This window comes from Lontra canadensis, unplaced genomic scaffold (genome assembly GCF_010015895.1).
Source record: "Lontra canadensis isolate GAN:19392208 unplaced genomic scaffold, GSC_riverotter_1.0 scaffold139, whole genome shotgun sequence".
Lineage (NCBI taxonomy): Eukaryota > Metazoa > Chordata > Mammalia > Carnivora > Mustelidae > Lontra > Lontra canadensis.
In genome coordinates this window covers 137,463-209,551 of record NW_022631133.1, presented here as the reverse complement: position 1 = coordinate 209,551, position 72,089 = coordinate 137,463, and the positions used below count along the sequence as shown (strand labels likewise).

Sequence of the window (72,089 nt, the reverse complement as noted above, 5' to 3'; positions counted from 1 at the left end):
GGTGACTCAGTGGGTTAAAGCCTCTTCCTTCAGCTTGGGTCCTGATCCCAGGGTCCTGGGATTGAGCCCTGCATCAGGCTCTCTGGTCAGCAGGGAGCCTGCTTCCTCCCTCTCTCTGCCTGCCTCTCTGCCTACTTGTGATCTCTCTCTGTCAAATAAATTTTAAAAATATATATTAAAAAAAACTCGCACAAGAAACATCCCTAAACTGGAAAGAAGCTTTGCCAATCACCCTTCTCTGTATAGCTTCCAAGCAGGCTGGATGGATGACCTTTCCTAACTACAGACTTCTTCATAGGTCCACAGACTCTTGGGGTACAAACTCATCTATCCAAATTCCAGCCAACTTTAAAGTAATACAGCCTAACAGTTTCCACCACCAAACGAGAGGCACCTCTGCTACATGAACCTGGTGACCAGGTTCTAATCAAGGTTTGGAAAGATGGCTCTCTTGCCGCAGTTGCTCTCCAAAACATGTGTGTCCTGGATCTGCTGTCAGTAGCACAAGGAGGAACCTGTCTATTCTTGCAAGAGGAATGTTGCTTTTATGTCAATAAATCCACAGAAGTCTAACAAGAACTTTGGGAACTTTGTGCCACTCAACTTGGAAACCAATACACCCAAACCCCCAGGTGGAATCACTTGTCCTCCATATGGCAATAGGTTTCACCCTTTATTCCCCTCATCTAGGGGTTCTTTAGGTACTACTCTTTGGACCCCAACTAATCAATATATTGGTACCCTTCGTCTCTTCTAGATTACAGGCCATCAATCTCCCACTTGTCCTCAACAAAGGATGTCAACCTTTAGATGCCTATAACTCTCCCTTTCAAAAGTCCCTTGTATGGACTCCGCCAGCCACCTCCACCTTCTCTCCTTGACAATCAGCATGGGAAAGACTCCTCAAATCTTCACAACTCAAAGAAGCCAGAGTGGTCTTTGTCCCAATTCCCAATGATCTGGAGTCCAATCCCTTGAGGGGGGAATGTTAGGCAGTCAGGCATGAGCCAGGAGGGATAAAGCAGATGCTGGCCACACCCTTGGAGCCCCCCCCCCCCAGAGTTAACAGAACAGGAAAGACCTAACCACAGAGCCACACAAAAGCCACAAGGGGACTTCCGAAGAGCCGAACATGCGCACAAAAGGTGCCACTTGCCCTTAGGTAACCTGAAGTCACAACAAAGCCCCTTAGAAACTCATAAATATGCAATATATTAAAAAGTACAATTTTAACAGAATGGATCATGGGCAGGTGCATGCGCAGAAGCCAAAGTATAGACAACCACTAGCTGTCAGTCAAAAACATCAATCAAAGACAAATTTACATATGCAAAAAGCAGGTTTGAAAGAATACAGCTGGGGCTTCTTGGGGCCATTACATTCCTGGCTCCAGCATTGGCCCACTTTCTTTTTTGCGAGTGTACTCCACTTATCTACTCAATAAACTCTCTCTCCCCATTCTGCTCTCAGCTCACCAATTCTTTGGTGCCTCAGGGACAAAATCTGAGCAACCCTGTAACAGTTGTTAAATGGTGATTTTTAGTCTATCATTTCTTCAATATATATGAGATGTCATTCTTCTAAACAAAACAAAACAAAACAAAACAAAAAACCTTTCTATCACTTAGCAACTGATGATAATTATAATTCCTCTGAAAAAGACACGGTAAAGGATTATTTCTTTTCTTATTAAAAAATGTCAGAGTTAAGACCAGAGTAAGATGTTGGCAAAGCAATAGGAATCTGGTGGTCCTAAGCACTTCTTTTCTTTCCTTCCTTCTTCCCTCCCTCCCTCCCATCTTTTTTTCTTTCTTCCTTTCTTTCTTTCTCTCTTCCCTCCCTCTTTTCCTCCTCTCTCTTTCTCTCTCCCTCTCTCTCCCTCTTCCTTCCTTTCCTCTCTCTCTTCCTTTCTTTCTTCTTTTCTTTCTTTCTATCCTTGTGGACTCACAGATTCTTGTTTATTCATGAGTTACAATTACAATCACAATTTTTCCAAACCTCAAAGAATCTAAAATTTGGCCCGTACTCTTTAAACTATGTCTTTGTGTATATGCTTTATTTTTAATTTGGAATAATTTCAAACTGACAGAAAAGTTGCAAGAACAATTCAAAAAGCTTTCTCATCTTGTCACCTAGTCATTAACATTTTACATCTGAGTCCTCCTCCTCTCTGCTGTTTTTCTTCCCTGAGCCATTTGAGTAAATTGTAATCCTGATGACCATTAACCACAAACACCCGAGTGTGCATTACCCCAAAACAAGGCTGGCTCCTAGAAAGCCCCTGGACAGCTAGCAATCTGGAAATCAACATGATACAATATAAATATCATCCCTAACTGCTTCAGTGGCCTCCTCACTCAGAAAGAAAGTTTGTGCCCAGTTCTTGGTGGAAAGAAGGCGAGTTAGTATGTTACAATATGCAATCTAAGAATGAAATATCTGTTTCCTAAATAGTGTTTGCACTTCTGGTAACTCTCTCTGGAACTGGAGCATTATTTCCCTGAATATCGTTGGATTAAGGTCTTATGGAAGAAGATAAGTGAGAAAAATTAGCCATAAATCCAGCTCATTATTTTTGTTTTTCCCCAGCAAAATACATTCTTTTTCCATATAAGGACATAAACAACTACAAACAATGACAGATTTACTTATGAGCAAGGCTTAAAAGATGATTCCCAAGCACATGTTGGGTCTTGCTGACTTTCAGACTGCCTTTACTGTACTTGAATCTGTAGAACTGCAAATTTAGTTAGAGCTCACATTCAAGTTTTCAGATACTGTCATGGCTGCAGGTCCTGGACTGTGCATAGCAAAGTTGACTTCTCGAGATACTGCTCTTAGAGATCTTCAAAAAAGCCTTGAGATCTCAGGAGTGTGTAAAATATTAATTTTGGTGCCGATATCCCCCCATCCCTCACCTTTAAGGCATTTTTATTATTTTGTTTTCTGTCTCTTGCATGTGGTTCTAAAAACAGGGTTATTCTCTATTTAGTTTTTGAAAATTTTTTTGTTTTTGTTTTCTTAAATGTTTTATTTATTTATTTGACAAAGTAAGAAAGAGAGAGAGAGAGGCAGCATGCATAAGCAGGGGGAGTGACAGGGAGAGGGAGTGGGAGAAGCATGCTCCCTGCTGAGCAGGGAGCCCGATGCAGGGCTTGATCCCAGGACCCTGGGATCAAGACCTCAGTCAAAGGCAGATGCTTAATGGACTGAGCCACCCAGGTGTCGCTGTTTTTGTTTTTGTTTTTGTTTAGAGAAGGAAAGGGAAGGAGGGGAGGGGCTAAGGGAGAGGGACAGAGAGAATTTTAAGCAGACTCTATGCCCAGGGAGGAGTCCCAAGAGAAACTCTATCTCAAGATCCTGAGATCATGACCTGAGATCAAGACTCAGATGCTTAACTGAATGAGCCACCCAGGTGCCCCTGAAAGTATTTTTTTTTTAAAGATGAGACCAGTTTAAGTAAACTGGGAGGTGGTTTAATTACTTACTAATATATTCTTGTGAAATTCTTAAGTTATAACTGATATATATTGAAAGACATATGTATATTACTGACACGTATCACTATCTATAGTTATACTATATGCAACATATGTAACTAATATAGATCTATAACTAACATAGATATAGATATATAACTAATATCAATATATATTATACTGTATGTGACATGTTCTGGTGATTGCTTTCAAATCAAAGTGCATCATTCAGGGATCATTTATATGCCATAGATTCTAGGGCTCTTCTATTCTAAATCCATCACGTGATGTGCTACTTTTAGAGCTGGTGTGGTATAGACACTCAAAAAACACTTCAGGGTTTAGGGATTTGTGGCTTTCATAGCCTCCTTTTTTAGTGGCCATGGCAGGACTGTGCCAGAAGCTTGGACTGTCCCCTCTTCCTCCGTCCCTTCCTTTCCTTTCCTTTGTGCTTACCCAAAGATCATAAACATGTCAATTCTTGACATGTCAGGGACAACTGTCTCGGTGGCTACTCTCATGGGCTTCCCTCCCCAGCAACTAGCATTCCAGTGAGTTCTCTCCATGAGTAATCAGGTCCCCAAACTTCTGGTCCCTACACTCTCAATCAGGACAAGTGAGACTCAGCCATCTTTGGTGGCTTGCTGGCTATATGGCTTTTGATGTGAGTTTGATCTTAACCCTCTCCTTCTCGTCCTCAGGTCATTAAATATTTTATGATCATTTCCCAATCTCAGGCCAGTCAGCTCTTTTTTCTTTATCTGAGCTAGAAGATAAGCCACATGATTTTTTTTCCTTTTATAAATACTTACATATATATGTTGAACACACACACAGAGTAAACATTACCTTTGATATACAATACAAATATTTTCTCAATATATTTTTACATACATATTGTTTAGCCGTATTATTTATTTGCACTCCAGAAATGAGGAAGCCAATTTATGGCTCTGTTTAAAAAGCCTTGTGATTTATTTTTCCCCCAAATTCCCACTCTTCATAAGGGATACAGGCCCATTATGGAAACAAGCTATAAAAACTCTAACCAGCGATCCCAAGTCATTGCCAAAGTGAAGTGACAGCTTGCATCTCAGGAAATGAATTTGTTTTAATGGCAGTCCCTTAGATCACATGTTGTTTACAACCCTTTGTGAGACTGAGAAGATGATGATATGCAAGCAGTATGACCCGTGTAACCACAGGGAAGAACCAGGCTTTCCCATATACATAAATACATCCAGCCGTGCTGTCTGGCACGTAGACGAGCTCGCACTTCCCCACTTCCGGACTAACCAATGATTATTTTTACTTATTTATGACAGCCTATCTCCAAAAAGAATTTGAGGCAGCTTGCAAAATTGATTAATAGCCATCAGAAAAACAGACTTCAGGGCCAAAGTCGGATATTTTTTTATCTGGAAGAAAGTTTCACCACACTAAGTGTAACAGTTGAGCAATGCCAGGAGTGAGCTAAGAATTGCATGGGAAGACTCATTAATGCTCATTGTGTACTTTCGGAGCTCTGGAAATACAAACCCTCAACCCCCTTCAAACCCTCCATAATATAGTAGGTTACATCAGCCTAGACCACTTGCAATCATGGAGATGTTGTTGACAGCTTTCAGAAATAAAGGACATCTGTGTAACAAAACATACAAAGCTTGTCTTTTAATAAGAGCCACTCCTTGCCTAAATAGAAATTCAGTCCAACAGCAAGCAAAATTTTCCTATAAAAGGAAATACGAGATTTGCTGATTTGTTTTTTGCCAACCTGAAGAATCACCACACCAGGAAGAATATTATTATTTTTTAACACATACAAAGATTTCCCCTAAATAAGACCTAGAACTGTAGGATGATATTGTATTTCCCAATATGAAATCTTTCACTATGGGGGTCTTAAGCTGTTTTGGATTTTCCAAAAATGCTTGTTGTGAAATATATCCCAAACCTGGATATCCTCATCTAGTCCCCATCATTTCTTGCTTGGACTATTGCAGTAGCCTTCCAGTTGGTCTCCTTGCTTCCAAGCTCATTGAACCAACGTCTGTTCTCTTCAAGGCAGCCAGCGTAACCTCTGAAGATGGAAATCACACCATAAACTCCTGCTCAAACTTTGCAAAGACTTGCCATCTTACTCAGTTATGTCATTTTGTTACATCCCTTGACCTCTCCCTTTTACCTGCCACTCTGATCCCATGTCCTACTCCTTCTTTGTGCTCACTCTGTTGCTACTCCTTGAACCTCTCTACTATACATTCCATACATACTGAGCCACTCCTATCACAGGTTCTTTGTACTTCTGTTCTCTCTATCTACCTACATTCTTCCCCTAGTTATCCTGATAGTTTCTGCCCCAAAGCCTTCAGAATTCTATTCAAATGTCATGTCACCAACGGGAACCTTTTCTAACTGGTCACCTTATGTGAAACAGTGCGTATCTGTCAAATCCTGCATTCTTTCTCTTTCAGTACTTTACCATCAGTTGAAATATTATACATATTTTTATTAATTTGTTTATTGTTTCTTCCAACTAGAAAATAAGCTCTTGGAGAGGGAGGACTCAGTTTTTATCCTTTCCTATTCTGAGCATTTTGTACTCTAGATCATCACTTTGCAAAGCGCTCACTGTTGAATGAACAATTACATTTATCCACAAGCTAAGATATGGCATTTATTTGTTTTCAGTTGAAATTCTCACTGGATGTATTAATACTGGTAAGGTCATACAGATAAGAAGTTCTCATCAGAAGTCATTTGGGGGCACCTGGCCAGCTCAGTCAGAGGAGCATGACACGCTTGATCTTGGAGTTGTGAGTTTGAGCCCCACACTGGGTTAGAGATTACTTAAATAAATAAATACACTTTAAAAAGGAAATCATTTATATGAGAACAGCATTACCTTTTTCTTTTTTAAAATCATCATCTCCCAAGGGTTCTTTTTAGATATATTTTTTTTCTAGTCACCCCCACAAAATTTTAATACTATAGATACATTGCAAATGCTCTTATGTGCTGTATACCCCCACATATCTATGTATCTGTGCTTTGTGATGAAAAGTAAGATATTGTCATACAGTCCACAAGAAGTAATTTTTGTCTCCAATGAGAACGCATGATCGATATCTACACTGACTAAAACTGGGAAAATTATTGCTTAGTTCATTCCATCTTAAATATGAGGTCCAGGGGTGCCTGGCTGGCTCAGGGAATGGAGCACATGACTCTTGATCTGTGGGTCATGAGTTCAAACCCTGCATAGAGCTTACTTAAAAAAAAAAAAAAGGGGGGTCCATAGAAGAAAAATAATGGTCCAGTTTGACTTTTTAAAACAGTAGAGGGGCACCTGGGTGGCTTACTGGGTTAAAACCTCTGCCTTTGGCTCAGGTCATGATCCTAGGGTCCTGGGATGGAGTCCTGGGATCAAGCCCCGCATCGGGCTCTCTGCTCAGCAGGGAGCCTGCGTCCTCCTCTTTTCTGCCTGCCTCTCTGCCTGCTTGTGATCTCTGTCTGTCAAATAAATAAATTTAAATAAATAAATAAATAAATAAATAAATAAATAAATAAATAAAAGAAAACAGCAGAGAACCATGTGAATAGGTACTAACTTCCCCTGTTACCTTGCTGGACTATGTCCTCTCTGTGCCAATTGTATCCCTTCTTCCAAATAATTGACAAACTGTGGAAAACACAGGAAATCAACTATACACAGAGTCCCTGCCTTTAGTTTCCGGGCTGGCTTGCTGGCTATATTCATCTTGATAGTGTGCCTGCTCTGTGGGCACTCTTTGTATTACTCAGTGCTATATGATGTTTTCTCCTGCCTCATTCGTGAAAGAACTCAGACCACAAGCATGTGAGGATCAAACAAACAAAAAGCAATAATAAAATAACACAAACGAAGGTCTGAGAAGTGTGATACAATAAGAACTATATATGCAGTCTTTCTCAATGGTTCCTGACACAGAACTTCTCAAACCCTTAGGATATTCTGAGTGCTAGAAGTGTTTTTGTTATTCATAATGAGCCCTTTTCAACCATACTGGAGTTTATGTTGATAAAGTGACTCTTTGTAGATCCCTAGATGGCTTTGGAATGGGGGCTGGTTGCCGGAGGAACCAACTATGCGGTTAGAGGGTTAGAACTTTTCATCCTTTTCCCCAGGACATCCAGAGAGAAGAGCGAGGCTGGAGATTGAGTTCGATGGCTTAAACCTAAGCAGTGAAACCTCCGTAAAAACCTCTAAATGGCATGATCTGGAGAACTTCCAAGGTGGTGAATGCATCAAGGTACTGTGAGGGAGGCCCCCTCAGAGCGGGCTTGGAAGCTCTCCAGTCCCTGCTCCCACTGCCCTACTTTGCCCTCTGAATCTCTTCCATTTGGCTGTTCCAGAGTCGTATCCTTTATAATAAACTGGTAAAGGCAGGTAAAGTGTTCTCTCTGAGTTCTGTGAGTAGTTCTAGCAAATTCTCAAAACTGAGGTGGAGGTCATGGGAATCCTTGATGTGTAGCCAGTTGGTCAGAAGGACAGGTGGCACCTGGGGACTTGGGTCTGCCATTTCAATGAGGGGAGTCTTGTGGGACTGAGCTTTGAGCCTGTTGAGTCTAACCCTAACTCCAGGTAGTTAGTATCAGAACTGAGTTGAATCGTAGGACACCCAGTTGCTATCCAGAGACTTGGAGAGCTGGTTGTGGGTGTGGGACACACGCCCACATTGGGTATCAGAATCCTTGGGAGGGAAACATCCCAGAAGATCTTGTGGTATCTTGGACAAGACCATGGCGGTATGTAATGGAGGGCCAGGATGACCAGTCTAAGAGCCTGGGGTTTCCAGGGGATTCGGCAGAAGCCCCAGAATGCTGCTCAGAGGATGCCACAGGGATGGAGAAAGGGCGGGATATAAATGAAGGAAACGAGACCATTTTAACATTACGTATTTTGTCTTCCAAGAAATATTCTGATATGATTTCATGTGCAGCTGTATCTAGGAGATCACTAAGATTTAATGCGACATATGACTACTTGTGCTGCTCACCCCGTACGGCCACTTTCCTATCCCTGAGCTCTCAATTTTGCCTCACTGCTAGTCCGATTGATTTATGCTGTTGAGTAATATTTTTTCCAAAAAAGTACACAAATGCTACATTTTCTAAGTGATTGCATTTCTAAATATACCTTTATTTTGCCTAAAATACGATTTGGCAGCCTAAGAAGAGCTGGATCTCAAATAATTTTTGTCATGACGATATATAACGATCTCCTCATCGCCAGTTCTCAAGAGGGGCAGGGGCAGGTGAGTTCTCACCTGTTTTTCCTTTTTTTTGTGGGTGGCTTGTCTTTTGACCCAGGTAGGATTTAAGGTTTTTTGTCTTTATAAATCCAAATATGTGCCAGGACGTGTCTCTTTGTATCTTTTACTTCACATTTGCCTGGAATTCAAGGACTCTTAATCTCCATATGCAGTTCTTAAATCACCTCCATAAAGTATTTTTCTGGCTTTTTTCCCAAAAGCCAACTCACCTGCATGACAAGCTCAGTTCTCTTTCTTGGCATCCTTTCATATCTCTTCACTTTCTTTTCATTCTGTGAAAATTCCAGTTTGTTTCCATACCCCCAATCCATTTTCTTCTACTCCAGTGGCACCCTAAGCACTTCCAAGGATGACTTTAATGTTCTTATTCCATTCTTAGTGCCTTTCCCATCCTTTCTTATGTCATTGATGACGCTCCTACCATTTCCTCTCTTGTACATTTTTCTCTCATCTTGGACAATTCATTCCTGACACAACTTTCATGTCTTAGAAGCTTTGCTGTCTCTCATTCTACTGAGAGTGTTTTACTTCTGGTTTCTATAACAAATCATGTTCAGAGGTATGTTTTTAGTCTGTCTTCCCATGATATTTCCTTTAATTTTTTCCAAGAAGAATTTTATAAGCCCCATTTAGTTTTTGGTCTTTCCGCGTAATGTAATCAGCATGGGCTCATTCAGTGTTTGCCAACATAAATATGCCAAAGTTGAATCACTGTTGCTCTGCCCTATGGATGTAGGTGATAAATAATTGCCCTTCTCAGATGTTTGGGTAAGTTGATAGCTATTTCAAATTCCTAATAGATATTCGTCTACTACAAAACAATAAATTGTTTTTCCACCCCCATTTTCTGGTTCTCTGTAACCGAGAGCAAACAAGTAAATAAAACACAACTTCCAGCAGCCCACTTTCCACTCCTATGCTTTTAGGTCTTCACACGTGAGAACCACAGCATCCTCCATGAGACTGAGGTATTGATCACAACCCTGTTTCCTCTTCCTCCTGGACACAGGGCCAGACTAGCTATCTCAGTTCCTTCACAGTTACAATTCTAGCAAGAGAAATGAGCAGAAGTGATGTACAGCTCTTCTAGGTCTGACCAAGCCAGAGCTCCCATATGTGGCCCACTGCTTCCCACATCTGTTCACTGGCGGTTGGTACTCAAGGAAACATTAGAAGCCACATGGTTTTTATTGAGGTATAATTAATATATGAAAAACTGCATCTATTAGGTATATATGTTTCAAAGTGCACGATACCACATTGTTCATTAGGGGCTCTGGGTTGATAAGAGCTCTAGAATTTATAGGTCTTGTATAACTGGTAACTTTATACCCTTTGAACAACTTCCCATTCCCGCCCACTTCCCTCCCCCAAAAGCCACCTGTTTAAGAGGGCAGAGCCTGGATCCTTGAGTCACTGTGTAGAGCAGACCTTGCCCCACGCCCTCATCACCATCTTGCAACTCAATTTGGACTCCTGTGTGAGGGAGGAAAACACTTCTGCTACAGCCACTGAAATGTTAGGCTTATTTGTTTCAGCAGTTAATGTATTTAAACCAATATATACTGTCTTTCTTCTACCCCTTCCCATCACAGTTATTTTCAGAAAGTGGCTGGATCTGGATAGGTGCAGAGAGATATGGAGAAGAGGGTGGGAATTTTGTAGGTAGGATGGCATCACATAGGCTACCTCTCAAACCATAAACCTGAGAAGAGGGACACAAAGTCCTGTTTCCCAGTGTGTATAGGCTGAGCATTTTGAGTTCTACCATTACAAGGTATTTTCTTATGCTGGATGTGGCTGTTGCTCTTTGAAGGGAAGAATGAAGATGAAGAGAGGCAGAGCACCTTGGTACATCTTCTCAGTACCACTTCATTCTCACTATTGGTCATGGGAATTCTGTCCTCATTCCACGTGTGATTTCTGCCAGTCTTTGGTTTGGGCAATTCAAGTATTAATTTTATTTTTATTTATTTATTTATTTATTTATTTATTTATTTATTTATTTATTTATTTTAGTGTTGAAACAGACACTTCTTACAGTATGTGGCTTATCCCAGAGCTGTGCCCTTTTTCAGGACCTCCTACTTGATCTCCAGGGGTCATGCTCATCAGTCAGGGAAGAATTAGATGTTTCAAATAAGATGAAAGGGAAGGCAATATTTACCTTTAATGGGAAGGCAATAATCAATAATTTAGGAACATGTTTTGAGCCAGTGAAATATTGTTTAAAGTGCTTTGTCATCTGATATTTAAATAACAGCAATAATAATACATTGCATATGATGGCTGTTAGATTATAGGTTATAGATTTATCATAAATGATCTATTTGGTCAAAAAACAACCCCGGAAAATTCAGGAAAAATACAAGGGAAAGCAAATTAAGAAATAACAGAGTAGAAAAGATCAAAGAAAAAATTTAGATGCTTATAATGAAACAATTACCAATGGATGTACTTTGCATTTTATTTTGCCTGAAATGTACCCCTGAAAAATACAATGTCCTTTGTGTTTTAAAGGCAAGTTATATTTTTGGATACATTAGGAGAAAGTACTTAAAGAAGTCCCCATTTTGTCTGTTTCTACTATCCCCCTTCAAGTCATCATCTCCATACTACAATCAGGGTGTTGGGTTTTTGTTTTTGTTTTTGTTTTTGTTTTAAATATAAACAAGATCCTGTCAATTCCCAGTTTTAAGTCTTCCAGTGGCTTTCCTTTCACTTGGAATAAAATCCAAGTAGTTTCGACCTGAGTGATGGGGATTCTGACTCCTCTCCAACCTCTTCTCTTTCCACTTTTTCCTCCACCCTTGAATTTCTTCAGCCACACTCGCCTTTTATTAGTTGCTCAAATACATTGATTTCTCTCCCACCTTAAATTTTTGGGCTATGCTGATCCCTCAGCCATGAAGCCCTTCCCTGCATGGGTGAAAATGCTGACCACACCCCATGTTAACATACCTCCTGATGTTAGGCTGTTCTCTGAGCCCCTGTATGTAAATGAGATTCCCTCTGCTAGATAGTCCATTTGAGCAACAGACCTTTCAGAGCACTGTGCCACATTTCCTGCATTATGTGGTCAGTGAGCTAGACTACTCTGTGGGCATGTGGGCAGTGAAGGGAACTCAGAGCCATGGCCAGTGGCAGTTAGTACTTTCACACTGTTGTAGTGTCATCGAAAGAACTCCTTTTTTATCTCACAGATGTGCTCAATAATATTTACAGAAAGAAGAGATGAGAGGTCCGTGGTTCCTTTTGTAAAGTGAAGGATCCTTCGCAATATAGGGGGAAAAGAAGTCCTTCCCAATTTAACCACTAGAGAAGATCAGACTTTTTTTTTTTTTAAGATTTTATTTATTTATTTGACAGAGATCACAGACAGAGAGGCAGGCAGAGAGAGAGACAAGCAGAGAGCCCGATGTGGGGCTGGATCCCAGGACCCTGAGATCATGACCTGAGCTGAAGGCAGAGGCCCAACCCACTGAGCCACCCAGGCACCCCAAGATCAGGCTTTAATATGCCTGATTTTCATTAAAAACACCTATCAGGTAACTGAAGCACACAGAAGAGCTCTAGAGATACTTATAGGCCTGACCTGGGAAAATCAAGGGTTGCTCATAGTTCTGAGCAAAAAGGCTGAGAAAAAAAATAAGAAGAGGAAATTAGGTAAATTAGTAGGTAAATAACATAGAAAGAGCATATACATTCAAACTCTCTTCGGCCCCTCGATACGGGGAGATCTCTTACAAATGAATGCTTCTTTAGATGCTGACTCTCTTAACGTGGGCTCTCCGAGGAGTGCATGGCCATTTGAATACATAAACAAGCAATTGGAAGTGTTTTTACTCTAAGACAAGAGACTGCCCAAGAGATGACTTGTCTCTGGAAAGAGCCATTTAGGTTTGATTCCTATGAGAGGCTTGCAAAGCTGTGAGATCGTTAATTGGAAAGTCTTGCTGCCAGATGAAATCCTGGTTGTGTGTTCACAGTGCTCAGAGGATTTCAGCAAGGAGTTTGGGAATTGGGAGAGCAGAGAAACATACATGCATCTGAAAGAAAATTCTTTTCTGAAGTAATAAAGAGGAGTCAAAGCTAATTAGAGACCATAGAGCAGACGTGTGCAAATAATTACATATTTATAGGGTGTACATAAATACTAATTAAAGTGAGTGTGAAGTGTAAAGTGAAGTTCGGGGGGATTAACCTCATCTGGTTTGAAGACGGTGGTGTCTCCAAAACAGTGATTTCGTATCCCTGTAAACACTCTTCTGAACTAACACAATTAGCATGGCTATTGCTCAAATTACATAATTTACAAGTGAATCCTTCAGACCTAACATTAAGGTCCACAAATGCCATCATAGATCATTATGTTGAAAATAATTCATAACAAAGAATTTTTAACAAGAGACTTTCCCCAAGGTCACCACCCATTCAGCTGGGTCAGTTTTTTGTTTTTCGGTTTTTTTAAGCCTCAGTGGATTTTTAAACTGCTTAAATCAAACCCTAAGTCATCAGTGGAAATTAGAGCCGGGCTGCCATCCACCCAAGAGAAGCAGTCGCAGGAAATGAACTGAGTCCGCATCTGCAGGAGGTGTGTTCTCCAGGTGGAGGGCTTCTCATTACTAGATCCCATCAGAAGACAACCTGTCCTAAAGTGCTGAGCTCCACAGAACTTTTCTGCTCCCATCAGTGAGCATAACGTCAGCTGGCTCCCGCGCTGGGTATTGATGTTATGTAAACATGCTTACATAAGGGAAGGAGAAATAAACACGCAACCGGTATGTCCTGCTGGCTGCCGAGCGATGCCAGAGCATGCCTGCTTTGAATCGTGCTTCACATACAACACAAAACACGACTTCGATAGATCTGTGCAAGAAGGTGCAAGCTATGGAGCAAATGGCATCAAAATACACAGCGGGGCTGTGTGGTTCTGTGGTTCTGTGTCTGTTTCATCGTAACTGGATTGTCGATTCCGACATAGATGCTTATGGGACACCTGGCTGATTTTCTGCTCTAATACAAAACTGTATTTCTGGTAAAGCCATGACCTCTCTCTCTCAATCTCTCTTTTTTTAAAGATTTTGTTTATTCATGAGAGACAGAGAGAGAGGGGCAGAGACAGAGGGAGAAGCAGACTCCCCACAGAGCAGGGAGCCCGATGCAATACTCTATTCCAGGACCCTGGGATCATGACCTGAGCCGAAGGCAGACGCTTAATTGACTGAGCCGCTCAGGCACCCATGACCTATTTCTTTATTAGCGTCGTACATGGAGTTGATTGTCCTAGATAGCCCCCCTTCTTCTAGTTCCTTCTCTCCAGAAACGCCCAGACACATCCTGGTTGCCGTGAAGAACCTTGGCTCTGGGTTTGAATCTAGACTCTGCTTCTTATTAGTTATGTGACTCTGAATAAATTACTCCATGCAGTTTTCTCCTTGCTAAAATGTGGATAATAGCACCTATCTCCACAAGTGGGTAAGCAGATTAAAGGAGATCATGTAGCCGTGGGTGGTACATAGGAGCTAATAGATGCTAGCTACTTTGATTATAGAACACCCAGGTGCATTTGATGTGTGCAAACCAGCGTTTATGGCCCACTTCAGGGGAGCACTATGTGGGAAGTCTCTCTCACACAGGAGCGGAGGCAGCCGCTCAATCCCAGTGCTGTCCCTGGTAAGTCAAAGGCCACTTCCCTGTTACCTGCTGGCCTCACCTTCCAGAGCATTCTTGACATAGCATAATCTTTGCGTGGCCTCACTGGGCCTTCACTGCCTGGCCGCCACATGCTCTTGGGTGGAAACCATCCCTGGGCAGAAATCACAAAGGGTCCCCATGCCCCTGCTGGGCATGTGCACTTGGGGCAGAACCTGGAATTGAGGGCACATACACGCTCGTCCCTTCCTTCTCCCTCACGTCTTCTTCTGGACCCCTCAAGTCCCCTGTGCTGCGTGGCCCTTGGGAGCATAGCTCTAATTTGTGGTTAACTAAGTAACAGGTGTTAATCACACTCTTAACCTACACATACATTAGAGGGAGGCCCTATTCCTTGTGCATGTTTTAGTTTGCTTCTTTTACCTTGGACTGACTCATTTCTGGGCTCACTGTGGTCATGATAATCGGTGGCCCTTGCAGACACAGCGTAACTGGCCAAGCATTTCAACGTCACCACCAATCTCTCACAAGCGCAGGTTAGGACGCAAACAAAGTATCCGAGGAGATGCCTTTTCTGACCAACTCGTTGTTGGGTAACAACAAAAAAAAAGCCTTCTAAAATTACGCACAAGCTTATTTTATTTAAACTAGAGAAGTTCGCTTTAACAAAGATCCTATTCAGTGGGTAAAACACGTTTTAATCATCTCTTCTTCCTGTTGATGAGGGAGGGATTCCTGCCCTAAGGTTACAGGGATGGCCAAATCAATAACACCCACCCCGGAAGACAGAGACCTATGGAAGTTCACGAGTCACGTAGACATAGCCCAGAGGAGGACACTGATGTCGTGCAGGGCCATACAGGAACAGAAGGAACAGCTAAGGGCTGTGGCAAACTGTTGTCAAGAGAGGGAAGTGGCAGGGGGTTCCCTCGGTGGCCTGTTTGAATACTTCTGCTAGCTACCAGGGGGCTGAAACCCATTCCTCCAGGACAAGTAGGAATGGCCTCTGGTTTCCTTGATAAGGAGGGTTATTTGGTGAGGGACTTTATCCGTGAGGTCCACTAGGACATTCAAGGCCCCCCGCAATTTCAGCAGATGTCAAGGTGGTCCATAACACAGGGCCTTAGTTTTAGGCCTTATACCACACCTGTCAACATTGGGAACCTCTCACGCTCTTGTAGAAACCAGAGCAAATGGATTTCCCAACAGGGACTATCCTTTGCTAAAGGACCCTATTTTTTTCCTACATATGACACCAGACTGTGACAAGGTAATATTGTAAGACAGAAGCAATCATTTGGTACCTTAGGCATTTTATTTCCTTTCCTTAAATGTGTATGTCATTTCTCCTTCACTCTAGTCCCCAGTGATTAAGAGGGGAGACAGAGGAGTTTATGTTTCCCAATTTGGATACCTTCTCAAAACAGCAGAAGGACGTGTCCTTTTCTTTTGTCCTGTATAGCCACTGCTTCATGACCTCCCGCCCCCAACCCACTGTTGGAAAACACTTGTCTTTTCCTACATATTTCTGTGGTATATTTGTATTTCTATTTTTGGCAACATGATAAGCCTTGGGATCTCAGTGCTTGCCCTCTACTTTGCAAAGGTTAATTATCAGAAGGATAAGAAAAAACAAGGCTCTTGTCTCCCTTCTTCATCCCGTCCTCTGTCTCTTAGGCTATGCAGCACTCATCCATACAATCCAGATGCTTAAAAAATTAGATAGACTGTGTGTAGCATTATAAAAAAAACATATCTTTTTAAAATCCAAAGGTTTAACTGGTAGACACCTAAAACAGTGCCTGGCATGCAGTAAGCCCTTATTCCAATATTTGTTAATAAGGTAAATGTCTACAGTAGGTATGATTAAAATGAACCAGCACGTAGTTCAAAAAGATGAACGCACCTACATGAAAAACCTATAGGGCCTACTGCCTCTCAAGGTCAGTTCTTAAATTGGATCATGTAACAGTGTTTTTCTGAGTGAAGATCCTGGGTCACCTCCATCAGAAGCACTTAAGGATGATCCTATCCCAGTTTGTTTGAGGCTAAGAATCAGCATTTTTGGAGAGCACCCCGGCTGATTTTTCAGTCCAGTTTGAGAATCACTGGGCTAATTAAATAAGTGCATTTTAGAGAAAAGGAAGGAAGGCGCTATGGGTTTTTTCTGTTTGTGTTCCTTGAATAGTCATCTGTTGAAATTCTATCCCACAAAGTGATGGTAATTAGGTGGTGAGGTCTTTGGGAGTTGATTAGGTCCTAAGGGTGGTGTCCTCCTGAATGTAATTAGCGCCCTTATAGGAAGGCCCCAGAGCTAACACTTGCCAGTGAGAAGATAGCCATAAATGAGGCAATGGGCTCTCACCCGTGAATCTGCTGGCACCATGATCTTGGCTTTCCCAGCCTCCAGAACTGTGAGAAATAAATGTTTACTTATTAAACCAGCCAGTATATGGTATATTTGTCATAGCAGTCCAACCAGATTAAGAAGGAAGGTAAGAGACTCCTCTTCTGACCAGCACAGGCCCACTGAGTCACAGTTTCATTCTTGGTGTGAATACAGGTGTTTTCGGATTCTTCCATCACCTACTAAATTCTTCTCACCAACACACGTTCATAAATGTCATGATGAAAAGAGATGTGCCTTTGAATTGTGCTTTAAGGTGGTTTTATTTTTATTATTATTCTTAGAATGTATCATTCATTTTTAAAAAATTATTTACTTCAATCTAAGGCAAGCTAAACTGAAAACACCTAGGTCTCCATGCTCTAACTCCTTTTGTGATAGGCTTCAAAATTACTCTGTCCTTGTTCTGAGATAGAGTCCCAGGGAGCCGAAGGCCCTGTCACACTGAGATGACTGCATGGTGGTCTCCATGCAAACTCCTCCGCCGTCTTGGATTTGATGATCACCTCTCTGCTCCGTGCAGTAAGGCAGGCACTGAAGTTCATGAAGAACATTTTCCACTTGCAGACCCTAAACTAGCAGTAGTTCAGCTCTTCTCGATTTTGGGATAACATAGACTCCTTTGTGATAAGGCCGAGGCTGGTGTTTTCATGGGAGAGGACTTGTGTCCTCAGCTCCCTAGGCTGCTGGAGCTTCTTTTCTTCACCCTTAGTGTTAGGGAGCTAAGGAGCAGAAGGAGGAGGATATTAGGGTTGCCTATCTTCCCCGGTCCTGCAGTGCTGGAATGGACTTCTGGTGGAATTCTGTCCTCCTCATTTCACCCCCTCTAGACTTCTACCTTGGGCTAGGGGGCTCTCGGGCTTCCATCCCATCCACTGGGTAGCTTTCACTCTGCAAGACTGAGAGGAGAGGTCTGCTGTAGGGCTGTAACTGCTTCTGTCCCAGGCTTGCTGGTCATCTCTGCCCTACGGTGGCCACACGCATGCTACCCACAAGGGAGGGACCAGCAGCTCTTGCAGACATACTGCAAGTATGCACTAGAAGCAAGCACGTGAAGACCTTGAGGCCACAGCATAAGCACCTGTCACGGCCATGTGGGTTCCAATTCCTGCTGGATCCATGAGGCTATTCCTGCCAGTGCTGTATTAATGCCAAATCTGCATTCAGTTGCCTTCTTGTCCACACCACCTTGCGGTGGTGTCTGTCATTACCACTGCCAGCAGTTACCACTGCTGCCCCTCTGTCAGGCACTGTAGGTCCTGGGATTAGGAAAGGGTGTACTTCCGTGAGCATGGTTCGTAATGACAGCAGGTAGCCTCCAACACCTCAGGGATGATGTTGACCGCATGGTGATGACCTTGTCCATGGGGCTCTGTCTCAAACACAGGTATGCCCACTGTGTCTTCCCCTGGGATGGCCTGGGTACAGCTGTAAGCTTCCATGGCGGTCTTGGGGGTAAACAAGATTTTTCTGGTGAAAAAAAAAAAAAAAATCCCTTGTGGGGGGGCGGGGAGGACACACACAGCTGACAGTTAAAAATGTGGCGCGTGGCAAGCTTCTGGTGGGACTGTTGTTTCTCATGACTTGGATGGCTATCTTTACAAACTTCAAGGGAAGGTGCTTGGTTGGCTCCAAGGTCTTAGTAGGCCCATGGCCTCTTCCCTAGGTGTCTTCCACATCTGTCCTGCTTCTCCTAGCATGCAGCCAGCTGGGCCAGCATCACCGTATCAGGGCTTGCTGGGCTGGTGGATTCAAGGTTCAAGATCACCACCAGCATATGGTGTACCTCCATCACTTCTCTTTTGCTGATCTGGATAAAGGCTGTCTCAAAGATCCGTGGGTACCTGAATATAGCACACTCTCCCTTGGACAGTTGTTGCTCCCTTGTACAGTTGTCGCTGCAGTGTCCCCGTGGAGGTAACACAAATGGTCACTACGCACTGCTTTCCGCTGTGTAATATGGGCAGGCTCGCTGCTCAGGGCTATCTTTTACCAAGACATCTCTCTGTGGGTCCTCCATACCTCCCTCACCACACCTCACAAGGCAGGCCACCAGCACTCCCCAAGCGGTGGTGACAGGTGGCTGAGCCTGGTCTGTGCAGACCCTGTTTGGTTCCGGGGCGCTCCGAGGCGATCGGCCAGGATGGTGTGGGGGTGCTGATTACCTACCACTCAGCCCTTTGCAGCCAGCCCGGGACAAGCCTGACTTACACCCCGAGGGCAGGAGATGCGGGTCGTGCGGGGGAGGGGCCTCCCCTAGCCGCCTCCTTGGTCTCCACGGCTGCTGATTGTCATCCTTCAACGTGAGCCAATCCCAAACGCGCCTTCCTCCCGAGCCTTCCTTACAACCAACCCCAGGGCCACCTTTAACCCTCTCTTGTCCGTTGTGACCTACAGACGTCCCACCACCTTTTGTCTTCGTTCTGCAAAGGCAGGCCCCTACGGGTAGGAACTCCAACCCGCAGACTCAAAGACCCCGCCCACAGCCGGGCGGAAGCGCAGGCGCATGCTCAGACAGCGCCTCTACAGGGACTGGCAAACCTCTGGGGGCGGAGGAGGGGGGCTTGTAATTACAAAGTTAAAGATTTCACACGTGGGCCCAAACTGCATCGTTTTCCACTGGAAAATTATCAAAAGGCAGGTGCTGTATTTGTTCAGAAATTACAGTCTCTCTGAGCTGGAAGGGACTTCAGAAATTATGTATTACAACCCCCTCATCTTACACAGAGTTGGAGTAACTTTTCCCACAGGTACCCAGAATCCAGGAGGCTGACCCTCTGGCTGAGATGCTTTTTGGCATCACGCAGTGTCCTTCAACTGACAGCATCTCTGCATTTGCAAACTTTCCTTATACATAGAAGTGGCATCCCCCCCCCCCCAACACAAAGCAAGTTTGATTTATCCTATGAACAAATCCAAAACATTCTTTGAAACAAGTAGTTTTAACAGATGTACGGTTGACCCTTGAAAACATGAGGGGGTGTAGGGGTGGGTAGGAGGGCCGACCCCTGCCTGTCTAAAAATCTGAGGATAACTTCTGACTGCCCCAAAACTTAACTATTCAGAGTCTACTGATAACATAAACATTCTATTAACACACGTGTTATGTGTTATATGTTATTTGTATTATATACTGTATTCTTAAAATAAAGCAAGTAGAGAAAAGAAAATGTTATTAAGAAAATTATAAGAAGGAGAAGACACATTTATAGGACTGTACAGTATCTATGGAAAAAGAGTCTTCCTGGATGTGGACCTTCATAGCCCAAATCTACATTGTTTAAGGGTGAGCTGTAGATGGAAGCTTAGTGTTCACTGCTATTGCGAGCTTCATTTGAGCTATTTAGCTATATTTGGAATCAAATAACTTGACTACATCAAATTTAGGAGAAACAAAAATGGAGGTGTCCTATTACTCAAAATGCCCCTTCTGCTCAGAAAGATTTGCTCTAAATCTGGAGGAGCACTTGCTGTGGGATAGGCCTTAATTCTTTTAGGCCTGGGTTGAGGTAATAAGGGAGATGATACAGTGATACTAGGATAAAGAAATCCTCTAAAGTCGAAGGCACTCGAAGCGAAGTCACCCTGGTAATAAATGGGTTTGCGGGAAGAAGCGTTGGTTCCCTCCACACTGGATAAGAAGGATCATCACCTAACAAATGAGAGTCAAAGATGTCAGGCCCTGAAATTTTACAAAGATCAGGGTCAGAATCAGATTAAGTAGTGGCCAGAATTCTGGGAGTTCATAGAAGCTAGCCTGTTAAGAGGGAGAAGGGGTTGCCATAAAGCCATATACGTACCGGAACATACTCCCATGCTTCACAGTTTACTTACAGCTCCAATCAAGACATTTTGGATTGCAAGCCAATTTATTCGGAGTTATTATGTGTTTGTGATTTGGTTTCATAAGGGAGCTAATGGGATGAATTAAGACATGACATAAGAATGTAGGAACTATCTTACGGGGTTAGATCCCCAGACCAACCAGCCCAATGTTCTCTTACTGACAGAAACACCAAAGGATGAATCACGGGAAAGCATCACTGTCTTTCTGGGCTGACCTAAAACTTTGGTTGGGCCTGACTTCCCTTAGTAGTATTTTAATGTATCCATCATTCTTAAACTTGTTCAAAATTGTTTATTTTGGGGATAATAAGTTTTCCATACTGGATGACAGAGTCTGTGTTGTTTACTTAATTTATTTCCTGTAAGACATAAGAATGTCTCTTCATCTAGCTATATCAGAATTGCAAAAGGAATAGAAAAACATCCTTCTGTCTTTCCAAGGCCCTAAGCCAGCCTGGTCTAGAGCACACACTGGATACTGAATAAAGATGGTCTGTAGCACCTGTCCACCTGATACATTCCATATCTTCATCTTCCTCTGGTTTTCGCTTAACTTTCAACCTCTAGCCTGGTGGCTCATTCCACCATTATCTCCTTGCCCCGACTCTCTCATCTGTATATTTTCATCTCCTGGTTATGAATTCTCACCTGAAGTTATCCTCTCTTCTTTTTTGGAGAACTCATGGGCCATCTTAGGACACAGGTCATCTGGCCTAAGCTACTCATAGCCTTCTTAACGTGCTGGATCTCCTTCACCAACTCAAATGCCTACCCTCCCAAATAACTTATTTCAGTCTTTCAGAGGAAGCTATACACATGTTCACTTTATACACATCATTCTTTCTTCTATGAATTCAGTCTGAAATTTTTACAATTCAATAACTCCGATTCTAAAAAAGTCACCCAGGACTTGAAAATGAGCCAGGCAAAAGTGCGTTGGAAGCCTTTATCCTCTGAGCCAGGTGTTAGCCTGACCAAACTGTATAATCTTGGGAATGTACAAATGAAATGAAACTGCATTGGAGGGGGACAGAGGTGGGGGTTCCTCTATAGTTGATGGGTATGATGAATTTATCAGCTTTCCAGGACATATGTGAATTTTCCAAAAGTATATTTACTCAGTGCTGTCCACTAGGATTAGGGATTCCTTTTCAAGTAAGCTGACATTGGAACTTTATTTCTACTTATCTTTCTAAATATAATTACTCTTTTGTTAGATCCTGTCAGAGGAATCCGTGTTGCAGGTTTCATGCCACATGCTTAATTCCATAAACTTCACCCTCCCCACTAGCAGTGGCACAATGACTGCACCAAAGCATTAGTGCTTTATAATTTTCAAATATTTAAAAGCTTCATTTGCTATGTTAGGTGGTTGTACAGTCGACCCTTGAATAATGCAGGGGATAGAAGTACTGACCACCCCTTACAGTCAAAAACACATATAACTTTCAACACCCCCAAACTTGGCTGCTGATAGCCTACTGTTGACCGAAACCTTACCAATAGCACAAACATTTGATTAACATATGTATTGTATGTTATATGTATTTATACTGCATTCTCACAATAAAGTAAGCTAGAGCAAATATCATTAAGAAAACCATAAGAAAAAGATACATTTACAGTACCATCCTGTATCTATCAGGAGAAATCCACATATAAGTGGGGACCTGCACAGTTCAAACTTGTGTTGTTCAACTATGTATTTCTTTGTTCTTCTGATGTGCAAATACATATATAGTGTGGCTGAGTATAATTTTCTTTATATCTGTTTCCACTTGCAAGATTCTTATCTAAAGAATACCAAAACCAGTTGTGCTATTTTAGTTGGAGAATGTTGGTGGCTTGGGCCAGGGTGACTGTGGGAGTGTGGAGTGAGGGAGGGAAGGGTGAAAGGTCAGAGGGGGAGAGGGGGCAGCAAGAAGGGGTCAGATTCTGGATATATTCTGAAGGCAGAACCAAAAAGATCTTTTGGCAGACCAGATGAGAAGTATAAGAGGCAGAGAGGAGAAATGAAGAAAATCAATTGTCCTAGTGTGTTAGTGGTAAATGTGTTTTCATCACTAACAAGAATGAAGACGATTAGGTGATAACATTAATTTGTCGGTGACTCATTCAACAAGGATTGTCCAGTGTCTTTTCAGTGCTGCAGACACATTGGTGACCAGGATGGGCAGAAATCCCAGCTCTTCAGGAGTTTACATTCTCGAAAGTAGAGACAAATTATATATATATGAGATGATGATAAGTGCTAAATGCACGGGGCAGGGTGCAGACATGGAAGGAGAATAGAGAGGACCAGGGAAATTCATATGTGGTTAGTTCTTAGGGCTTATTAAATAATATCGGGGATTTATTCCTGCATCTGTTTCTAACAGCTTGATATTGGGAAATATATTCATTTTATCAATTTGACTACCAATACAATAGAATATGGGTCACATACTTAGTATTTCTAGATTTATTATAGTATTGGAAAGAAGAATGAAGAATGGCGCCCAGGATAATTGTAGTGTGCTCCCTGAGCACATGTACAGTGTTACCCATGAAGATAACAGAATATTTGAATAATGAGTAGCAAAGTACTTGCTTAGACAGTAGTCACTGCAGACAATTGGGTTTAGGTATCTACATAGCATCACCTCTATTTAACCTACTCAGGTTGTCCTCATTAGGGCTTTTCACTTAGAACACCATTATAGCAATCATATACTGTATTTTTAGCATCTTATATAAACTTCCCTACAAATGCCCAAGTTATATAACCACCCCCCCACCCAGACTTTTCTCCAGCCTCTCAGAGACTTACAGTAGGGGCGAGGACATGTGCGTGGTGGGAGATCCCTGTTCTGGGATGGAAAATGCTCACGTCCCAGAGGCTGGTTCCCCCTTCCCTGGACGGGGCTGGGTGTGTATCCGCAAAATGTGCTTCCTGATACCCCCTTCTTCTATTCTCAGCCTTGCCTCTGCTGTTACATTTTCATGTAACAGGTGTCACGTTGCTGTGTTCCTGAGCTTGGAAGGCTCTCTGCCTCCTGTCAGTTGTGTTCCGACAAACCCCTGGGGCTCAGCTCCAGAGGCAGAGGCACCTGAGAGATGGTTCTAGTTCCCTCATTTCACAGATGGTAAATGAGGCTCAGGGAGGCCGGCTGACTTCCTCCCAGAGAGAGAGAGCACAAAAATGGGCAGCCCTAGGTCCCCGGATTGCCCCTCCGGCAGGACTTCCATTAAACCAGGAGTTTTGCAGATCTTAGTGTTCTCATACACATAAAATAAGGGCTATGTGAGAGGTGGTCTCTGAAGACCCTTTCATCTGTGCATTATGGTCAGATATGCTACTGGGTGTGTACAGATTATATTGGACGTTAGAGTTTACTGTGTTCCATGCAGTGGCTAGAATGTTACCAGGAAGAGGACATAATTTTGCTTGGCTCTTTAAAGCTTAAATTCAGTTTTTCTTTTTTAATGGTAAGAATGTGAAGAAACAAATGGTAAATTCACCCACGGCAAAAAAAAAAAAAAAAAAAAAAAAGAGGCTCAAATACACATCTTCAGCTGACTCATGTCCAGGAAAAGCACTATGTTACGTTATTCTTAAATAGGAGTTTACCTAACTATATCAGGAAAAGTCTCCTTCTGGTGTGGCTGAGGGGGGGAGGGCAGGGATACGGAGGGAATGATGGTGATAAGCATTTTCCAAATTAGGAAACAGATATGCTTTTCTTCTTACTCTCTTACATAACTGATCTATTTTAGAAGACAACACTAAAAAACTGAAATGAAATACAAATCTCATGATTTTACTACTTTGTTAGCAAAGACAGAAGCAAGTAATGCTCGCAGGAAAAGAGGGGAGAGCTTCCCCACAGTGCTCTCCTTCCTGCCAGGGAGCTGTTCTCCCCCCTCCCCTGGGGGTTCCCTCTCCTCCACTGCAGCCTCCGGGTAAGCCAGAGACCAAAGTCTGAATTTTACAAAATGAATGAAGAAAGGTACTCATTTTTCTCTTCTCTTAATTTAAAAGGCAGTCACATCAAAGTGCATACCTATCCTCTTTTGGTGGCACAGAATGATGGAAGACTGACCTGTCTACAGCCGGTGATTGTTTTGCCCTAGACTTCCTGTTTCAGAGGGAAATTGTGCAGCACACAAAGGCGAGAGAGGCGGTACAGCCTCTTACATAAATAAGTTACATAAATGAGAACCAGTTATGTAAATGTATAAACCAGCAAACATGAATTATAACCATTCACAAATGCCAAGGAGATCACGGCAAGATTCCTCCCACGGTACCATTTTTTCCCCCTCCAACATTATTGTAATTGTATCATTTTATTTCACACCAGAATCAGATGTAGTTATCTGTCACATTTATTAGAGAAAGAAACTCCAAAGGACAGATGATACTTCACACTACTTTCTGAACCACACATTTTACTTTGGGGGGAACTTCCATAAGAAAACCTGATTTGAACTATATATATGATTTATCAATTTATACTTCATGTGTAATCATGAACACATGTATTAAGTATTTACTAATGTACAGTTTGCCAGCTGCTGGAATGTATGTATCACAAAAAGTCAATGTCCATATATATATGGATATTTGTTTTACCAGTTATGGTTTCAAGTCTCAAATGAGAATGTGGGCATCTGACTAAAGTCATTTTTAATAATATTGAGGGAAGGTAGTAATATGGGGGGGGAGAGGATTAAATTCAAGGTTATGCGTATGATTTAATCCCAATCTTCCCCACCTCAAATGATTTAGGAGTTGCTCCTTGTTTCTTGGCTACAGTTTCAGGTGCAGTGTGAATGGTAAATGAGCCTGTTCCCTCTGCACCCTGTCAGGAGTGGGAACCTCAGCTTTTCCTCAGCGAGCTTTTTCCTTGTTCCTTTTGGGGCAATATAGCTGCATCTTTTCTGAAGTTACAGAATTTGCTCATTGTGTAGTAAAAACATATGTAACTCAAAAAGCAGTTTTGAGCCCAACTGCCTGTTCCATATAAAGAAGGATGCTAATTAAACCTTTGCCAGTTTCAGGCATAGCAGGCTCAGGTTAACATTTCATTTACCAACTTCCTTGATTTTGAAAATCTTGTGTAATATATTTCTAAGATCTAACATAGTAACCTAACAGTGAAATGAGAGTAGGAAGCAGAGCCTCTGTATATTATTAGCTGTGTGATTTGGGGCAGGCAACCTTCCCTCTCTGGGCCATTGCTTCTAACCATCTGAAAAAGGATGAAAGTTCTAAGTCACTTCCAGCAGTAACAATCTAGTGGCCTCTAATCAAATCTGTATTTTTAGCTGAGAGCTTTAAACTCTAACATCAAGTTTAAAGGAAATATAGTCCGTTATATAAAACCCAGATCTTTTTTTTTCTTCCATTGGCAGTACTGCAGACCCTGCTTGGGTTGTAGTGTTATTGTGACTGACATATGAAAACTTTTATCTTGGTGGTTTCTCTTTTAAAATGTCAAATATGGGCTTAGCCAGCTTTACAGCGTTGAATGAGATGTGAGGAGTACCATCTGACACCTTGGGAACTTGTGGGCTTCCTTCCTGGAAGTGGGGGTGTTTTAAAAGGTAAAGGTCTCAGTAACTTGCCACTGGAGGGAGTCGGCTCAGGAACGTGGATGGGGTCATTTCGTCTCTAAAGTTGACCTGGCCTAGACTTGAGGAGGCACTAAGTCATCAAACCGACTTTGCGCGTTCTTAGGTCCTCTGCCTCTACATGTCCATCTGTAACTTGGGTGTAAAGAAAATGCAGACCTGCACCTGACATCTTCACCGGGAAGCTCCCACCGGCCATGAAGAGAGGGCGGGTCCCCACTCAGGACGCCGGCCATGTCAGGGGAGTGCTGGCGATCTGGGCTTTAGTCCCGGGAGGCCAGCCGCCGGCAGAAAAGTACCCACCAGGCAGGCACTAGGAGAGAAGCCTTGGCAGGTGAGGGTATGCGTCCAGCTGAAAGGCGAGGTGGGTGGAGGCCCGGGTTCCTAGGGGCTTTGTTCAATTACAAGCCAGGCCCCTGTTTCGGGAGAAGCCAATTAGATCCCCGCTGGGGGATCATCTGACCTCGGGTTCCTCCCCAGGAGGCGCTTCGGAAGGGGCGGGGCCAGGCGGTAGGCTCCTCCGGGACCCCGGGCGCCGGCCGTGCGGGGGAGTCCCGGGCGCTGCAGCGAAGCTCCGCCCCGCCCCGCGCCCGCCAGGCCCCGCCCCCGGGGCTTCCCGGGCGCGCGCCGCCCCGCTGTGTCCGCGCGCCACGCCCCCCAGCTCGCGGGCCGCGTGCGGAGCCGCGCGCCCCGGAGGCTCCGCGACCGTGGCGGCGGGCGGCGGCGGCGGAGCAGCCCTCCGCGGGCCATGTCTTCTCCGGACGTGGCGAGGAGCTCCCCAGGAGGGAGCCGGGAGATGGCCCCCACGCCGCGGAGCCGGGGCCGGTTCTGGGAAGTGGGCGGCGGCAGCGGCGACCGGCTGGAGCGCGCGGCGGCGGAGTCGGAGCGCTGGGAGCTGCTGCTCCGCCGCGGCGAGCTGCTGGCGCTGGGCGGCCACCTGAAGGGAGCGCTGGAGGCGTACGCGGCGGCGCTGCGCCGCGGGGCCCCGGTCAGGCCCGAGTGCCTCGGCACCCTGGTGGACTGCCTGGTGCTCAACTACCGGCTCCGCCACGGGCTGGGCTGGAGCGCGACCCTGGCAGCGGGCGCAGACCTCGGTGCGGGCGGGCTGCTCAGCTGCCTGGGCTGCCGGGGCTTCCTGAGCGAGCCGGTGACCGTGCCCTGTGGCCACAGCTACTGCCGTCGCTGCCTGCGGAGAGAGCTCCGCGCCCGCTGCCGCCTCTGCCGGGACCGGCTGCCGCCTGCCGCCGCCACTGATGCTGAGGGCACCACCCCGCGGCCGCCGCCTCTGGCCGCCGCCATCGCCACCTCGGGCTTCAGAACCAGCGTCGTCCTCAACCACCTGGCCGAGAAGTGGTTCCCGGGCCAGCGGGAGCGAGCCCGCGCGGCTGGCCGGCTCGGGGAGCTGCTGCACCAGGGGCGCTACCGGGAGGCCCTGGCCGCCGCCTGCGAGGCGCTGCGAGCAGGTGACCGCGCGGGGATGCGGCGTGGGCCCGGCCGACCCCACCCTCCTTTCCCCGACGGCCCGGCTACCCGGAGCTCGTCTGCGCCCCAGGGAGGCTTCGCTGCCTCCCCGAGGCCGCCTGACTCCCGCTTGTAGGGTTTCGGGGTCCTGGAGGGTGTGGGAGGGGGCGGCGCCCCGGGGTGCTTCGGTCACAATGGGGATCGCCTTCCGAGCCGAGTGTGACGCGGCGCGGGGAGGGGCGCACAGGCTCGGGGTTCCCTCGGCCGCGGCCTTGCGGTCTGGAGGGAGCGTCCCGAGCGGAGCGGGTGGTCGGGGCGAGGCCGCGGGAGCGCGGGATGGGGTGGAAGTTGGGCGAACCGGAGCGACCGCTCGCTTCCTGCCGCGCTCTTTCCTGTAATTGGCCCGCCAGGCCGGGCCGGGCCGGGTCCGCCTCGGGCACACGACAGCCGGGGCGGGGAGAGGATCCCTCCGGCCGAGGTTAGGCGTGCAACGCTTACGGTCGTACCCCACAAAAGTCACTGGGGCAATTGGAAGCCGCGGGAGGGCAGAATTGCATAAGCTGGGGGGGGGGGGGGGGTTGTGTAACGGGTGACATCCGGTGGGCGTGGCGGGAGCTCGGCGCCGGCACCCAGCTCCGGGAGGCCCCGCCGGCCACTGGGCTTGGGGCGGGTGTCGGAGTTGCTCGGGGGTGTCCAGGCTTCCCTGAAAATGATGGTTTAACCTCTCTATTCTCGGATCATACTTATTTCGTAAACACACGTGGCTTACTTTTCGAATACCCCTAGTTTCACGGTCAAGATGAAGAGGTAGTCTCTGATGAGTTCTTAGACACCCTTGTTCGCCTTTCCACACTTGATCAAGATGTGGGGAAAAGCCTTTTAGATCTTTGGTCTGTTTCTTCTCCTCCAAGAAGCAGCTTCGGCTTCCTAACCTAGGTTAGCACTTTTAAGATGGTTTTAGGCTGTGGAAAGGGACACTGCCAGACTCTTCTAGGGAGAATAAAGAGTTCTATAAATCGGTGGTACCCCCCAACCCGGGGGGCGGGGATTTTACCCCCCGGGGGGCATTTCTAGAGCGGTGTCTGGTAATACCTAGAGACATTTTTGATTGCCACCGATTGTGGGAGTAGTGCTGGTACATCTCGTGGGTAGGGGCTGGGGATGCTGCTAAACATTGGAGAGAGCACCGGACAGCCTCCCACACAGTTATCAGCCCCCAAATGTCAACAGTGTCACTGTTACATCTTGTGTTAAATAAGCCTATTTCAAAATTAGTGTCTTTATTGGCATGAAATAATGCTGGAGAGAATAATCCTGGAGAAAGACATCTAAAATATAAACTGATATTATGTATCAGGTAAATTTATAAACTGTTTAACTGAAACTCTCTATTTTTGTGGGTTTTTTTTTATCCTAAGTGCTTAGTCATTTCAAATAGTGACAGTATATTATTTAATAATACCTTAGAGTTCAAAACATAAACTTGGCATATTTTCATAGTCTTTCAGAATCTTTATGGGAAGTTTAGGCAGTTATAAAATGGAGTAGAATGATAGACCCAGAACAAAAGAGAACTAGTTGGAATACAAAATTCTGATATAGACAGCTCTGCCTTTCTGGGTAGTTTGAGTGAGGAAGTGCAGACCATCTAGGCCATGGTCCTCATTTTTAAAAAAAGAAGCCGAAGCTAGGGCAGTGAAATGACTTGTCTACAGTCACACAGCTAGCTGGTTGTAGAGGCAACATTGTATCATCCCTTTCTCCTAACTGTTGCACCAGGGTTGGTCCTGGCTTTATAGCTCAACCATTGAAAATGTTTAACCAATTCCCAGGAGAGTTTTCTTTGTCACTAGTATAAAATAAAGGCTGAAACTTATTGATAGCACTATATGGCATTAAATACTCTACTCCATAAGAATTTAATCAGGGACTTAATAGGAATTCAGGTCTGAGTCTACAGATCAGTGAACACATTACTAATTTAAGGTTTGGCTTAATGTTCTATAACCAGTAATCTTTTAATTAAGGAAGACTTGGGCCTTGGATTGAGGATATTATTTTTAACAGAAAAAAACCCCCTATCTTTTGTAAAGACAATTTGCATGGTCAGCACATGGGAATTTTGCCTGTTCAGCCACTTAAATCTTACTTGTGTGGAACTAGAACTCAAGTCTTCGTTCACCTCGTTAACCTATTTTTCCCTCTTCTGAGGTCTTTGAAAAATCATTAATTTCATTCTCAAAAATGTATCGGAATGTTAGTAACAAGGTTAAGTTTTTTGATCCCATAAATTTTTAGTGCAACATAGGAGGGGAAAAAAATCTTAAGAGTTTAACAAATTGTAGTTGGTGAAATATAGATATCAAGTGTCCTAACAATTTATGGAGGTGAATAAAAATAGTAGAGTTATAAATCTGTAGTTAGGCTTTAACTTTTTCAGTGTCAGCTAGTTAACTAGATGGGTGTTTTAAATGTGTTTATATAATTGTACAGTTGTAGCTCCCCATGCTACTTTTCATTATTGAAAGACCTTCACTGAAATTTCTTTTTAGAATTCTTATCATGAAAAACTAAATACTATTAACTAGAAAAAGAATCTAGTCTGCAGTTAGCCCACACCTCCAATTTATCCCTGTTGAAAAGAAAAGAAGGCTTGAAAACCTTTTTCCAAAATCAGAAGTTTCCCATTGAGATTACATAACTTTCTGTTGAATTGAAATATATTTAGATAACATTTAATCTATTGATCTTTTGGTATTAACTCAGATGTTTCATAACTTTCTGTCTCTTTAGGGCTATTGTGTAAAAGTCTCTTCTGTGTTGAATCTTTGTACTTATTGAAATTATCTGAGATTGCTATACTGTTTTTCCTTTAATTTTTAATGAATTTTTACACTGACTTGCCTCCTCCCCATATATACCCCTCTCTCCCAAAAGAAGACAAAAGAACATTGTAAATTACAGTTTGAACTGTTCTTGTTTTTTTTTTTTAAGAATGTCATTCAGGGGAGAACAGTTTATTTAAAACATTTATAAATTTTTGTCTTTAGTATTATGTAGTTCTTGCATATTATCAAGCATTAAAAAAATTATTTAATCATTTGATCTTCACAAAGAATCCTGTGGCATACCCTTACCTCAGAAGGAAATTGAGGCAGCTGTCTTTCGGGTGCAGGGTGGTGTACTGGTTAAAGCTGTACACCTTGACAGCTGACTGCCTGGGTGTGTGTCCCAGCGCAGCCCTCCACTTACTCTCTGACCTTGGGCCTGTTGTCTAATCTTACTGTTTTGGTTTCCTTATTTGAAAAGCGAGAATAATATCTGGTAGATAGATAACTCCCAGATGGATAACAGTAGGTTAACAACTACCTAGGGGTGTTAGGAGAACTGAGATGTAAAATGCTTTGAATGGTGCCTGACAGAGTAATGCCTAGTAAATATTAGTTAAAAAATTTTAGGGGTGCCTGGGTGGCTCAGTGGGTTGGGCATCTGCCTTATGCTCAGGTCGTGATCTCAGGGTCCTGGGATCCAGCTCCTAATTGGGGAGCTGGGCTCCCTGCTTCTCCCTCTGCCCCCTCCTTCCCCTGCTCATGCTCTCTCTCAGGCTCTTGCTTTCTCTCAAATAAAATCTTTTTTTTTTTTTTTAAGATTTTATTTATTTATTTGACAGAGAGATCACAAGTAAGCAGAGAGGCAGGCAGAGAGAGGAGGAGGAAGCAGGCTCCCCGCCGAGCAGAGAGCCTGATGCGGGACTCGATCCCAGGACCCCGGGATCATGACCTGAGCCAAAGGCAGAGGCTTTAACCCACTGAAGCCACCCAGGCGCCCCTCAAATAAAATCTTCAAAAAATATATTTTTTAAATGTAAAAGCTGTGCTGCAACTAGATGATATAGCTACAATTAAAATGTAACTTTTATGACATCAAGTCCTGTTCTTTTCTCTCTCCCACATTAATAATATTAGCAGAGTGAGAGTTAAATCTGATTCTAGCCTATATATGTGAGTTAGTAGTGACATTTTAGCATCCATCAATAAAGTACAGATCCTGAAAGGCTTTAGTTATAAAAAGATGAGCCAAATTGTAGGTAAATGCTGAATACACTTACAGAAAATGTAAAGGTGTTTAATATCTTAACTAGGTTAAGGTGAAGAGATTTAAATTGATTTAATCAGTAAACTTAGTATGTCCTAACTTAATCTGTAAAACACTTGAAACAGTAAACATTGACATTTATTTGGTGTTTCATAGTGTACAAAATATTTTCTTTTCCATTATCTTAACTGATCCTTACAAAAGATCATGTGAGGTAGGAGGGCAACTTGAGCATTCCTAGCTCAGAGACTGAAGAAGAGAGCTCCAAGAATTTTAAGTGCCTTTCTTGAGGCAAGTAAATAAGCAAGTTAGAACTGAAAGCAGAAGCACCAAGTGTGTGGATGTTGTTTCTAAGACTCAAACTGCTTTCAAAAATTAGCATGTAAATCCTGAATCTCACGTATTCTTATCTGGCAGGTTTTTCCTGAGGACTTACTACATACGTGTTATGTTTTAGTTGCTGAAAATAGAAAAGTGGACAAAATAAAGACCCTGTCCTTATGGAGTTTGTATTTTTTTTTTTTATTTCATTTGAACTCACAGCAAATTGGTATTTATTGAAAAGGGGCTTATTGCTTACTTGACCTCTGACAAATCGAGCCCGTATGTAGTACATTTCTGATTCACCCTTTTTTAAAATCAGAAGTCATGTTAAGGATTTTTGTGATGCCTCAGGGTCATTACAAAGACCAGTTACAGTGGCATATTCTTATTGATATAGAAGATGGGAAATCAGGTTATGTAAATATTAAGTGTTCATTTTTTTTGTTTGTCAAACAATGCAGAATTTACCAAAACTCTTGTTATATTAGATTTCTAGTTATTTGTATATTAACCTTTGGAGAATTCAGAATTTGTTTTTCTGTGTAGTGGAATATTCTAAGAGGCTTAGATACATTCAAGTGAAAATTTAAATGGGTTTATATAGTATTCTATGCCTTACATTGTAAAGATAGTTTTCAAAATTGTTACCATGTTTAACTGTAGGTGAATGACTTAGACTCTAAAATGCAAGACAGAAACTTCTGTTCTAATTCTACCCCCTCCCCACCTTTGGTAGGATGGGATCACTCTGGTTTGTTTTTTTTTTTCCTCCATTTCCCCTCCTTTTGTCCAGTTTGCACTGCCAGTCCCTAAAGATGTTTGTCACGTGGCAAAGGTTTATTTGGGGAAAAGAAAGGAAAACACTCTAATACCTTGTATGGAGAGCTAATCTCCTTGCTATTCAACTTATTTTGAAACATTTTATAATAGTAACAGTACCTATTATTTATTATTTGTGTGCCAGGCATTGTGTTAATATCTGTGTAGTCCTCACAACTGTCTTACGACATAGGTGTCACCAGCATTGGACAGGTGAGGAGCCGGATGATTAAAGAGTAAGGTAAACTGTTCAACCTGGGATCTAAACCCAGGTGCTCTGAATGAAATGGTTAGTGCTAGACGATTCCTTTCATAGTATACCATTAATCAATCACTAATAACTTGTCAATTGGTGGCTTTCAGTTTAAATATTTATTTTAGAAAGAGCGCGTGAGGTGGAGGGGAAGGGGCAGAGGCAAGAGGGTGAGGCCAGAGTGCATCCCAAGCAGACTCGTTGCTGAGCGTGGAGTCCAGGTGGGGTCCCAATTTCAGGGCCCTGAGATCATGAGTTGAAATCAAGAGTCAGCCTCTTTACCCACTGAGCCAAGTGGCTTCTGTGACAACCGAGCCCTACCATACTGAACTTGAAAAAGTGACAGAAGATGGGACGCCTGGGTGGCTCAGTGGGTTAAGCCACTGCCTTCGGCTCAGGTCATGACCCCAGCGTCCTGGGATCGAGTCCCGCATCGGGCTCCTTGCTCGGCGGGGAGCCTGCTTCTCCCTCTGCCTCTGCCTGCCTCTCTGCCTGCCTGTGCTCGCTCTCGCTCTCTCTCTCTCTCTCTCTCTCTCTCTGGCAGATAAATAAAATCTTAAAAAAAAAAAAAAAAAGAAAAAAAGTGACAGAAGAAAAGAAATTTGGCATTTTGGTTGGCCACTGAGGTTGTTGAAACAGCTCAACATACAAATCTAAGAAAAAGGCACTCAGAGGAATGAGTAAAAGATTATGAATGTGGAATGTTTATTCTTATGCATAAACAATGTAGCCAGTAAATATATAGTTTTAAAAGGTCAGACTTACTGAAGAAATGCACATTAAAACAATGCTTTTTTTGTATTTTTCTAGGAAACAAAAATACACAGCTTGTGGGAATGTAAAAATAAGTTTTTATAAAAGGGCCAGCAGAATGTATTGAAACTTTGTATATATAATTTTCTACACAGCCATTCAACTTTCTAGACAGTGACTAAGGAAATAAACAGATATGTAAAGGAGTACAGATAGATGTTCCTTGTAGTACCTCTTTTTTTTTCTTTCTTTTTTTTAAATAGAAGATTTATTTTAGAGAGCACACAAATGGGGAGGTGGGGCAGAGGGAGAAAATTTCAAGCAGGTTCCTGCTGAGTGTGGAGCCTGAGGCTGGGCTCCATCCCAGGACCCTAAGGTCATGACCTGAGCAGAAATCAAGAGTAGGACCATCAACCAAGCCACCTAGGGGTCCCTGTAAGTGCTTTTTATATTAGCAAACATTAGAAGTAAAAACTGCTGAGTAGTGTATTTTGAAATAGATTGTGAATATGGTAGGATATTTTGCAACCATTAAAAACCATGTGGATTTAATTACAGTGACAAAAAAGCAGGTTGTAAACTATATATAGGGTTGAGTTCATAAAACTGTAAAATTAAAAATGTAATCTACACACATAGGAAAAACTGGCCAACACTGGTTATTTCTTGATGGTGGGAACATTTCTTAATTAAAAATTTCTTTCTTAATATGTAGGTTTTTCAAATTGTATAAGTAAACATTTTTATAATCTGAAAAAAGTTTCTTGAAGATGAACTAAGGAAACTACCTTAGGATTGGAACAAGGATGATTAATGGGGATTCTGAAAAACTCTCCTCAGCCCTTGAAATGCCTCGGCCGCTTAAGACCTGCTTTTCTCAGATGTGAAGCAGAATTTTATCTCAGTTTTTTTATTTGCCTGGTGACTGGCAATATTACTGGGTCTAAGAGAAGAGAAAATGGGAGCATGAATTAAGGAGCATAAGGGGACAGATTTTAATGAAGTTTCCCTTGTTCAGCAAACATTTAGCAAAGCCAGGATTTGAGGACACAAAGACAGGAAATAATGGAGGGATCTCAAAAATAGATTTTAGACTGAATGCAGTGCACATACAGTGAAGGAACACAGTCATAATAGCCAACATTTATAATGTACCAAGCCCTGTGCTGGGTGTTTTGCATATATTAACTTATTCTTGAGTAATACTGTGAGGTAAATACTGTTATTTGCAGAGGTGATCAGTAAGAACTCTCGAGCCAGACCGCCTGAGCGAGAATCTTGAATCCACCGCTTCCTAGCTTCTTGATCTTGGGCAAATTACTTAAACTGTGTTCAGTTCTCCTTATCTGGGAAAATGTGGACAGTGCCAGACCCACACAGGATTGTTCGGAAGGTTGCAAATCATAGTAAGTGGTGTTTCTTAAGTAAAAATAAATTTTGGGAAACACTCTCGATTTTGTAGCTGAGGAAACAGGTACAGAGGTGTTTGGCTGTTTCCCCCAGGCGCAGTGAGTGGAGGGGCCAGCAGTGTGAGAACCTCAGAGCTCCTGTTCTTGATCCTTAGTGATGTGCCAAGTGAGGGTAGACTCAGAAGAAAGCATCTTGAGAAAGAGATTGGTGAGCTGAGTCCTGTTGGTTGCAAAATAGTTCCCCAGACCAAGGGGAGGTGCGGTATTGAAGTAGAGTTCTGCCAAGGAGAGAGTTCTGTGAGCAAAGGAAGGAGGCATGAAATAGAATGGCAGACATGGGGCAGGCTGAGTTTAGGTATTACTGGAACCTCAAATGGGAGCTGGATAATGATGGGAAGTGAGGCTGGAGAGGGGCAGGCACCAGGTGTGTAGGAATTTGCATGTTGTACTAATATACCCATTATACTAGGAACATTTCTTGACCCATCTGATCTTCTGGATGGTGAGGATATAGGTAGGGTAAGACTGGAGGCAGAGAGAGCAGTTAGCAAGCTCTTGCAAAAATCTTAAGAGATTTGGATCCAGACCCTTAAGTAAGGCTGTTAGCAGGAAGATTGGAAAAGACCTGGGACAGATTTGAGAAATATTACAGAAAGTAAAATTGACAAAATTGGGGATTTGATTTGGGAAGTCAGTGGTTTTACTAGTAGAGAATACAGTAAAAAGACTTTTTTTTTTTTTTTTTAAAGATTTTTATTCATTTGAGGGAGAGAGCACAAGCAGGGGGAGGGGCAGAGGGAGAGAGAGAAGCAGTCTCCTCACTGAGTAGGGAGTCCACTCTGGGGCTCCATCCCAGGACCCTGGGATCATGACCTGAGCTGAAGGCAGACACTTAACCCACAGAGCCACCCAGGTACCCCAAGACTTTTTTTTTTTTTTAATTTATTTATTTGACAGACAGAGATCACAAGTAGGCAGAGAGGCAGACGGAGAGAAAGGAGGAAGCAGGCTCCCTGCTGAGGAGAGTGTGGGGCTCGATCCCAGGACCCTAGGATCATGACCTGAGCCGAAGGCAGAGGCTTTAACTCACTGAGCCACCCAGGTGCCCCCCAAGACTTTTTTTTTTAATGGAAATGCACTGAGTATGTGGAAATTATAGCAGGCAGTTGGAAATTTGGTGAATCTGAAGGCAGGTTGAAAAGCTCAGAACTAAAGATAAAGATTTGGAAGTTAAATCATGCTTTTAGTACAATTAGCCCCAACCACATCTTTGTATTTCTTCACTTTTTGAACACATTGGGTCCGTTATGTGCCAGGCAGTAGGGTGCCCACAGTAGTGGCATGGGAGGCCCCTCTCTGATAGCATGCTCGATGAGGTAACTTGTTCACACCAAGGTCCTCAAGGCGAGGTGGAGAACATACTAGGAACATTTGTTGACCCTTTCAGACTTGAGTTACTAACACAGCTGGGCTGATAGTTGTTTTTTGGGGAGTGAAGGAGAGTGGTTTATAGTTACCTTTTACAGAAGCTTACATGGAGGGCAGACATTGTATGCTTTGATGATTCCAGGATCTCAATTAGTGCATTTGGCTCTTTTTTAGAATTAAGGGTTTGAAATAAGTGGGCGGGGTGACCCTAATCTCTTAAGAAGCTTTAGGAATTTCAACTCACTTGATGAGGTTTTTTTCCCCCCTTATAAAGTCATTTAAAATAATTATTCCATTAACATTTGATTTTTTTTTTTAAGATTTTATTTATTTAACAAAGAGATCACAAGTAGTCAGAGAGGCAGGCAGACAGAGAGAGGGGGGAAATAGGCTCACTGCTGAGCAGAGAGCCCGATGTGGGGCTCGATCCCAGGACCCTGAGATCATGACCTGAGCCGAAGGCAGTGGCTTAACCCACTGAGCCACCCAGGTGCCCCTAACATTTGATGTTCTTTTTTTTTTATTATTATTTTTAATATTTTTAAAAATTTTTTATTTTTTAAATATATATTTTTAAAGATTTTATTTATTTATTTGACAGACAGAGATCACAAGTAGGTGGAGAGGCAGGCAGAGAGAGAGGAGGAAGCAGGCCCTTTGCTGAGCAGAGAGCCCGATGTGGGGCTCCATCCCAGGACCCTGGGATCATGACCTGAGCCGAAGGCAGAGGCCTTAACCCACTGAGCCACCCAGGCGCCCACATTTGATGTTCTTAACAAAAATGTTACCTACGAAGTATTAGGGGGCAAGACTTTTAAAATCTAGCCCTCTTGTCGTTTTGTGTGTATCTTTTCTCTTCTCCCAATACATACTAACTTCTTAGGCCGCCTTTAGAGCATCTCAGGAGCCTGAGTGTTTTTGTGTTGAGAGGAGAGGGGAAACCATCTTTTTTTTCACTTTGGTCAGAGTGGAGAAGTGTGGTACGTTGGCTGGGTGTTGTCAACGACAGACGTGTCCTCGGACACTTGCTACAGTGCTAACCCAAAGAAGCTATATTCAGTAGTGAAAGCATTGATAAAAGGGTTGGATATTCAGAAGTTTTGAATGTGTGAGGCATCAAGTGTGATGCAACGGGGGACCTGCTGTAAAAGGAAAAAAATTGAAATGAAATAAAGCCCCTCAGGGAACCAAGAATGGAAAGGGCTGCTTGCTGCCACAGTGAACTCCCTCTCTCTGAGATGCAAAGAAGGGGGCTCAAGGATGCTGTTGGAAGCACCCAGCTCTGGGTGAGCAGTCCTTAATGGGTCCGGGTTCTTTTGGTGCTTTTGAACTACTCGTTCTTGGACCATTTTGGCATGTGCTGCTCTCAGTTTTTTGAGCTGCAGTTGTTCTTGTCAAATCAAGATTACATGATCCCATTTCATAATAAAATAAAGTTTTCTAATTGGATTGTAAACTCCTCAAAGACAGGGATAAAATAAAGTCTTCCGAGCACCAACAGGGTCAAGTTTTGTGCCAGGACTCTTCATTCTTGATTGATGAATCCATATTGAGCTTTCAGTTTCCATGTGTTTTTATTCAGAGATAATGGTTTCCAGTTACATTCCTTTACGAAACAAAAGACAAAATATTCTAGATGTCTTTTTTATTTAGGAAGCATGAAATATTTTCTTGAAATATTTCATTCTTCTTTGAAAATTTCCATTGATATAAATTCGAAGGAACAACATAGTTCCAATTCTTAAGCATCAGCTGAAAAAGGCCAGTCCCATTATTGGGAGTTCTCTGTAGGAAAGCAATCATCTCAAAAGTAAAGTAAACCAGGGAACTATTGAAGGGTTTTATTACCATTTTGTCTTTTTTTTTTTTTTTTAATGAGGCATTATGGGTCTTTATACCCTCTTCACAATGAATTGCCTTATTTCATAAGCATATATTTTTGAAGGCTTCAAAGATGACTAGCTTTAAAAGAGTGAGATTAATTTTGTCTATAGATGTGCTGAAAATCAGTTTCTGGCTTAGACTTCAGATTTCGAATCTATGTACGTGTAACAAGTGATGGTAGTATCACAGATGGTGCCCCCTAACTGAAATTCTGACCGCCATTGCGTACGAATTTGGTTTCTCAAGTACAGAGGTAGAGGACGGTAGTCAAAATATCAACAAAGCTTCTTTCTCAGAAACATTCAAAATTAGATCTGTTTGGCAGTGACAAAATATCATTTGTGCTAATGGCAGGAATTAAAATTTTGACCTCTTAAATTATCAATCCATTTCCTCCAGAATCAGGACCATTGTGTACCCTCCTAAGTTTGAACCTTGGTCAGTCTTTGTTACTGTGGAAATTGTGTGTGGAGTAGTTGCACGTATGGTTGTTTGTAAGTGAGGGTTTAGAAATTGAGGTTTGAAAAATTAAGATTTCCCATGAAGAGGCAAATCTTCTAAACATCTAAGATCTGGTTTTCAGATCTGTGTAGAATGCCCTCCCTATTTTAAGAAAACACTTGTTTTCTTAGAGGTGATTATTTACATTATAAAATATTTTCAGTACTTAAAAACCATCCTTTCCTGTGCTAAATTTATCTACATATAGTCTTAACGATTAAACTTCTAGATAAAATTCAACACTTACATGGGTTGCACCTGTACTCTGCTTTGGTGGTTATTAGCTGGAATCACTAAGTCAGTTCTTAATCTAGTTTGTATCTTGTGGATCTGACAATAATATTTTAAAAATAAACCTTTATAAAATATTTGTTTCAGAGCCCAGTGATGTCACTCTAAAAATTTACCGAGCGGAATCATATGCTGGTCTCCAAGAGTTTAAAGCCGCCATAGAAGATTTAAATGCAGTCCTCTTTCAACTGCCAAATTGGCCTGAGGTAAAGTTACTGTTTTACATTTACATATTTAAAAATTTCACCTGTAGGGAACATGAATTCAGTTATGGTTATAAGTTTAAACAAAATAGATTTGTTGGCTCTTTAAATAAAACATATAGCGTTCTAGAAATCTAGGGTTAGTATTTCAAGCAGATGTTTATAAAGCAATTTTTAAACCCTAAGAAACCTTCATTTTCTAACTAAAGAACAACCTGAACTTAAGGCACTGAGAAAAAAAAATAATAAGAGACTTGAGTATGCAAAATTTCCTCAAAGAGATATAACTGGTCCTGCTGGATCCAAACTGAAAATTGGTGGAGGAAGTGTACTGATGGGAAGAGACTGGAAAATGGAGGCATCATCATAGGGACCAGATGAAGAGTGATTTAATACAGTAAATGGGGACAACAGAGGTTGCCTTGCCCATACAATTTTAAAAAAGACTTGAGGCAAATATATGTAATCAGTTTACTAATTTTTTATCCAATTGCCAGAGCAAATCAGTTCATGTCCCATATATGTTCTTCAAGCTAGAAGTTAATATTTTATATGACTTTTCCCCCATTTGAAACCATGCCTTTGAGGACAATATATTAAGGATGCTCTAAAAAATTATAAATTAATATGAAAAACGATACTAAATCCCATGCTGGCTTGACTGGTTAGTATAAGGCAAATGTAATGATGGAAAATGATCTGTATGGACACCTTTAAAACTATTAAAAAAGAAGGAATCCTCTGCATTTATTACTGAAGTGATAGAAATGCAGTTTTGAAGTCATTTTTCTGTAAGTGCTTCTCCAGGGAAGCATGTAAACATACCTTGAAATGCTATGGGCTCCTCAGAGTCATTCAGAATTTCAAAATGCACATTTCCAAGCAAACCATTTTTTTTTCTAGATACTGATTTTTCAAAAATAATTGTGTCAGTAAAAGTTGTGTATTTGTGCTTTCATTGAAGGTCTACTTCAGGAAAGGAAAAGTACTCCAGGATGCTGGTTTTTTAGGTGATGCCTTACAGCTCTTTCTTCAGTGCTTAGCTCTGGATGAGGATTTTGCACCTGCAAAGCTAGAAGTGGAAAAGGTAATAATAGTAGTTGGAGGCAGGTCTGAGACACAGGTCTTTTTAAAAATGCTAATTATAATCAGAAACTTGGGGTAAGAACATAAGGAGTCCAGTAAGTCAAATTTAGCAAAAGTTTGACAAGTGGGCTTTCAGGGTCATACACTTAGCGTATCGAATTTTTACTGAAATCAAAACATTTTATTTGCAGATACTTAAATGTGTTATTTTTGCTTAAATTTAGGTGCTTTCTACTGGTTTGTTTGATTGGAGCCGAACTAATCATCCTTAATTGTTGTCATGATATTCCTGCTCAGAAATTTTTTTTTCTAGTTAAAGCAAAACTTGGTCTATAACATTACATGTTTCCATATACATTATAAGAGATACCACTAAAAGGCTATTTACAATCCATCATAATACAGGGGCTCCCTTCCTCCATTTCACCTAACCCCCTTACTCTCTGATAACCACCAATCTGTTTTCCATATCTGGGAGTTTTTGTTTTGTTCATTTCTTTTTTGTTTCTGTATTAGATCCCACATATGAGTGAAGTCATACCATGTTTATCTTTCTCTTTCTGACTTATTTCACTTGCCATAATACCTTTAGGGTCCATTCGTGTTGTCACAAGTTTTTTTCTGGGCTAAGTGGTAGTCCATTGTATATGTATAACTTATCTTTATTCCATCAGCCACTGATGGACATTTAGGTTTTTTCCACTTCTCAGCTATTGTAAACAATGCTGCACTGAACATAGGAATGCATATGTCTTTCCAAATCACTGTTTTTGCATGCTGAAGATAAGTACACAGAAGTGGAAGTTCTATTCTTAATTTGTTGAGGAATCTCCATACTGTTTTCCACAGTGGCTTACCAAGAACGGTATACAGGGTCCACTTTTTACCGTATCCTCTCCAAGCCTTGTTTTCTTTGGTCTTTTTGGTAATAGCCATTCTAACCATTGTGAGATGATACCTTATTGTGGTTTAGGTTGGTATTTCCCTGATTAATGATGTTAAGCATCCTTTATGGTCCTGTTGGCCATCAGTATGTTTTCTTTGGAAAAAAGTGTCTATTCAGATCCTCTACCCATTTTTTAATTAGGTTGTCTTTTTGTTGTTGAGTTGTAGGCGTTCTTTATATATCTTGGATATTAATCCCTTATCAGATATACAATTTGCAAAAATCTCCCATTCAGTAGGTTGCCTTTTTGTTTTGATGATTTCTTTTGCTGTGCCGAAGCTTTTTAGTTTGATGCAATCCCATTTATTATTGCTCTTTTCCTTGGTGTTGGAGTCACAAAAATACTGCTAAAGCCCATATTGAGGAGCTTACCACCTATGTTCTTCTAGGAATTTTATGGTGTCAGGTCTTATATTCAAGTCTTTAATCCATTTGAGTTAATTTCTGTCTCTGCTGCAAGACACTGGTCTAGTTTCACTCCTTTGCATGTGGCTGTCCAGCTTTCCCCAGCACCATTTATTGAAGAGACTCATTTCTCCATTGTAAATTAATTGTGTAAATTAATTGTCTGTATATGTGTGCCTTTAATTCTGGGTTCATAATTCTGGTTCACTGATGGCATGTGTGTATTTTTATGCCATTATTATATTGTTTCAATTACCATAGATTTGTTCTGTAGTTTGAAATCAGCATTGTTCTCCTTTCTCAAGATTGCTTTGGCTATTTGGGATCTTTTGTGATTTTCAGCAATTTTAGAATTATTTGGTCTAGTTCTGTGGAAAAATACCATTGGGATTTTGATAAGAATTACATTGAATCTGTAGATTGTTTTGGGGAGTATGGATATTTTAACAATAGTAATTCCTCTAGTCTATGAGCATCCCTGGAATAAATCCCATTTGATCATCGTATATGAACTTTTGCTGTATTTTTAAATTCAGTTTGCTAATATTTTGTTGAGGATTTTTGCATTAATGTTAGTCACTGATAATAGCCTGTAATTTTCTTTTTCTGTGGTTTCTTGTCAGCTTGCTGGCCTCAAAAAGATTTGGGGAGTGTTCCTTCTTCAATTTTTTGAAAGAGTTGAGAAGGATAGGTATTAAATCTTCAAATGTTTGGTAGAATTCACTAGTAAGCCATCTGGTCCTGAACTTTTGTTCGTTGGGAGGTTTTTGATTACTGATTCAATCTTACTAGTAATTGATCTATTCAAATTTTCGGTTTCTTCATGATTCAGTCTTGGAGGATTGTGTGTTTCTATGAATCTATTCATTTCTTCTAGGTTGTCCAATTTGTTGGCATGTAATTGTAGTAGTGTCTTATAATCCTTTATATTTGGTGGTGTCAGTCATCACATTTCATTTCTGATTTTATCAGAGTGCTCTTTTTTTTTATTTGGCAGGGGTTTTTTTAAACTTTTTTACATTCTAGTATAACTGACATACAGTGTTATATTACTTCACATGTATACTGTAGTAGTGATACAGTAGTTCTATACATTACTCAGTGTTTATCATTTTAAGTATATTCTTAATCCCTTCATCTATTTCACCTGTCCTCCCCTTCCCCTCTGGCAGTCACCCATTCTTTAAGAGTCTGTTTTTCTTTCTTTTTTTTTTTTTTGTCCTTTTGTTCTTTAAATTCCATACGGGAGTGAAATCATATGGTATTTATCTTTCTGCGACTGACTTAAATTTCATTTAGCATTATATACTCTAGATCCATCCATGTTGCAAATGGCAAGATTTCATACCTTTTTATGGCCAAGTAAAATTCCATTGTGTGTATGTACCTCTTCTTTTATCCATTCAGCTGTTGCTCCCATAGTTTAGCTATTGTGGATAATGCTGCAATAAACACAGTGTGCATTATAACTTTTCGAATTAGTGTTGTTTTCTCTGGGCAAATATCCAGTAGTGGAATTACTGGATCATATAGTATTTTATTTTTAGTTTTTTGAGGGAACTCCACAAAGTTTTTCATAGTGGCTGCACCACCTTGCATTCCTACCCCAGCGCATAAATGTTTCTTTTTTCTCCACATCCTGGCCAACACCTTTTATTTCTTGTGTTTTTTATTTTAGCCATTTGACAGGCGTGAGAAGATATCTCATTGTGGTTTTATTTGCATTTCCCTGATGATTAGAGATGTTGAGCATCTTTTCATGAATCTGTTGGCCATTTGTATGTCTTCTTTGGGAAAATGTCTTTATATGTCCTGTGCCCATTTTAATTGGGTTATTTGGGGGGGGTGAGTTGTGTAAGTTCTTTATATATTTTGGATATTAACCTCTTGTTGGTATATTATTTGCGAGCATCTTCTCCCATTCAGCGGGATGTCTTCTGTTTTGTTGATGGTTTTGTTTTTTTTTTAAGATTTTATTTATTTATTTGGCAGAGAGAGATCACAGGTAGGCAGAGAGTCAGGCAGAAAGAGAAGGAAGCAGGCTCCCTGCTGAGTGGAAAACTCCATGTGGGGCTCGATCCCAGGACCCTGAGATCATGACCTGAGCCAAAGGCAGAGGCTTTAACCCACTGAGCCATCCAGGTGCCCTTGTTGATGGTTTCTTTCACTATGCAGAGGCTTCTTGTTTTGATGTAGTCCTGATAGTTTCTTTTTGCTTTTGTTTCCCTTGCCTCCTGAGACCTACCTAGAAAAATGTTGCTACAACCAATGTCAAAGACATCATTGCCAATGCTGTCTTCTAGGATTTTTACAGTTTTAGCTCTCACATTGAGGTTTTTAATCCATTTTGGAATTTAATTTTGTGTATGGTATAAGAAAGTTGGGGGGGAAAGGTGGTCCAGTTTCATTCTTTTGCATGTAGCTGACCAGTTTTCCCAGTACAATTTGTTGAAGAGACTTTTTCCCATTGGATATTCTTTCCTACTTTGTTGAAGATTGATTGACCATATAATTGTGAGTTTATTTCTGGGTTTTCTATTACATTCCATTATTCTATGTGTCTGGTTTTGTACTAGTACCATACCGTTTTGATTACAACAACTTTGTAATATACTTGAAGTCTGGAATTGTGATGCCTCTAGCCTTGCTTTTCTTTTTCAAAATTGCTTTGGCTATTTGGGGTCTTTTGTGGTTCCATACAGATTTTAGGATTGTTTCCAGTTCTGTGAAAAATGGTGTTAGTATTTTGATAGGGATTGTACTATCCAAAGATTGCTTTGGATAGTACAGACATTTTAACATTTGTTCTCCCAATCAATGAGCATGGAATGTCTTTCCATTTGTTTATGTCATCTTCAGTTTCTTTCATCTATGTCTTATAGTTTTCACAATACAGGTCTTTCACCTCTTCGGTTAGGTTTTTCCCTGGTATCCTACTGTTTTCGGTGCAATTGTAAATGGATTGTTTTCCTAATTTCCTTCTGCTGCTTCATTATTAGTGTATAGAAGTGCAGTGGATTGCTACACATTCATTTTGTATCTTGCAACTTTACTGAATTCATGTATCAGTTCTAGTAGTTTTTTGGTGGCGTCTTTAGGGTTTTCTATATAGAGTATTATGTCCTACAAATAGTGAACTTTAATTCCTCCTCACCAATTTGGATGCCTTTATACCTTTTTCTTATCTGATTGTTGTGGCCAGGACTTCCAGTACTGTGTTACGGAAAAGTGGTGAGAGTGGACGTCTTTGTCTCATTCCTGACCTTATGGGCAAATCTGTTTTTCCCCTCTGAGGGTGATAGCAGCTGTGAGTTTTTCATATAAGGCCTTAATTATGTTGAAGTATGTTCCCTTGAAACATACTTTAAGAGGTTTATTCATGAATGGATGTTCTACCTTGTCAAATGCTTTTTCTGTCTCTACTGAAATGATCATATAGTTTTTTATCCTTTCTCTTATTGATGTGATATATCACATTGACTGATTTGTAAGTATTAAACCACCCTTGCATCCAAGGAATAAATCCCATGTGGTCATGCTGAATGATTTTGTTTAACGTGTTGTTGGATCCTATTTGCTAGTATTTTGTTGAGGATTTTTTCATCTGTGTTTATCAGAGATACTGGCCTGTAGTTTTCTTTTTTTGTATTGTCTTCATCTGGTTTTGGTGTCAGGATAATGCTAACTTCATAGAATGAATTTGGAATCTGTCCTTCCTTTAGGTTTTTTTGGAATAGTTTGAGGATAGATATTAATTCTTACATGTTTGGTTAGATTTCCTTTATGAAGCCATCTGCTCCTGGACTTTGATATGTTGGGAGGTTTTAAATTACTGATCAATTTCATTGCTAGGAATTGGTCTGTCCAAATTTTCTCTCTCTCTCTAACGCAAGAGCCCTCTTTTCTTTTTAGTCTTGACATTTGCCAATTTTATTAATGTGTTCAGTGATCCAGCTCTTAGTTCTTTGATCTTCCCTTTTTTGGTGTTTCATTTATTTCAGCTGTGGTCTTTATTAATTCCTTTCTTCTAGGACTTTGGGCTTTGTTTCTCTTTTTCTAGCTTCTTTAGGTATAAAGTTAGGTTGTTTGAGATTTTTCTTATTTCTTGAGGTAGACCCCCTAGAACATCTTTTGCTGCATCCCAAATATTTTAGTAATTGTCCCTCTGTTTTATCTCTGGCTGTTTTTTTAAGTTTCTTATTTATTTGATGGAACAAAGATTTGTTGTTTCATAGCATGATGTTTAATCTCCACATTTTGGTTGGTTGGTTTTTTTTTTTTTCCTTGTAAGTAATTATTAGTTTTATACTATTGTGGTTGAAGATGCTTGGTATGATTTCATTATTCTTTAAGTGAGGCTTGTTTTGTGGACTAACGTGATCTATTCTGGAAAACATTCCATGCGCGCTTGAAATTTTTGGATGCAATTTGGATACAGTGTTCTGTGTATCTCTCTTAAGTTCATCTGGTCTAATGTGTCATTTAAGGCCAGGGGTTCCTTGTTAATTTTCTGTCAGGATGAACTATCCACTGATGTCAATGAAGTGGTAAAGTCCTTCATTATTACTATATTACTGTCAGTTTCTCCCTTTAGGTAGGTTTTATTTGCTTTATATGTCTTGGTGCTCCTATGTTGGATGTATATAATTTATATATATTTATAAATATATATAAATATTATATATATTTATAAATATTATGTTTTCTTGTTGGATCTTGTTTATCATTATGGAATGCCCTTCTCTACTATTAAAGTCCTCGCTTTGAAGTCTATTTTGTGTGTTATGCATATAGCTATACCGCTTTCTTTTCATTTCCGTTTGCTCAGAACACCTTTTTCCATCCATTCACTTTCAGTGTGTATGTGTCCTTATTTGTGAAGTGTGTCTCCAGCAGGCAGCATATGGATGGATCTTATTTTCTTATCCATTCAGCCATCCTGCGTCGTCTGATTGGAGAGAGTGGTCTATAGAGTAAATCTTGATAGGTTTGTGTATATTGCCATTTGGTTAATGATTTTTTTTGGCTCTTTTCATCATTCCTCATCTTCCTTTTTTCTCTTTCTCTCTTTGCTTGTGGTTTTATGGCTTTCTTTCGTGCTTTGCTAGATTATTTTCCCATTTTCTTTTGGATATTTACCATCAGTTTTTGCTTTGCGGTCACCAAAAGGTTCACATAGAACTTTCTTTGTATGTAATGGTCTGTTTCGAGTTGATAGCAACTTAAATTAGAACACATTCCAAAACTTTTCATTTTTCTCCCCCTGCTCACCTTTTATATTTTTACATGTTACCTTAGACATCTCTTTATTTTATGCATCTCTTAACCAATTATTGTAGTTTAATTTTTTTTTTTTTACTTTTAACCTTTAGACTTGCTTTGTAAGTGATTAATCTACTTACTTTTACTATTTGTTTTCCACTAAGATGTTTACTTTGATGTTTTCTTCTTATTAATTAGTGCCACTTTTTTTTTCAGGTCAGAGAAGTCCCATTAACCTGTCTTGTAGGGCCAGTTCAGTGGTGATGTATTCCATTAGCCTTTGTTTGTATGGAACACTCTTAATCTTTTTTTCAGTTCTGAATGACAATCTTGCTGGGTAGAGAATTCTTGGATGGAAGTTTTTTCATTTCAGCCCTTTAAATAGGTCATGCCACTTTCTTCTGGCCTGCAAAGTTTCTGGTGATAAATCTGATGGCCTATGGGGTTTCCCTTTCAAATAATAAGTTTTTCTTTTGCTGCTTTTAGAATTCTGTCTTGAAAATTTTCTATTTCCATTATAATGTGTTTTGGTGTGAATCTCTGTGTGTTCATCTTCTTTGGTACCCTATACTTCCTGGACCTGGAGATTCTGTTTTCTTCCCCAGGAGAAGCTCTCTGGCCCTTTCTCTTCTCACTTTGGGACCCCCAACTTAGGAATTTTTATTGGGCTGCTTTTAATTTTTTGCTTTTAATTTCCAGTGTAAGTTTTGCTTATTTTCAAGGTGCTCATAGTAGTGCCCCAATTTGTTTTGCCTTAATTTTCTCAGTAATCCATATATCACTTTCCAGAGTTTGTTTTATGGTGTGTTAGTAGGTGTTAAGTAAAAAGGAGGAGTCCTCTGATTAAATGATTTTGGGGAACATTGGGTTAAACCAAGGTAAACAGGTTTCTTCAGAAGTTCTCAGAGGTTTTGCTCTGCTAACATGAGAGCAGCATTCAGCTTTTGTCAAACATATTCACAGAGCATCTGGAAAGACTAGAGTCTTTGAAAAATTTTTTGGGAATATCTGTCCCCATATAATTGTAGTGTCATCATGATGCCTCCTTCAGTATCCACAAAACATGAGGTGTTACCACCTTGATAGTGTTTTTTACATTGTGGCTTTTTGTCAGAATCACCTTGGGTGCTTGGTAAATGTAAAGATTCCTGGACTTCACCACAGACTGTTGGAATTAGAATCTCTGGAATTTGGGCATAGTTTTACAAGAACCCAGGGAGATTCTTGTGCGTTTAGAAGGATGACAACTTTGAAAATATTCTCAGATCCCCAATGCCTCATGAATATGGCTAATAATCAGTATATCCTCCACGAGGCTTCTAGCCCATTGATTTAATGAAAAATGGTTTACTATTGTGTGTATTCTGTTTTATATTTGTTAATGGTCTCTCCCTGAGGAGACTGCAGACTTTTTAAGGGCTTATAATTTTGCATTTTCCATGCTACTAAATATCCTATTTCTGTAAATATTTAAAAAGTTGACCTTTAATAAGGTTAGGTGAAGGCAAAACAGCTGATGCTTTGAAATATTTTTCTCCCAATATGCTTTTTGTAAATTGTGGTATACTTTACGTATGATGCGTGGATTTTACAGTCCACTGTTTTGGAAATTATACATCCATGTAACAGCACCCCAATCAAGAATATTTCCATCATGCTAGACATCTCAGTCATCCCCTTTTCAGCAAATCCCCTGTATCCCTGCTCCCAGAGGCAATTACTGTTTAGATTTTTATTAGAGTATAAATAGTTTTGCTTATCCTAAACTTCACACAAGTGGAATCACACAACATGTATTCTTGTGTCTGGCTTTTTTTTTTTTTTTTTTGGCAGAAGATAATAGTTTTGAGATATATCTAGCAATTTTTTAAACATTTCATTGTTCACTAATAAGCATTCCATTGTAGAAGCACAGCACAACTTATGGTATTAGTAGTGATTTTCATTTGCGTTGTTACCAGTTGCTGCTATGAACTAACGTTCTTGTATAAGTTCTTTTGTGGATGTGTTTTTTTCTTTGGTAAGTACCTACTGGATCTGCTGGGGTCTAGAGTAGGTGAGTGTTTAAGACTCAGACCAGGGGAAATGTAAAAACATACAAATTTTAAAATGCTTGTTCATTAAAGGGGGTATTGCTAGAGCTCCTACCAGATATTCTTTTATTTATGTTAACTATATCTCCTGTTTATTTACATTGTAATGATTCAGGACTAATCTCATTTTTGTGAGATCAAGAGAGAGTATAACTGAACGACCAAACTTCTGGATTTAGACTTTAAGAAATGCTCTGCTGTTCATTTAATACAGCTTATTTGACAAAGACATTTGAGCCCTTCTCATGTCCTTCTAGCCAGGTTCTTCGCTTAACTTAACCTACTGTGGTTGGTGTTGTTTTGAGAGTTTAGATGTGTATAGATGTATTAAAATTTCTGGGTGCTTCTATCAGGAATATGACAGCTGCCTTCCAGGTGCACTCCCAGCTGCTCTGGGCTAGCTGCTGTATGGTACTCCCATCCCAGAGCTGGGCAGTGATAGCTGCCCGCGCAGGTTACTTGTTCAGTGAGTAGCTAAAGTCAGTATAAATGCGTGGAATTTTAAGAGTTTTGTAATTAGGGGAGTTCTTTAGTTCACTTAAACACTCAGAGCCCAGCCTTACAATATACTTTGGGGTGAACTGTGAACCATTTTGACAGGATAGGGCTCCCTAAAGTTCAGAGGTACATAAGATCTCCTAAGATCTCTTCTTTTTACAATCCTTCATTAAAAAGTTGGTTTTTATTTTGGGTTCCTTCTTGGGCTAGTAGTCTAGCTGCTCCCATACCTTCCTTTTGAATGATTTCTTTGAGGAGATCTAACCCCCATTTAAAGCACACCTTGGTTTTACAGGACTTTCGAATAATTTGGCAGTTCTGCTTATTACTTAATCTCTTCCTCCTCTGCTCATTAAAAACCGTGTCTGCTAGGAATTTTCTAAAATTTCATAAATATTAGATCCTTTATATTAAATTATTACTAACCAAATGTTTTATATTTTCCATTACTTTTATATTATTTCTCTTACAGATTTTATGTGATTTATTATCGCCTGAGAACTTAAAAGAAGGCCTGAAGGACTCTTCCTGGAGCTCATTGCCATGTAGTAAAAACAAACATTTTGGTTTTCCTTCAGTAATGGAAGAGTCTCATTCTGCCAGCGAGCTTAGTCCAGAGCAGGTAAAGGGTGAGGAAGGATTTTCATGGGTATAGTGCATCTGTTTCTTTACACATTACGATTCTCACTTCCTTTGTTTGGAGTACTAGAATCTATGTAGGCACTTTTAATCTACTAAGCATTATCTTAGATTTTTGTCTGTAGCCTTTGATTTCACACTAAACTTTTATGTAAAATACTTGTTCATTAATCACAATTTTAGGTCACCCTGCATATCAGAAAACTTTAGTGGAAAATATAGAACACGGATTTTAGTTGCCTCAGGGTTGGAACAAGTATAGTAGCATAACTGCGTAAACCTCATTGTAACATATCAGCTTGATGTCTAGAGCTGCATAATTACTGATAAAAAGTCATTTATCAGGGTATTAGAATTAATAGTTGTTTTTAATTGAACAGTAAAATGAACCTTGTGAGACATTGGAATTTCATTCCAATGGATTCTTGGTGAGAGCAATAAAGGATAGGGAAGAAATAGTTACCCTTGTTTATTGTATTTTTGTAGAACGAAGAAGTACCAGAGGTCACGTCTGAGCTTATCAGAGGAAGCTTAAACCGCGCTTGGTCAGCACAGGCTATAAATTCAACAGATATGCCTGCCAGAGAGGACGGTTTAAAAAGAGTGTCCTCGGAACCTTTACTCTCTGTTCAAGAAAAAGGTGCTCTGCTGAAAAGAAAGTTGTCTCTTTTAGACCAGGATGTGATTGTAGATGAAGATGGAAGAAATAAGCTTAAAAAACAAGGAGGTAAAAATGTCAATACAGTCATAGAAAACACATTTACTTATTTAGAATGGTCTTTAAACTTTTTCCTAAAGATGATAGTCCTGTCTCTTTTTTTTAATAGAAACTCGTAATGAAGTCTGTACATTTTCATTAACTTCTGGTGACATCCCAGAAGAATTAATCGATGTCTCAGATTTTGAGTGTTCTCTATGCATGAGGTAAGTACATAAGGTTTTATCAGTCATGAATATTTTAAAGTACAGAGTAGATAAAGGTAACCCACTGTAATAATAGGCATTGTGAAGTGACAGAATCCTGGACTAACTCAAAAGATAGAAATCCCTTGCACACCTTGGGCAAATAACTTAATCTCTGAACACTATTTGGATTTTTCTTACTTAGAAAGTGGAGTCAGTATTTGCATAGCCTACACTGCAGGTGGTGTAAGACTCACCCAACTTAAATATAAAAAAGTTACTAGGAAATTGGAAAGTACCATAGAAGTTACACATATTATTGAAATGTAGATACATCCATTTTTTTTTTTTTTTAAGTAAAATTGGATAAAGATTTCCATCATGCAGAATGCTTGTAATTCTAGAAGACTAAGAGTTTCAAAGGAACAGTTTCCACTGAGATTGTGGTGGAGTCAAGGGAACAGTGCATGCAGAGTCAGGAGACCCGGTGCCGGCCACATCAGGCTGGTAGGAACTAGCTGAGTTCCCAGCAGGTCCCCTGCCTCTGAGCCTTCGTGTCTTCAACCCTGAGCTGAGGGCACTAGGCCAGATGACTGCTCAAGTACCTGTGTATCTAACAATACTTCGAGGCAGTTCAGAAGTATCCTGTTTCAGGAAAGAATTAGAATGTAAGTAAAATCAGTCTTTTCTATATTATTTATTACATATGGTATTAAACCTAATATTTAAGATTCAACTGTAAGGTTTACTGGGTTCTTGTTAATGAATTTTAGATAGTAAGGCTTTTATAAACATATTAAGCCATTTTAAAGTGATGATAACATAAGAATCTATACAATCATGGTAAATATTTTACGTTAATTCTTTTGTACATAGTCTCTGAAATCTGGTGTGTGTTTTGCATTTATTGTACTTCTCAGTTTGGACCAGCCACATTTCAAGTGCTCAGTAGTCCCATGTGGTGAGTGGCTGTTCCATTAGTATAGCATTAGGCTCTTGGCAGGGTACCCCTGTTGATGAGAACTTTTAAAAGGTTCAGGAGGGCATAATTACCTTTATCACTGCCCCTTTCCTGCCCCCCAGCCCCTCCTTAGAGAGTAGTGTTATGGTTCCATTATTTGTTCACTTTTTCCAGTAGAGAGTTTAATGTGAAAACTAACAGGTATTTTGGTTGTTTTCAGGTTGTTTTTTGAGCCAGTAACAACCCCTTGTGGACACTCATTCTGTAAGAATTGCCTTGAGCGTTGTTTAGATCATACACCATATTGTCCTCTTTGCAAAGAAAGCTTAAAAGAGGTAAATATTCGTCTATTTATCTGCTTATTGGTCTTAAGCTTGGCAACGTTGATTTCTGTTTGGCCACAGAAATAGGGATTATCGTGTTCAGAATAAATTACATTATGTAGGCTGAGTGACCAAGGAGGATGACATTTCATTATCCAAATGGTAGTGCTGGAGAAATGTGAGTTTAGAGAGCACAGGGGAAAGAAGGGTGGTCCTAGAGGCCAAGTCCCATGTACTTATTTATTTTTGAAGAAGGTGGGGGATGGTCAAGTACCTGGTCTAGAACTGGTTCCATTTTAATAATGACACTATTGGGGAAACCCAACTGCCCTGTCTTCCACCCTTAATAGGTTAGATTTCAGCCCCAGTCCTACCCCCTAGTCTATACCCCTTAAGGTATGGTCCATACCCCTTAAGGTATGGACCAACTCTGTCCAATAGAATTATTTTTGCATTGATGGAAATGCTCTATATCTGTGCTGTCCAACATGGTAGTCACTAGCCACATGTGGTAATTAAGCACTTGAAATGTGGCTAGTGTGACTGGGGAACTGTATTTTAGATTATAATTCTCATATAAGTGGGCACATGTGACTGACTGGTGGCTACCCTTTGGGCAGCCCAGCTCTAGAAAGTGCTATACTGGACAGAAGAGAGGGAGGCACAGCTTCCCACACCCCTTGTATGGTCAGTGGTAACCTGTGTTAGGGAAACAGCTAGATCTCAGGTGCATCTCTTCTGTCACCAGTGGGAAGACCGCATTCTCCCAGTCCTGCTTGGGTGACTGGAGCCCCCATAAGCTGAGGCCCAGGCTGTAGAATTCTAAGCTCCAACTGCAAGGATAGCATTGATCAGGGAGCTGATCCTGTCTCTGTGGGTGACAGGAATACTTAAAAAAGTGCCTTCCAATATGAATGAAAAATGGGTAAGACATTTTGCAGTTGAATGTACATAGTTATTTTCTATATAGAAAACTCAGCTCTGTACAGATACCGTAATAATGCATATGTGCTATTACATTTGATATGGGTCTTACATAACAAGCCGGTATGTGAGACATAAAACCATATACAGAATTTTCATAAAGTCCAGAAACAAGAGAAACTCAAAGAGTTTGTTAGTTACATTCCAGCTGCTATACTTTCAGGTGAAGTACTCTAACCGTGCTGTTTTTCCTATGTTTCCAGGTTTTTTGATACTCTGTAGTATATTTATTATGCTTTCTCTCAAGTTAATAATTAAATATGTGGCTTCAAATGTAAAGAGAGCTCACCTTATATGCATATTAGTTATAAATACAGTTAACGTACTGTTTGAAAATAATCTTACCCTGTGCCCTAAGGATAGTTTGTATAATAGGTAAATTTCTAATATTTAAAGAACAAATTGATTTGCTCTATAGTTTTATACTTTTCCTACTTGTCATTTTCTTTTGCTCATTTTTTTTCATTTGAATGTATTTTAAAGATAGGATTTTTATAGCAGCATAATAGTCCATTGATTTAACATTTCTCTTACATGTTGAGTATGTAAGTTGCTTTGTTCTTTTTTTTTTTTTTTTTTTAATATGCTATGCTTGGCGTCTTTGACTATTTCCTTAGGATAAAATTTCTGGAAGGCTGAATTACCAATAAAAAGTCACATATTCATAAGACTCTTTAAACCAATTGCTGCATTGCTTGGTCCTCCAGAAATATTGTACGAATTTAGATTCCTGTCGGTAATGTAAGAGAGGTTGTATTTCCCCAAATTTAGTACATGAGTATTACATTATATATTATGTATAACATATTGCACCCTGGTTTTCAAAATGTGTTCCCCTTCACTTGGGAACTTGTTAGAAATACAAATTCTGAGCCCCTACTGCAGAGCCACTAAGGCAGAAACTCCGGGCTAGGGCTCAGCAATCTGCATTTTAACAAGCCCTGACTGAGGCTCACGTTTGAAAACCACTCCTGTCCCTTGTTTCCCAACCTCTCACGTTCCCTCCTCCTCTGTTCCTCATCAGATAATGACAAATCCTTATTTTTTTGCCGCATCTGCAGATTAAAAGTACGGCTTCTCTTTAATCTTGTGATTGTTTCCCAAGAGTTGTGCCTCGCTAGTTTTATGAAATTATACTGGTGATTTTCTTGTTCCAAAATCCTGGACACACACTCTGACCTGGTCCCCGGCCTCAGGCAGTTTTTAACTTACCTACAGAAGTAGAAGGTCTCTTTGTCCATGGAGGCATACGGGGCAGGCTGTGATGACGGCCTTTTATGCGGTAAAGGTGGTAAAAATGGGCCTCTTGGGAGACAGAAAACTAGTTAAGCAGACTTCGTGGAAAAGGTAAAGTTGCAGCAGGACAGGCAGGCTTCTTCCTGGGCAGGAGGGAGAGGGACGGCCTTTAGCAGCTGCAATAGAGAAGGCCAGAAATGCGTGAGGGGCAGTTTTTCCGAGGACTGAGGGAGAAGTACAAATGTACCGTTTTATACAGAGGGGGGAAAGCAACCGCTCCCTAAGGGTCTGAGTGATAGCAGGTGACGGTGGAAGGAAAATCTGAAAGAAAAATGATCTGGGAACTCCGCCCCTGAAATAGGGAACCCAACTTAAACAAGGTGAGGGCCTTATTTTCTTTATTCTTTAGCTTTTGTTTCTCCGACAAAATGCTAGTTTGAAGTACCCAGGAGCCGCACGGGAGAAGTTGGCCTTTGGTGTGGGAGAGGGCAGGGCAGGCCTGACTGCTGCTGAGAGAGGCTTTGTGGCCACCGCAAGACCAGGGGCTTCTGTCCAGGGCGCAGTTTCCGCTGCAGCCGCGTAGCCTTCAGGGTCTCCGGCACAGCCTGGGCAGGTGGACCCGTTTGGCACCATCCATTGTCATGTCCCCCCTCCCCCATTAATTCAGACTCGACTGTATAAATATGTCATTAAGGCTTTACTCTATTCAGTTCAACTGTTTTGCCTGTTTTATACCGTAGGAAAAGCACTGGAATGTAAAATAATATTGTCTTTTAGTATCTAGCAGATAGGAGGTACTGTGTCACACAGCTGTTGGAAGAATTGATAGTGAAGTATCTGCCTGATGAGCTGTCTGAGAGAAAAAAAATATATGATGAAGAAACTGCTGAGCTCTCACAGTAAGTTTCTTCTCATAAAGTTACTGTGATCCCCGCCCTTTGACACAGTAAGGAGAGACCTCCTCCCAGCGAGCTGGATCCTGTCTGCAGTCCAACCCAGTCTAGCCAGAGGCGCATTTTAAACAAACCCTGGTCAGCTTCCCCTGTCCTCAACAGACAGAAGTTTAAGAGTTTCTCTGGTAACTTCCAGATCTTCCACTGGAGGCTGGCAACTCAGCTCTTTGCCCCAAGCAGGTTTTTAGGTGGAGGAGGGATTTCCTGCAGGGACTGCAGGCAGTGGAACTGGGAATGGAGCCCTCAGGTGCCTTGGTGCCCCGAGGCAGGACAAGAAGAGGATTGAGGAGAGAGGACCCTGATTGGCAGGTGCAGTAGCCAATTAGAGTTTGGGGAAGGGGGTGGGACTTTGAGGCCTGAGACTGAAAGATTTAGGGGCCAAATTCTCAGTGAGTGAAGATTATTGACTGGTACAGCTGGTATAGACCGCTGTGAAGAGCGAGCACACAAGGGCTAGTCGGGGCTGGGGAGGTCGGACCTGCTTTTGTTGCTCTGTATTCTTCCTTCCTCGTCCTTCTCTTCCGTTCTTTTCCCTTCATGTCTTTTCCTCTTGCTCCAGTCACCTGAGTCTCTCAAATTTTTTCTAGGTATTTAATTTCTTGACTTTTTCTTCCACCCTGAAGAACAGAATTGCAGTTTTTACATAATACCTTGTTTATTTCCACTATTTTTCAAAATACATTTTTTCTTACTTTCTAAGAAAAAACTGTGCTTGCAAAATTAGTATGTGTCCACTGACTGTCTTCACTGGGCCAGGGGCCTTCCACAGAAGAACGATTTCCAGTCTTCTCTGTACCAAAATGGATACTGATTGGTCTTCCACGAAACTCATGTTCTGTTGTGTGATTTTTAGGATAGAAAATATTTTGATACGAGGATTATGAACCTTTTTGGTCAACAGTGTGAAAAGCCAGGTATAAGAAAGCCTCAGATATAATTTAGAAATCTTAAATATAGTGACACAACCAAACTGCCAAAGACTGGAATCTTCAAATGACAGAGGAAGGAGTCACGGGAGGGGGTGCTGAGTGAGGCAGGGAGGTCAGAGGGAGTCTTGCCGCTTACCAACAGGGGATTTTTTTAAAAGAGGTTGCTCATCCCCAGGTACTCGAGAGTTTTCCTAATTAATAGATCCACTGCTTGTCAACGTATGAGCTGTAAGAAGACCCAATAGAGTGCTCAGGATAGAATACACATTTTCAAAAGAGGAACGAGCACTTGTATTATGAAGTATTACTTTAATATAGTTATGCCTTTTTGAAGAAAAATTAGAAAATACTGTAAATGAGCCTGTGGGGGAAGGGAGGAGGAAGGTCACAATCTGTAACCCGAAAGGAATCACCCATGGGCATTTTGACATATATCCTTCTAGATTTTAATATATGTGTAAATACATTTTAAACAAAAATGAGATCATTTTATTCATGTTAGTCTATAATCTCCTGTTGTTGTTTTTTTTTTTCCAAGTCAACATGTACACATCTTTTAATGAAAACAGTGTTTCATTTTGTGGATAGACCTATAGGATTTTAGTAGTCCCTCTTCTAAGTTTTGGTTACTGTATACAACGTTACAGTAAACTGTCCTAAAGTGCTTAGAATTATCTCTAGAAGTTCAAAGGATATGAACTTTTTAAAGTTTTTGACACACACAGCCAAATTCTTCTCCAGCAGGGTTGTATGGTTTCAAACTGTCCTCCACGCTGCCGGTTTTTCCCACGAACTTGCCAGGACTGGGTGTTGCCTTTATCCTTCTTATTTCCTGCCAATCTGGCAGTGAAAAATATTCTCTAATTTTAATCATCCTGAGAAAAGAGTTAATCTGTTTTTCATAGTTTTCAAATGCACTAAGAATCTTAAGGATTTGCTTTTTGTCTATTGTGGGAGCTCATTTTTCCTTCTCTAAGAGTATTTTATGGACAAAAGGTTAACTTACATATATTTGAAACAAATTTTTAATACCAAATACTAATTATACCTTTTATTCGTAAAGATGATTTAGCTCTATATAATAATTTGGTATCTTAAATTCAGATTTACTTTGATAAAAGGATCACAGATTTTTAGTATTAATATTGCATCTGTGAGAGCTTAATGAAGAGATGCTGATTCTTGCTCTTGGCAAAAATAAAAATCACCTCATTTAGAGCTAATTGTTTATATTATAATGTGGCAAGCTTCACAGATTTTTTTATGTTCTGATGTGTGATAATGAAACTTTTTTCTTCTTCAGCTTGACCAAGAATGTTCCAATATTTGTTTGCACTATGGCCTACCCCACTGTGCCTTGCCCTCTTCATGTATTTGAGCCAAGATACAGATTGATGATTCGAAGAAGTATGCAAACTGGGACTAAGCAATTTGGAATGTGTGTCAGTGACACACAAAATAGGTACGCTTTTCTGTGCATAAATATTTTTATTTGTATGGGAACTCGCATGCCTGAACTTTGATATTTATCAGAATTTCTCTCTTAGTTTTGCAGATTATGGTTGTATGTTACAAATTAGGAATGTACATTTCTTACCTGATGGAAGGTCTGTGGTTGATACCGTTGGAGGAAAACGGTTTAGAGTTTTAAAAAGGGGAATGAAAGATGGATATTGCACTGCAGACATTGAATATCTGGAAGATGTGAAGGTATGAAAAAATGATTTTTTCACCACCTCAGTATCCTTTGCCCGAGTCCTTACACAGACATGCAGGCTGATACTTTTCCAGGCACATAGAACACTTCTTCCTCTCAGAGATCCTCACTGATCTGAACTTTGGTATTTATCAGAAGTTCTCTCTTAGTTCTGCAGATTATGGCTGTACGTTACAAATTAGGAATGTACATTTCTTACCTGTTGGAAGGTCTGTGGTTGATACCGTTGGAGGAAAACGGTTTAGAGTTCTAGAGTTAGACATTTTCCCTGCAAGTTAGGTTCTTCTTGTCTCGTTCTTACGGAGAGTTCCAGGTGAGCCTGGGTGTCCAGAACGTAGGTCTTCATTTCTCCAGGCTCTAGAACCAGCATGGTGCCTGGAAATATGTGGGTATGGAGGGGGCTTAGTCCATCTAAGTTAGGAAAGCTGCTAATCCCTGCCCTTCTTGATTAAATTTAGTAGTCAAAACTGATAAAATCAGCAGACTGAAATGACATAAATGTAAACACAAAAGCCTTTAAAAACTTCTATATGTGTGTGGCATAACCTTAATGATAAAGGGACATAGTTGGGTGATGTGTTCAAAGTCTAGGGCATCACAGAGAAAGTACCATCGCTACACTTCCGGGTGACGGCTTACCTGGGGAGGTTTATTGGGATGACCTTCTTGGACAGGGTTCATGGGGCCCTTCTGATGTTTCCAGTAGCTCAGTCACCATCTGCAGTTAGGTTAGGTAACAAATTAAAGGCAGTTTCTTTTGGAAGGACATTATAAAACCACTGATCTTACGCTCCCACTGTTCATGGACTTTTCCCACTGGGCCCTTCATTTTAATTGCTTATTATTGAATGTTGACATTAGGCACTTCTACAGACATAAGCTCATTGAATTTGCAAAACTCAGCTAGCAGATGAGGGAGGTAAAAAAAAAAATGTTAATTTGCCTAAGATCCTAGAGGCAGTGTCCTAAAACTGACTGAAAGCAAGCTTTCTGGCCCCTGAGTGCTCTGCTTTCATATGCGGTACTGCCTCTCTGGTGAACTCGATTAGTCTGATATTCCCTGTCCTAGCTTATTATAAAGATGCCATAGGGACACGACACTTCTTTTCTGGTGGCCTATGGCACAAATTTCCCTTCCCGATGCCATGGGGACACAACATTTTTTTTTTTTTTTTTAAGATTTATTTATTTGACAGATAGAGATCACAAGTAGGCAGAGAAGCAGGCAGAGAGGAGGAAGCAGGCTCCCTGATGAGCAGAGAGCCCAATGAGGGGCTCAATCCCAGGACCCTGGGATCATGACCCGAGCCAAAGGCAGAGGCTTTAACCCACCAAGCCACCCAGGCGCCCCCACGACACTTTTTCTTTACTGGTGGCCTATGGCACATAGTCCCCTTCCCCATCACCTCGAAATGAGTTGAAATTCTGAGCTGATTGATAACATCTGTGCCTTGATAACCAGACATGCTTGGTTAACAGAATCAAAGGCAATATTCCTTGTAAAAGTACTGCCCCGTTTTAGCTTTTTGCAAGTTTACACTTCACATTTGGATTTGATGACAAAATCCCTTGAGTATATGGCTAACCCTGTTACTGTCGATACGGGGCAAGAGAATAGCATATTGAAAGCATTATGGATTTGAGGTTTAGAGACAGTTCTGTCTTTGTAGTCTTAGGAATGGCTCATAATTTTTCCTCCTCCTAAGGCCTCATCTCCATAATGATTGTTGTCTTCTTTGGAAGAGCTCCTCAAATTTGTTTTTTACAGCAAAGCCTTTTCTTTTTTTCCTTAGTGTAGTGATTCTGTTTTCTATGACTTCTACTGAAGACTTCAAGTTCTACTCGCTTTTAGCCAGCTCTGTTTTCCATCTCAGGCACTCACCTTTTTGTCATTGTTTTCTCCAGCCCGTGGTTTCCTTGAACTTTAGCAGGGTACAAAGTAGCAGTTTTCTTTAATACTTTTAACAAGTCACAAGTTTGTTTCCAGCTCCTGTCAAGACCAATGTGTGTTAGCAAGGGACTGAACCTTCTGTCGTCATTCTAAGACTAGAATTCAATTGTATGGTTCCTCTTTTTATTAACAAAATTTACCAGTTTAATCATTTTTAAGTCTGTAGTTCAGTGGCATTAAGCACATTCACACTGTGCAAAAAGCAGGTGATTTTTAATTTTTCATTTCAGATCTTTAAAAAATAAGAAGTATATTGTTTTTATAGTGAGTCACTCTAAAAGTATCAAAGGCTGAGTCAGGCCTGGTGTTTGTTCAGAGGACTTAATGTATGTGAAGTGGGGCACTCCCTGGCACGGAGCGAGTGGGCTAGAAGCGCGTGCCGAAGAAATCAATGGATGAGTTAATGCTCTATTTTCTCTCCTGGGTTCTATGAGGCTACTCCTTCTGGATCTTAGGTTGCAAGGCGGATGCGTTTAATTTCGTGTTGTCTGCAGGATGCAGGGAGGCATGATGGAGGTAGCCCCAGCCTTGGCCTTCACAGGAAGCACTTCATCTTGGCATAATTTATTCTGTCTTTTCTGATATACTGGTTTTAGTTTCTTGTTATTCTCCAGTTCCCTGGTAAAAAGGTGTCACTATGGTTGTCCTCCATCCTGTTCCTGGGTTCTGCCGTGGTAGCTCTGCCTAAAACTTCCCCCCCTGGTCTTCCCTTTTATTGTTCCACTATTTTCAAGAGCCATTAATCCATAAAGCCAAAAAGGAATTCCAAATTTGCATAGCCCTTTATCCAAGAACTCACCCTCAGGAGTCCTGCTCCCACCTGGAAGTTGTCGGGAGGGTTCCAGTATTGTGGACAAGTGGGGTGGCCCTCCATTGGTGCTTCTTCTGTCTGGCCGTGGGCAGCATGTGAGGCAGAAATGCATAATATATATATATATAGGATATATATTTTTTATATACACATATATATTGCAGAGTACTCTGATCCAGCGCTGGAATAGGTATTGCCTCTTTCTAAATTCTTACTGTTTTCTCATTTCTGTAGGGTTAGTGATAAGGGACCAGAAGACTAGACACGAGTCTTAACTGACTGTTGTGTTTCTAGGTTGAGAATGAAGAGGAGATCAAGAACCTCAGACAGCTTCATGATCTGGTCTACTCACAAGCCTGCAGCTGGTTTCAGAATTTAAGAGACAGATTTCGAAGCCAGATTCTTCAGCACTTTGGCTCAATGCCTGGGAGGGAGGAGAACCTTCAGGTAGGATGGCTTGGATATTGTTTCCAAAAGTCTTTTTTAAATAAACTCAAATTAGTGGATTTTTAAGTTCTGTTTTCCTTTTGCACAGCATTTCCTTGTCCCTGGTGTCTTTAAAGTCATGACCCTGTTCTCCTTTGATGTCCACTACAGTTTGCATAGGAATGGGCAAGGACAGAGTTGTCACCTGAGGTAGCTGTAGCTGTGAGTGCATAGAACAAAGCCCTTCACAGGGGATTTGCTTGAAGGAAGCATAAGGAGTGGAAGGTAGAATATTCTAGTAAAATGGTACCCACCTAGTAAATTGTGATAAAGAGACCTAGTCAGCCTTGGAGCCAGTCAGCTCTTCTGGGACAGCTGGGTTTTGTGTCTCTTCGTATTTAACACTTCGCTCCTCAAGAAACTATCGTTCTGATGGTCTTGCTCAAGTACTTAAGGTTTATGTTTAACTTTAATGTATAGAAGGCACTTTCTGTGCGAGCCGATCGGTGCCGTCGGCACTGTAAGACGCACGAAAAGAAGTAGCCTCATTCTGGAAAATGATGATCGATCCATCAAAACACTAACTTTTAGACCTAAGCATTTTGAATTGATTAAAATGTTGATGGTCAGAGGGTCGTAGATTTCATAATGGAATGTCTAGAAAGAGATGAAGAGGGAGAGAGACTAGATCCCAGTGTGATGGACACTGACTCCCATTCTGATTTTCAAAGGCTCGCCTAAGTGTCTGAATCCTTCACCTGAACTTGAACTTCTCACACCAGACCATCTTCTTTGAACTGAGTACCCCTCTGTGTCCTGCATCCAGCAATTGCCACACATTTGTTTTATCCTGGCTACCTGAATCTGATTAGCTGGGACAGAATAGCCTTTGATAACCATAAAATTGAACAAGTAGAATTTAAATGTAAAAATCCAACCTTGCGTTCACCACCCTTCCCTTTTATTATTCAGTCCTCTAGCACTGCTTTCTGGTAGTATTGTCAGGAGTCAGGACTCAGGAAAACAAAAGCAGCCACGCTGTATAATCCAGGCGGGAGGGGTTTACGTAGGACGTAGAGTTGACACAGCTGTTGGTAGAGCTGGAGGAGTGAAGATCAGGGACCTCTCGGATGGGAGACAGGGGACCTGCCACCATAGATCTCAGCCTGACGCAGTGAAGCACCATCTTCTCAAGAACTTGCAGGAAGTTTCTGTAATTCTTAGGAAGACCAGGGAGGTACCCACCAGTATCAGTATCAGGTGGCTGCTAAGAACTTCTCTGGAACGCTCCTGCAGATCTGCCGACACTTTGCAACAGTCTCAGGAGAACAATGGTTTCTTCTCTTCCAACTTCCAAATCTCACAGAAGTGTGCCTCTCCTTAGCCAAGTCTAACCCAGAACCATGTGAAGGAATGGATTCTGGGAAACGTTTCCAACCCCCCTGAAATGCGAGGAGGAGGAGGTAGTGAGGCTGAGCTGAGCGGAGATAGTCCACGAACACAGCAACTTTAGTGTGATTCTAGGAGATTCTAGAGGGATCCACACTGATCTCGGGAGCGCCTTCTGTCATTCTGAAACCTCGGGTTTCAGGTTCAGGAAGAAGCAAGCCAGTGTGCAACAGAAGTGGCTTAAAAATTCTTGTGTACAAATTCCAAGTTCTTTCAGTAGCTCGCAGACAGCCCTTGCAACACCAGAGCAGCATCCAAAGGACTTCTTTGCTGGAAATGTTTATTTTTAAAACAAAGCTAGAGGTGGAGACCTTTTCATATCTTGCCTAGGATTCCACAGTTCTTTGCAGACATTTTTAAATATCTGCTTAACGTTTTAGATATTTTAAGAAAGTAGTTCTCAGGACAGTTTTGTCCCCATGGCACATGTGGCGTGTCGTTGTCTTTGACAGCTCCTCTCCTCTTTCCCTTGCTATTCCATGTCTGTCTTTCACTTTTAAGACCTCACCCCTCACGCAATTCGAGAGAACTTTTCACTGCCGCCTCTGGCATCTTAGTGGAGAGAGGTCAGACCTGCTGCTGAACAGGACACCAGGCACAGGACGGTCCCCAGACGTCCACAGTCTGAAGCAGAGCGACCCTGCCGCAAGGCAGCACGGGGCCGAGGAGAGAGAGAGGGCCCTGGCATCAGAGGGGCCGAGGAGAGAGAGAGGGCCCTGGCGTCAGGTCTGGGTTGCAGTCCGGTGTCCCCTTTCCCCCCTTCATACGGGCATAAGAGCCTTCCTTACCTGCCTGTTAGAAGAATTTGAGAGACACTCTATGACACGTAGTAAAGCGCTCAGTGACCAGTGGCTTGTTGGGTTTGTTACTGCTTTTGTCCCAGAGATGTGCCTTGTATTAACACTATGAACTTGATCGTTTTTAGGCAACCCCTAACGGACCGGCTTGGTGTTGGTGGCTCCTGGCCGTTCTCCCTGTAGATCCCCGATACCAGCTGTCTGTCTTGTCGATGAAGTCTTTGAAAGAACGGTTGACAAAGATACAGCATATACTGACCTATTTTTCTAGAGACCAATCTAAGTAAACTGACTGCTTGGATCTTCCTTTAAAGTTATCCTGATCTGGCTGTGCCGACGGCCGGGTTGTCTGCTGCCTTTTGCACATCCAGTGCTGGTTTGAGAAATGTAAGGAAACCTTTTTTTTTTTTTTTCCCCCTTCCTTCAACCTCCTGAATCATGTGGTTCTGCAAATCAATACCTTCAAGTAGGACGGAGACCACTAAGAACTTGCACAGAAAAACACGCACTGAATGTGTGTCAGACCTCTACATTGTCCTGAAGTTGCACTATGTACCATATTCTAAAACAAAGCGAGACCCGTGTGTATGTGGGGTGTGTGTGTGTGTGCGCGCGCGCGTGTGTGCATTTTCTCTGGCTTTAAAATTTTAAAAGAAAAAAAAAAAGCCATAGAGAGCAGACCTGGCTGAGGGTTGGTCATTGCCCGAGTTTACAACAGCAGTGAGACAAGTTTTTGCGAGTTGAATTCGCCTCAGATGTATCTGTCCTAAATGCTTCTATTTGCACAAGTCTGTAAGCTACGGTATTGAGTATCTCTCTCGGTTGGAAATCCTGCTCTTGCCGAACGGTCTTGACCACTGACTATGACACAGTTCCTTATGTATGTAAATACTTGCGTCCTAGGAGCACCATCTTCTCAAGAACTTGCAGGAAGATGTGATGCAGGCTTGGGATGCAGAACCTAGAGCCAGTTTTTAGGAACCATTGCAAACCTGCCATGGTACTGTGCATCTATTCATAAAACACTCAAAACTGTGAAAATATGGTTTACATTTAACTGTACATAAAGGTAAATGGAGAACTCAACTCAGTACCAGTTAGTTTGTACATTTTAGGGGGCTTTTCACATTAACTGCCCATCTATATAATTTATAGTTTGACAGGATGTGTTTAAAAGAATTACATAGGATACATGCATTAAGGATCTGGAGGAAGAGGAGAAGCTTAATGTAGAACTAAGCTTTTAAAGTATGTTTTATTTTTTAATTCTGGTCTTGGTGCAAATGTTAGTTATGCCTTATTCATATCACAATTAGATCACCATGCTGTGACATGGTTTATATTCTTGCTGCCCTAGATACTTTTGTAATTATTTGTTGCAAACTTGTGACTGTCCCTATTAACTTTCTTTTATGTAAGTCCTTTGTAAAAGTTTCTTAAACTTTTGCTTTTGCTTATTTAATTTTGAATAAAAGCTAAATTCATAATAATTTTTTCTTATATTTTAGGTCAGTGTCATAAAGATCGGATGAGTTTTGCTTATTGTTTTGTGACACGAGAAGTTTATAGCCTTCAAAATACTTCTTTTGATCATTTTTGACTAAACAATCCAGTGTCTTAAGGTGGCTTTAGGCCCTAAAACAAACCTTTAAAGTACCATTTTTCAACATTTAGAATTAGGGTAAAGACATGATTCTTCACATTACCCCCATTTGAGATTCCTTGGTTAAACACCAGGCCCCAATTTCCCGGGTAGGAGTTTCCAAATATAGATAAGTCATTGAACAGTGAATATTCTTATAAAAAATATATTCAGAAATGAATGCCTAGTGAACTCTCCTTTGCCCCCACAATTATGCTAATTAAGGATTTGTCCAAAGAGTGGGCCATTCCCCAAATGTACTTTACCGGTAGTCCTGGAGTTCTAGAAGTTCTGGTAAACTTTCTTATAATAAACTATTGAATGCCCGTTGAGTAGTGTCCAGGTAGTAATACACATGCAGATTTTGCCTGTACTTCTCAAAATATGTAGGAGAAAGAAGTAGGATTTACCTGGTGCTGAATCCACGGCTGATAAGCGCCCACACAAATGGGCATGAAAGGATCTCTGTCTACGTGTACATACTACGTGTACATACATACCTGTACATGGGAATTCATGAGTTTTATCATTTGACCCTAATTTTGTGATGAATGTTCTGTTATTATGTCTATAGATTTTCTTGGAACCCTGGACAATTATTTTCGTCCTGTACCTTATGAAACCATTTATCCAGAAAGGGAAACAAAGACCTGATCGATTTCTTACCCTCATCACTTGACGTGACTAAGTTTTGTCACTTTTGAACATTTCAAGTCCAAGTAGCTAGTTGCTGCTCTTCTCTAAATACACCTGTCTCCACATGCCCATATCTTCCTGTTCTTTAAGGAACCCAGACACCTTCACTCAAATAGAACTCTGAACTCATAGCACTTTCCTTGTACTTTGCTGATGGCACTGATGGGAGGTAACTGAATCGTGCATAAACCCTCTCACGAGTATTATGACTGGTGTCTAGCAGTTTGGACAGATTTAATAGCCTGACCACTGAACTGAAATAAATGCCCATTAAGAAGAGAGACTGTATAAAGATGGTTAGACTGAGCGATGCCTTTGCCTTCTCTCCTCCAAATCCAACAAAATGACAGTAAAGAAAATGAAATCTAATGATGTTGTGAAACCAAAAATCCATCAGTTGACAAATGCTTTTGAGGAATTTCTGAGATAGGGAAACAGGACATGATCTAGAAGACTGAGGAGAGCATAGCTTTGCGGAAGTGGAGGACTATCCCCCAAACTAGGGGAGGATCTTAGAAGACTCCAGAGGATTTCTGGGGAGCTAACACCTGACAAAAGTAGATCATTTGGCTTCTTCCCTACTTGGGCTGAGCCGTAGGTAGCAACAGCAGTAGTTCTCCAGCCAAATCACCGAATAGGGACACTGGGCTAGAGTAGACCCATGAAACATTAGCTATAGATCCCCAGTAGGAATGAGAGCCCACACTCTAAGACTGCAGACTCCTGCACTACCTCATGCGGCCGTGTGTCCCTATGTTCCCCCACAGTTAACAGAGGCAGGTGACCTGTGACTGAACCAGCAATTCCGAAAGAATGAACAAGGATCCCAAATGTCAAAGATAAATAGACAAATCCTAGAAATTTGAGGAAAAATTCTAAATGAGACAACAAACTCAACAGTCTTCGATTTGAGGATATGTAATTCAAAAAAATCTGGAAATCTAAAAAATGTTTTTAGACAATCCCTGGTACCACAGAAACATTCAACAGAAGTTTGTTGAATCAGTGAATGAATCATAAAAATAAGTAGATGAGCAAAATAGAAGAATGCATGCAAAGAATGAATGAATGAGGTGGAAGGTTGGATGGGGTCCCCTTCCAGAACACAAGGAGAGACCCATTAAAGTGTGAGACGTGGAGGACTGATTCAAATTTTAACATCCATCTAATAGAAGTCTCTTAAGGAGAGTGCAAGAGAAGAAGCAATTAATACAAGTAGTTTTCTCAGACCTCAAGACAAAAATAATCTTGCTTTCTCAGGAACCAAACTGACTCATTTAAAAGGAAAGAAGGCAAGCTTACACAGGCAGACTGAGGACAGACAGAATAGCAATAACTCCGTTGTCTGGCATTGATCTGCAATGACAGGACTGGCCCAATATGAATTCAATATAAATTTTCTTCATAAAAAAATAAATTTTCTTCATAAACTAATGCTTAAATGCCAGCACTTTAAAAATGTTAAGTGGTTTTATACATTAAACATTTATAACAGTTTAATAAATGAGTTCTCTTGCAGACCTGCCTCCAAATAGCTTTTGGCTGTTCACCAAAATTAAATGTATGCGTAAGGATTTTTTGGGGTCCTGGCTTAGGGTATTGAAAAGAGCATAGGCTTACTTTCAACATGTAGTAAGACCATATTTAATCCACAGAAAAATCCTGCGAAGTAGGCATTCTCCTTGTACGGATGAGAAAACTGAAAGACTAAGTAGTTAAGTGATTGTCAAAGGATTTACACAGCTAATGTGCAGTGAAACGGACTTTGAACCCAGGCATCTGGCTCGACCTTACCACCATATCAAGTTATAAAACATCTAAGAAGGTCAGTGTGTAAGGAAGGGTCTGGAAATGATTCACTTTGACTTTCTGACATCGCAGGCTTGACACATGATAGGCATTATACAGTGATGAAATTAAAGCTGGTTTTTAAGCAGCTCACCCAGGTTGTGAGATGGCCAAGTCAGGCTTGGCCATATACTTCTGGGAGCAGTGTAAATTGCTAACAACCTTTTTAGAAAGTTATGTTGCAGTGTATGTATCGAGGATCATTAAAATGGTCATATTCTTTGACCCAATCTTATTTTAAAGGAAGTACATTAAATCAAGAAAATAGAATCCACATGAATGATGATACTCTTAATGTCTCTAGAACAGCAAAAACTTAGAAACAACCAGTGCCTATTATTGGTAACCAATGGAGAGACCATGTGAAAAAGTACAATTCAAAAGTACAATTATACCATGATTACCACGGTATATTAAGAAGTAGAAAACACTATGTAAAAATGAAATCAATAAATCAACAGGTGGTATATTTTTCTTTAGAAATTCCTGTATGTCTTTCCTGTAGGGATGGCCAGCCATCTAGAGCTCATATGCTCAATGTACAACTACTTACTCTTTGGGATTTACTATTTGAAATTGTGATTCCGTGAACCTTTATGAACAGCATGGTTGCACTGATCAAATTTGTCATGTTTCAAGTACACAAAAGCTTGAAGACCGGAAACTGGAAATAGTAGTCAAGAATGATTGTAGAGGCAAATACCTTTAAAACAAAACAATAACAACAACAAAAAACGTCGCGGAGTATTTGGCATTATCCTTCCACTCTTTGCTATTAGGAAATATCAAGAGAAGTGAATGTGAAAACCTAGTTTAGTGGTAAAAATGTTAAACCACGCTAACCAAAGGACTTCCAGGAAAGATGGTGGAATAGGAAGATACTCAACTCAGCTTGTCCCACAGATACATCTACATAACACCCAACCAGTGTAAATAACCCAGAAAATGACACAAAGACTGGCAGGACAAACCCTCTAAAGTCAAATTTAAAGATGCCACACCAAGAACAGTAATAAGGGCAGATGGGGTCGGGAACCAAGCTGACCTACAAGACTGTCCACAGGAGGGAGGGGGGACAACTAAAGGCACAGAAAAGGGTACAGATCCCATGCCAGGCACTTGAAGCATGGGGGACCCCCACTGGAAAGAGGAATTCTCCCCCCAACATTTGTCTTTGAAAACCAGAGAGGCCTAACATCCCAAGTTCATATAATCAGTGATGTAACACCTGGAACTTTAAAAATAAGCAGACTCCACTCTGGGAGAGCAGGAGTGCAGTAGGAAACGGAGTCCCCACCTTTAAAGAGACAGCACAACAAACATGCACACTGAGATAAAGCATAGAAGCAGCAGTTTGAAAGAAGACGGGTATACTGGAAGGACGTTTATTTACTACTCTCAGAACATGCTCTGGAAGGGCAGGAATCTTTAAGAGACTTCTTTGAGAACAAAAGAACTGTCAGATACCATTTCCTTCCTCTACTCCCCAGCCTAGATACCCAGACACCTGCAGGAACCAGTACAGCTCCAACACTCTGCCTAGCATGTTCACAGTGAAACCAGCCCTTCTGTTCTATAGACCCACCTACTCTAACCCGCCATCAGCAGAAGACCACACAAAATGGTGCCACAACTCTGGCAGTGTATAAGCAGCCCAAGAGGGCCAAGACCACTCCAAGGTGATTCAAGCCACTGGAATGGAGGGAAATAACCACGTATCAATTTGACATTCGTCCCAGCAATAGGTTGGGAGCAGACATCTGGTCTGACTGCAGGCCCCACCCAACAAAGCCTCACAGGGGACAACACAAGGAGAGCTCTCCACAGTTTAGTGCTACAACAGCTTTGGCAGACATCCATTTGGACTCAACACAAGCCCAAGATATTAACATCACAGGCACCAAATCCTGCCCACAATAGGCAAAAAAAGCCACTGCAGATGACTGAAGTCAAACGTAGGTCAGGCACAATAGTAGGGTATGTGCAACCCACAGGGACGTGGGGGCATTGTCCTGCACGGCACTAGACCTCTTCTTCTAAGGCCACTACTTTCAAGAGCAGGAGACATAGCTGACTTTACTAACACAGAGAAACAGACACGGAGAGTTCGACAAAATGAGGAGACAGAAGAATAGGTCCTAAATGAAATGAAGTAAAATGTCTGATAAAGAATTTAAAATAATGGTCATAAAGATACTCCCTGGACTTGAGAAAAGAACGGAGGATCTCAGTGAGATCCTCAACAAAGAGATAGAAAACAAAAAAGAACCAACCAGGGATGAAGAACTCAGTAACTGAAATAAAAATACACTAGAGGGAATAAAGAGTAGACCAGCAGAAGCAGAAGGATAGATCAGCAACCTGGAGGACAGAGTAATGGAAAGGAATCAAGCTAAATAGGAGAAAGAAAAGAATTGCATTAAAATGAAAATGAGAAGAGACTAAGGGAATTCAGTGACCCCCACCAAGCATAGTAATATGCCCATTATAGGGATCCCAGAAGGAGAAGAGAGGGAAAAAAGGAGCCAAAAATTTAGAGAAAAGCCAAAAATTCCCCTCATCTGGAGAAACAGATTTCCAGATCTAGGAGATAGACACCCTCTAACAAAATCAATCCAAGGAGCTCCACACAAAGGCACATAGTAATTAAAATGACAAAAAGTTGTGAAAAAGAGAATTTTACAAGTAGCGAGAGAAAAGAAAACTTTATGGGGTTTCTCATCTGTGTAACAGTTATCAGAGGTTTTTTCAGTAGAAACTGCACAAACCAGAAGGGAGTAGCATGTTCAAAGTGCTGAAAGAGAAAAACCTAAAACCAGGAATAGTACATCCAGCAAGGCCATCATTCTGAATAGGAGAGATAAATAGTTTCCCAGACTAAAAAAAAAAAAAAAAAAATGCTTAAGGAATGCTTCATCACTAAACCAGTTTTACAAAATTATTAAAGGACACTCTCTGAGTGGAAAGGGAAATCAATAAGCAGGAGTAAGAAAAATAGGAAAACACAAAAGCAAAAAATATATCTATAAAAATCCATTAAGGGTTTCAATAAAAGGTGTAAAGTATGACACTATAGATCTAAAATAGGGGGTGAGGGAGGAGAGGAGTAAAGCTTAGTGCTTTTAGAATGTGTTCAAACTTAAACAACCACTAATTTAATATAGACTGCTATATGCTCAAGATATTATATATAAACCTAATAGTAACTATTAAATAAAAAAAAACTGGTAATAGAATTGCAAAAAATAAAGAAATGGAATACAAATATCTCACTTAAGAAACCCAACAAACCATAAAGAAGAGCAAAGAAAAGAACAGAGAAAAAAACAATCATAAAGCAAACAACAAAATGGCATTAAGAACACACCTATCAATAATTACCTTGAGGGGGGCCCTGTGGCTCAATTGGTTAAGTGTCTGATCTCGATTTCTGCTTAGGTCATGATCTGAGGGTTGTGAGAACAAGCCCTATGAAGGGCTCTGTGCTGGGTGTGGAACCTGCTGAAGATTCTCTTTCTCCCTCTCCTTCTACTGGTCCCAAACTGCCCGCTCGTGCTCTTTCTCAACTAAAAAATAATAAAAATTACCTTAAATGTAAATGATGAACTAAACATTCCATCAAAAGACACAGGGTGACAGAATGTATACAAAAGCAAAATTCATCTACATGCTGCCTACAAAAAATCATTTCAGACTTAAAGACACATGCATATTGAAAGTGAAGGGATGGGAAAGCAGTTATGCAAATGGAAGTGAAAAGAAAGCCAGGGTAGCAAGACTTACATGGGACAAAAT

The 72,089-nt window shown here is 41.2% G+C and overlaps 1 protein-coding gene across 1 annotated transcript; it reads left to right on the top strand.

Annotated features, from left to right (window-relative positions):
• Positions 1-26,990: 26,990 nt before the first annotated feature.
• Positions 26,991-65,005, top strand: LONRF1 (LON peptidase N-terminal domain and ring finger 1). Its single transcript, XM_032843393.1, has 12 exons — positions 26,991-27,781; positions 39,624-39,742; positions 40,704-40,826; positions 50,502-50,651; positions 51,155-51,395; positions 51,496-51,592; positions 52,753-52,867; positions 55,853-55,974; positions 58,261-58,419; positions 58,505-58,667; positions 61,731-61,883; positions 64,237-65,005. The coding sequence occupies exons 1-12, from the start codon at positions 27,067-27,069 to the stop codon at positions 64,393-64,395; spliced, it is 2,316 nt and encodes a 771-aa protein (XP_032699284.1). The 5' UTR covers positions 26,991-27,066; the 3' UTR covers positions 64,396-65,005.
• The last annotated feature ends 7,084 nt before the right edge of the window (positions 65,006-72,089 follow it).

Coding starts and splice junctions, on each gene's coding strand:
- LONRF1 (XM_032843393.1), top strand. CDS start 27,067: ATGTCTTCTCCGGACGTGGCGAGGAGCTCCCCAGGAGGGAGCCGGGAG. Junction 40,827..50,501: donor CAAAGCTAGAAGTGGAAAAG/GTAATAATAGTA, acceptor TTTCTCTTACAG/ATTTTATGTGATTTATTATC. Junction 58,420..58,504: donor GTCAGTGACACACAAAATAG/GTACGCTTTTCT, acceptor TTTCTCTCTTAG/TTTTGCAGATTATGGTTGTA.